This window comes from Ranitomeya imitator, chromosome 5 (assembly GCF_032444005.1).
Source record: "Ranitomeya imitator isolate aRanImi1 chromosome 5, aRanImi1.pri, whole genome shotgun sequence".
Classification (NCBI taxonomy): Eukaryota; Metazoa; Chordata; class Amphibia; order Anura; family Dendrobatidae; genus Ranitomeya; species Ranitomeya imitator.
In genome coordinates this window covers 226119214-226191302 of record NC_091286.1, presented here as the reverse complement: position 1 = coordinate 226191302, position 72089 = coordinate 226119214, and positions in this window count along the sequence as shown.

Below are 72089 nucleotides of genomic sequence, written 5' to 3'. Positions count from 1 at the left end.
CAGAGGAGCCCACCCCTGTACCTAAGTATGCCACCCTTTATTTTTTGTTTTGTTGTTTTGCGAGACATTAACATCTATTTTTTTTTTGGGAGTGCTAACTGTGTCAGACACTCCTTCCAATTGTCCCCTGCTGACCACACCAATGCTGCCTGTGTACCCCTGCAACATAATTCTAACTGCATTGAGCCAAATTTTCTTATTTTAGGCCTACTAAGTCTGTCTGCGGTCCATCCTACCAATTGTCCTCCGGTGACCACATCAATGCTGCCTGTGTACCCCTGCAACATAATTCTAACTGCATTGAGCCTAATTTTTTTATTTTAGGCCTACTAAGTCTGTCTGCGGTCCCTCCATCCAATTGTCCTCCGCTGACCACACCAATGCTGCCCGAGTACCCATGTAACCTTTTTTAAACCTGCAGCAAGCCAACCTTGTGGTGTAAGGCCTACTAGCAGTGTCTGTCTGCACCACTCAATGCAGCTGTTCTCCTCTTTAAAAAAATGAGCTGCAATTGTCAGGTTTTCAGCCTGTCAGAATTTTAAAACTGCATTGGGGCCACAAGTTTCGTTGGGGTCTACAAACTGTGTTCTCCAGGTTGCCTCTCCCTAGCTTCTATCTTCAAGCTCTCGTTAAGTAGCTGTTAATATAACACTGCATTAGGCCTACAAGTTGGGTCTGGGTTCTAGAGACGGTGTCTGCCGCTCCAAGGTGTTCTCCAGGTTGCCTTTCCCTAGCTTCTATCTTCAGGCTCTCATTAAGTAGTTGTTAAATGGAACAACTGCAGTGGGGCTACTAGTTTGGTTGGAGCCTACTAACAGTGTCTACCGCTCCAAGGTGTTCTCTAGGTTGCCTTTCCTGAACTTCGATCTTCAGGCTCTCGTTAAATAGTTGTTAAATGGAACAAATGCATTGCTGCTACTAGTTTGGTTGGGGCCTACTAACAGTGTCTGCCGCTCCAAGGTGTTCTCCAGGTTGCCTTTCCTGAGCTTTGATCTTCAGGCTCTCGTTAAATAGTTGTTAAATGGAAAAACTGCAGTGGGGCTACTAGTTTGGTTGGGGCCTACTAACAGTGTCTGCAGCTCCAAGGTGTTCTCCAGGTTGCCTTTCCTGAGCTACGATCTTCAGGCTCTCGTTAAATAGTTTTTAAATGGAACAACTGCAGTGGTGCGACTAGTTTGGTTGGGGCCTACTAACAGTGTCTGCCGCTCCAAGGTGTTCTCCAGGTTTCCTGTCCTGAAATTCCATTTTCAGGCTCTCGTTAAGTAGTTGTTGAAACAACACTGCACTAGGCCTAAAAGTTGGGTCTGGGTTGTAGAGACGGTGTCTGCCACTCCAAGGTGTTCTCCTGGTTGCCTTTCCTGAGATTCTATCTTCAGGCTCTCGTTAAATGGAACAACTGCAGTGGGGCTTCAAGTTTGGTTGGGGCCTACTAACATTGTCTGCCGCATCAAGGTGTTCTCCACGTTGCCTTTCCTGAGCTTCGATCTTCAGGCTCTCGTTAAATAGTTGTTAAATGGACCAAATGCATTGCTGCTACTAGTTTGGTTGGGGCCTACTAACAGTGTCTGCCGCTCCAAGTGTTCTCCTGGTTGCCTTTCCTGAGCTTCTATCTTCAGGCTCTCGTTAAATTGTTTTTACTATAACACTGCATTTGGCCTACTAGTTTTGTTGGCCCTACTAACGGTGTCTGCCGCTCCTTGCTGTTCTCCACTGAACAAAGCAGTGCCGCTTGTTTACTTCTGTTGCCAATTTTGAACTGCATTTAGCCTACTTACTGATTTGGGCCTACTCATTGTGTCAGCCTGTCTTTACAGTTGTCCTCCACTGCACAAAGCAATGCCGCCTGGTTAGTCCTGTTACCAATTTTGAACTGCATTTAGCCCACTTTATTATTTGGGCCTATATCTGTGTTTCCTCCTCATCCTGCCCATTGCCCAGCCAGTGGTAGATGAGTCTGCTGGTACACTGAACCAGACTGCTACATTCCCCTTGCACGCTACACAGCCAGAATCTGACCCTGCTGAAAGTCAGGTTCCCCTTCCCGCATACTATAACACCTTACACGGGGACAAAGAGTAAGGTGCAGATGAAAGTGCAGGTTCCTTCATCAAGTGTGGGGGGGTGGAATACTCGTTGGCAACGTCACTGGCACAGGGCCCATCATAGTACGCAAAAGTGTCGCTGCCGGTGGGAGGCGTCCCCGCCGTGCAAACACACCGCCGTACTTTGAGGGGCCCTATGCCAGTGCCAATGCGAACGAGTGGGCCCCCGCTGCTTGCTCAGGATCACAGCACTTGCAAAGTTGAAATACTTACCTCTCCCTGCTCCACTGCCGTGACGTGGTCCACGTTTCCTGGGCCCACTAAATACTTGAACCAGCCCTACCCCCCACAACTTTAGCCAAATGACCCCCAATTTCCAATGCCTAACTATTATTATAAGGTAAATTCAGATTGACAAGCTTCAGTAACAAGAATGGATGTTTTTGCCATTAAAATGGGCACTGTAGGTGTTTTCCTGGCCTCCACTCACTGCCGACTATGCTTCCCCATTGATTTGCATTGGGTTTCGTGTTTCGGTCGATCCCCGACTTTTCGTCATAATCGGCCGATTTCACTCGACTTGACTTTTGAGATAGTCGGCTTTCGCGAAACCCGACTCGATCCTAAAAAAGTAAAAGTCGCTCAACCCTAGCTTTAACCCTTCAGGAATTCAGATAGTGTTAATTACATTTTACATTCATTAGTACTGTTGTTTTATTCTTAGGATAGTTGTAAATTGGTTTTATTTTGTAAGTTAAAGGCTGCATTTTCAAGAAGACCCCTCCTGAGCGATGAAAGAATATTGTGAGTTCAAAGAAGTCCAAAATAATCTCATGACTTGAATCTGGTGAAAAATTAAGTCTGGCAGGATGGATTAGCAACTGAAGTACGGGCACTGGAACATTCCCAGCCTTCTAGAATCATAAAAGGGGGGGAATTGCGGGAAATCAGGATCCATTTTATCTTCTCAGTCCCCATTTTATGCTCTAAATATCACGTAGCACCTTTGCACAGAAACCCTCCCCTACCCATTCCAGCAGCCTGAGAAACTGCATAAAATTAGACATCTAGACACATCTATCTATAAATCCCACAAGATAGTTTGTTGCTTCTTGGCATAAAGGCTTTTTGTCAAGGGTATAGATAAACCCGCCCACAATTCATTAAACATAATTTCTTGCTAGGCACTATCTGTATCTGAGGTCTATAGATTCTCTGAGCTCGTTCCTATCATCTGGCCTTGTACATCAACTCTGGTGGACAAGTTGCGCCCACACAAACATCACTGCTTTATTGCTGCCATTTGTGTGCCATTAGGGTCATGATAAGTTCGATTAAAAGAAGAAGCCTTACCAACTTGTTTTATATAATCCCTTCTAACTATTTACATAGTTGTAATTATATTACTTACCCATTGCCATCTTATCCGGTTTGCAGTGCTGCTCTGGTTCCATATGATCACTTTACAACTGTAAGACAGGGATGCCATAAAGGTACATTGATAAATCGACTTCCGGTCCATACAAAACAAAAAGTGTAAACCAGCTAGTTTGTTTTCAAATCATTTAGGGCAAGATGGGATGGGAGTGGTGCCAGTGACAGCCATAGATAAGTTTTTTACCTTTACACACCATTACATGGATAATTATGACAGAATATTTAATATATATTGTTTCATAATAAAAAAACAAAACAGGCGTATTCAATGTGCATATAAAATTGCAGCATGCTGTGATTGTACATGTATATCGTCTGAGACTTGCCAATGCAAGCCTATGGGTGCCCTGAAAAAAATATGAAAGATTAGTACACATAGAATACATACAGGGTGGGCCATTGATATGGATATACCTAAATAAAATGGGAATGCTTAGTGATATCAACTTCCTGTTTGGGGCACATTAGTATATGGGAGGGGGAAAACTTTTCAAAATGGGTGGTGACCATGGTGACCATTTTGAAGTCGGTCATTTTAAATCTAACTTTATTTTTTCCAATGGGAAGAGGGTCATGTGACACATCAAACATTTTGAGAATTTCACGAGAGAAACAATGATTTGCTTGTTTTTAACGTAACTTTATTCTTTCATGAGTTATTTACAAATTTATGGCCACTTATAAAATGTGTTCAAAGTGCTGCCCATTGTGTTGGATTATCAAATCCACTTTCCATGAAACTGTTTATGTAGGAATGCTTGAAACTGACACCCATAAAGTTGTGGTGCACCATCTTGGGTGACAGGTCTGAGCACTCCTACATGAACAGTTTCCTGGAAAGTGGATTGGTCATTGTGGGCCAGTTGAATGGCCACCAGTGTCTCCCCATCTGACCCCCTTAGACTTTCATATTTGGGGTCATCTGAAGGCAATTGTCTATGCTGTGAAGATAGGAGATGTGCAGCATCTGAAACAATGGATACTGGAAGCCTGTGCTAGCATTTTTTCTGTGGTGTTGCTATCAGTGTGTCAAGAGTGAGAGAAGAGGGTTGCATTGACAATCCAAAACAATGGGCAGCACTTTGACCACATTTTATAAGTGATAATAAACTTGTAAATAACTCATGAAAGAAAAAAAGTTATGTTAAAACCAAGCACATCATTGTTTTTCTTGTGAAATTCTCAATAGGACCCTCTTCCCATTGAAAAAAATAAAATTGGATCCAAAATGGCCAACTTCAAAATGGCCACCATGGTCACCACCCATCTTGAAAAGTTTTCCCCCTCCCATATACTAATGGGCCACAAACAGGAAGTTATATATATGTATATTTACATGGATAGCTAGAAAAAAGCTGACAATTAATCTGCTATGTACTGTAAAATCACTGCAGGAGCCAACAGGATAAAATAAATGGATTACATACAGTGTATACACATAGAATGGGTAGATATACAGATGTCTGTGACAAATACAATTAGTACAGTGTGCAGCTTACTGTGCATGTCTTTAATAAATAAAAGAATATTTTTCTGAAAAAAAATGGCGTAGGCTCTCGTGCAATTTTCATTACCAGCAAAGGGAAAGCCGACTGCAGGAGGTCGATGTTTATAGCCTAGGAAGGGGGTAATACCCATGGAGCTTCCCAGACTATTAATATCAGCTCAGAACTATATACTTAGCCTTTACTGGCTATTAAAATGGGGGACCTTAAAAAAATGACGTAGGGTCCCCCTATAATTAATAACCAGCAAAGGCTATGCAGACAGCTGTGGGGTGATATTAATAGCCTAAGAAAGGGCCATGGATACTGACCCCAGGCTAAAACCTTCAGCTCTGAGCCACCGCAGAAAAGGTGCATCTCTAAGATGCGCCAATTCTGTCAGCCTCGCTCCTCCCACTTGCCCTGTATAAAGACAAAAGAAAATGATGCCGAACACACTATACTGGATAAGTAATATACAATGTCTACTTTTAATTTTCCAAATTATATCACAAAACCCACAGTACATATGGACACAGTCTGAACCAACTGCACAGCTAAAGCAAAGAATCAAAGAAAGAGCAGTCAAACAGTTCAAAAGATATATCAAATAACCAAATCTTTTTTTAACAACATGATCAGAAATAAGGCAAAAGGGGGATAAATGTGCCAACAAAACCAGCATCCATTCAAAGGGCTGGTAAGATCACATATATAGATAAAAACATAGAAGTCGTGCACATAGGCATCGTAGTGTTTATGCTCTACCCAATATTAAAGTCAAGGAAAATTCATATGTGTCACTGAAGACACACTAATTGTGCAAATACACATATATGGAGGCATATAAATTACCTTGCAGAGTGTAACAGCGGGATAGCAGATTTCCAGCCCACCCTGACGCGCATTTTGGAGTTGACTCCTTCCTTACTGTAGCGGTGGCAAGTGGGGTGATAGTTATTGGGGATTGTTGTCACCTTTGTATTGTCAGGTGACATCAAGCCCTGAGGGTAGTAATGGAGAGGCGTCAATAAGACCTCAAGGCGTCAATTACTAACCTCATAGTCACATTGTAAGAAAACACAGACACCCAGAATAAAGTCCTTTAATTGAAAGAATGACACAGACTCCTCTTAATTAAACCATACTTATGACCTTGCCCATTCCCATGATGCCTTTGTCATCTGCAAAAGAGTTAAAAAAAAACAAACAACAATATTCCTCACCTTTCTGCACAGAGGCTGGTAATCCATTTGTCCCACAATGGGTCTAGCTCTGCTACATCTAGATTGCAGGCTGCAAAAAATTCCCCACTATGCTCGTGCTGACGTCAGAAAGGTGAAGTGAGTTCATTGGCTGTGAACTAGCAGGACCTGTCTGACGGCACCGTGAGCAGGCAAACCTTCTCATCTGAAGGCACTGCTGGCAGGAGAACTTACTCATCTGATGGTACCGCTAGCAGGAGAACTTACTTATCTGACAACACCGCTAGCAGGAGAGCTAACTCATCTGACGGTACCACAAGCAGGAGAACTTTCTCATCTGACGGCACTGTGAGCAGGAGAACTTTCTCATCTGCCGGTACCATGAGCAGGAGAACTTTCTCATCTGATGACACCATGAGCAGGAGAACTTTCTCATCTGATGACACCATGAGCAGGAGAACTTTTTATCTGACGGCACCGTGAGCAGGAGAACTTTCTCACGCTTGCGATGCTGTCAGATAGGAAATTGGAGTTCACATGGAGACACTGATCACACGGTGTTCAGTGTCTGCTGGATGACAGACTGTATGGTCGCATCATGCAACCATGCAAACTGCATCTAGGTTTATCAGAGCTGGACCCATCGTGGGGCAAATGGATTAGCATTTTCTTCTACCTATCTCTGTATGTAATATAAATATATACAGCTCTGGCAAAAAATACGAGATTACCACATCAAAACCCTGTCATGGGCAGCTCAATCTCCAGACCTGAACCCCATTGAAAACCTCTGGAATGTAATCAAGAGGATGATGGATAGTCACAAGCCATCAAACAAAGAAGAACGGCTTACATTTTTGTGCCAGAAGCAGTGTGAAAGACTGGTGGCAAGCATGCCAAGACACATGAAAGCTGGGATTAACAATCATGGTTATTCCACAAAATATTGATTTCTGAACTCTTCCTGAGTGAAAACATTAGTATTGTTGTTTCTAAATGATTATGAACTTGTTTTCTTTGCATTATTTGAGGTCTGAAAGCACTGGGTTCTTTTTGTAATTTTGACCATTTCTCCTTTTCGGAAATTTGGAGACCTCTTGTCAGAAGTTTATAGAAAAAAAGAACAATTTACATTTTACTCAAATATATACCTACTGTATAAAGAGAAAAATCGGTCAAACTGAACATTTTGACATTTTGCAGTGGTCTCCTAATTTTTGCCAGAGCTGTAAATATATATATATATATATATATATATATATATATATATATATATATATATATATATATATATATATATATATGTGTGTGTGTCACAATTGTCTGTCACATGTGTAAATAACAGACAATTGCTCTATGTAAAAGCTCATGTTAAAATTGCGCTGCATTTGGATGCTAGGTGTGAAAAATCGGATTGTACTCATGTGACACTCGCATTACACTCGGGCGAGTCTCAGCAGGGAGACAAGGAGCGATTTTTCATACGTTTAGTGTGACTCTGGCCTAATAAAGAGAGTTACATATTTAGAGCCAGATTCAGTTTTGGATTTCCACTTTTTTTGTCTAGTCTTTCGTGTTTTTCATTTGTGACTATTTTTTTTTACTTTGCTAATGTTTCTGGCTGATTCATCAACTGCTAATTAAAAAAAATCTCAATTTTTGCGCAAATGTATTATACTTGTAGTTTACCTGGAATATATTTTGTGCACGTCTTCATTTTTGGGCATTTTTTTCAACATTTTAGTTGAACATAGAAGAATTGTGCAAAAAACCTTCAACAAATATCACTAGACAAAAAAGAAAAGCAATAGTGATGGGCGAGCACTAAAATGCTCGGGTGCTCGTTGCTCGGGTTGAGCCAATTGGAATACTCGGGTACTCGACCAGAACATCGAGCCCAATGTAAGTCTATGGGGGACCCGAGTATTTTAACCACGATCCCCCCGTGGGTCTTTTAAGGTCTAAAAACGTCTGAAAATGATAGAAACACTGCTCAAATGACACAGGGACCTTATGGGGATCGCCCCTGGAAGCATTTCTGACTCCTAGTTCACAGCTTTAATCATTTTTTTCCAAGATTCATGCCATTTTTCCCGGTGCCACAAAAAACACATGAAAAAGAAACCAAAATGGGTTTGCTTGGAAATATGTCAAGGTACATCCTTTGCAGGTTAATGACTTGCCTGTAAGGCCAAATATTTAACCCCAGACCGAAAATTTCCTCCCCCACTTAGGCTTAGTTCAGACGCAGCATTTTTGAAGCGTTTTTCAACTTTAACATTGCTTTCACCACTACAAATGCATTCACTGGGAAATGTCATTGTACCATTTAACACCCCTAGCTGGCCATGTGGTGGGTGACACATAAGCAGACCCATCTTGTTTCATTTACGAAGGAGGGACTCTTAAAGTCACAGAGCCTATTTTTACTGGTGCATGAGGCGATATTAATCTTCTTTAAGTGCCATTATGAAACGGTGGTTCTCCTAACCTGTTGTAGCCTATGCTGTGAGTGGATAGGCTGCCAAGAATTACAACGTACCACAATACCCCTGTCATAAGATGTCCAAGGGGGACTCCTGAAAAAGTGTTTCATTGAATTCATGGCCTGCCCTGCCACCCATTCATATGGACCCCAATAAGCCTTTGAACCCACATAGTGGATGGGCCCATGTAAATCCACTTCACAATATGCATTTTATACTCCGTACTCCTTTGTTTTACACATTGGTGGCAAGGCGAGCCCTGCTGCATAATCACATGCAAGCCATTAGGCCTTGGAACCCACATAGTGGATGGGTCCATGAAAATCCACTTCACAATATGCACTTTGTGCTTCATACTCCTTTGTTTTACACATTGGCAGGAAAGTGAGCCCTGCTGCATAATCAGTCATATGCACCCTATTAGGCCTTGGAAACCACATAGTCAATGTGCCCATGAAAATCCACTTCACAATATGCATTTTGTACTCCCGTACTCCTTTGTTTTGCCCATTGGCAGGAAGGCGTGCCCTGCTGCATAGTCAGTCATATGCACCCCATTAGGCCTTGGAACCCACATACTGGATGGGCCCAGGAAAATCCACTTCATAATATGCATTTTATGCTCCATTCACCTTTGTTTTATACATTGCAGGAAGGTGAGCCCTGCTGCATAGTCAGGCATATGCACCCCATTAGGCCTTGGAACCCACATACTGGATGGGACCAGGAAAATCCACTTCACAATATGCATTTTGTGTTCCATAGTCCTTTGTTTTATACATTGGCAGGAAAGCGAGCCCTGCTGCATAGTCATATGCACCCCATTAGGTCTTGGAACCCACATATTGGATGGGCCCAGGAAAATCCACTTCACAATATGCATTTTGTACTCCCGTACTCCTTGGTTTTACACATTGGCGGCAAGGCCAGCCCTGCTGCATAGTCATATGCACCCCATTAGGCCTTGGAGCCCACATAGTGGATGTGCCTATGAAAATCCACTTCATGCATTGTGTACTCCCGTACTCCTTTGTTTTACACATTGGCAGGAAGATTAAGTATGTATGAAGATTAACTTCATAGAGTCTACTTAGATCATCACCAAGAGGCTTTTAACCCCTTAAGCCCCAAGGATGGTTTGCACGTTAATGGCCGGGCAAATTTTTACAATTCTGACCACTGTCCCTTTATGAGGTTATAACTCTGGAATGCTTCAACGGATCTTGGTGATTCTGACATTGTTTTCTCGTGACATATTGTACTTCATGATAGTGGTAAAATTTCTTCGATATGTGAAAAGAAAAGGAAATATGGCGAAAATTTTTAAAATTTAGCAATTTTCTAAATTTCAATTTTTATGCCCTTAAATCACAGAGATATGTCACACAAAATAATTAATAAGTAACATTTCCCACATATCTACTTTACATCAGCACAATTTTGGAACCAAATTTTTTTTGTTAGGGAGTTATAAGGGTTAAAAGTTGACCAGCAATTTCTCATTTTTACAACACCAATATTTTTTAGGGACCACATCACATTTGAAGTCATTTTGAGGGGTCTATATGATAGAAAATAACCAAGTGTGACACCATTCTAAAAACTGCACCCTTCAAGGTGCTGAAAACCACATTCAAAAAGTTTATTAACCCTTCAGGTGTTTTACAGGAATTTTTGTAATGTTTAAAAAAAATTAACATATAACTTTTTTTCACAAAAAATTTCTTTCAGCTCAAATTTGTTTTATTTTCCCAAGGGTAACAGGAGAAAATGGACCCCAAATATTGTTGTACAATTTGTTCTGAGTACGCTGATTCCGCACATGTGGGGGTAAACCACTGTTTTGGCGCATGGCAGAGCACGTTAGGCAAGGAGCGCCGTTTGACTTTTCATTGCAAAATTGACTGGAATTGAGATGGGACACCATGTCACGTTTGGAGAGCCCCTGATGGGCCTAAACATTGAAACCCTCCACAAATCACACGATTTTTGAAAGTAAACCCCCTAAGGAACTTAATTAGATGTTTTTTGACAGCTTTGAACCCCCAAGTTTTTTACTACAGTTTATAATACAGAGCCGTGAAAATAAAAATTCTTTTTTTTTCACAAAAATTATTTTTAGCCCCCAGTTTTGTATTTTTCCAAGGATAACAGGAGAAATTTGACCGCAAAAGTTGTTATCCAATTTTTCCTGAGTACGCTGATACCCCATATGTAGGGGGGAACTACCGTTTGGGTGCAAGGCAGCGCTCGGAAGGGAAGGAGCGCCATTTGGAATGCAGACTTAGATGGATTGGACTGCAGGTGTCACGTTGCATTTGCAGAGCCCCTTATGCACCTAAACAGTAGAAACCCCCACAAGTGACACCATTTTGGAAACTAGACCCCCCAAGGAACTTATCTAGATGTGTTTTGACAGCTTTGAACCCCCAAGTGTTTCACTACAGTTTATAACGCAGAGTCGTGAAAATAAAAATAATTTTTTTTCGCACAAAAATGTTTTTTAGCCCACCAAATTTTTATTTTCCCAAGGGTAACAAGAGAAATTGGACCACAATAGTTGTTGTCCAATTTGTCCTAAGTATGCTGATACCCCATATGTTGGGGTAAACCCCTGTTTGGGCGCACGGGAGAGATCGGAAGGGAAGCAGCACTGTTTTACTTTTTCAACCCAGAATTGGCTGGAATTGAGATCAGACGCCATGTTGCATTTGGAGGACCCTGATGTTCCTAAACAGTGGAAACCCCCAATTCTAACTGAAACCCTATCCCAAACACACCCCTAACCCTAATCCCAACCATAACCCTAACCACACCCCTAACCCTAACACACCCCTAACCCTAACCCCAACTGTAAATGTAATCCAAACTCTAACCCTAACTTTAGCCCCAACCCTAACTTTAGCCCAAACCCTAACCCTAACTTTAGCCCCAACCCTAACTCTAACTTTAGCCGCAACCCTAACTCTAACTTTAGCCCCAACTCTAACCCTAACTTTAGCCCCAACCCTAACTGTAGCCCTAACCTTAACTTTAGCCCCAACCCTAACCCTTACTTCAGCCTCAGCCCTAACCCTAACTTTAGCCCCAGCCCTAACCCTAACTTTAGCCCCAACCCTAACTTTAGCCCTAACCCTAGCCCCAACCCTAACCCTAACCCTAGCCCCAACCCTAACCCTAATGTTGTGAATTCCGCTCTTGGGCTCCCTCCGGTGGTTGTAAGTGGCACTTTTGTGAGTTCTGCTCTTGGGCTCCCTCTTGTGGTTTCAAGTAGTATGGCTGCTCCTTGGTGTTAGCTGTCATCAGCTGCCTCCACTTATCGTCTCTTCTGCTCGGCTATTTAGGCCTGGCTCTTTCCTTCAGCCAGTGCCACTTGTAAATGGTTCCTGGTTGGATTCACATCTCTGGGTTGTTTGTGACCGGTTCTCTAAAATGGTCCATCTGGTACCTTTGCCTAAGTTGCCTTCCTCCTCAGATCTGGTTCCATTGTTTTTTCGGCATGTGGTTCGTTTGCATGGCATTCCGGAGAATATTGTGTCTGACAGAGGTTCTCAGTTTGTCTCTAGATTTTGGCGGGCCTTTTGTGCTAGGATGGGCATTGATTTGTCTTTTTCTTCGGCGTTTCATCCAAAGACTAATGGCCAAACTGAGCGAACTAATCAGACCTTGGAGACCTATTTGAGATGCTTTGTGTCTGCTGATCAGGATGATTGGGTGTCTTTCTTGCCGTTGGCCGAGTTTGCCCTTAATAATCGGGCTAGTTCGGCTACTTTGGTTTCACCTTTCTTTTGTAATTTTGGTTTTCATCCTCGTTTTTCTTCTGGGCAGGTTGAGCCTTCTGATTGTCCTGGTGTTGATTCTGTGGTGGACAGGCTGCAGCAGATTTGGACTCATGTGGTGGACAATTTGACGTTGTCTCAGGAAAGAGCTCAACGTTTTACTAACCGCCGTCGGTGTGTTGGTCCCTGGCTTCGTGTGGGGGATTTGGTTTGGTTGTCTTCTTGTCATGTTCCTATGAAGGTTTTTCCCCTAAGTTTAAGCCTCGGTTTATTGGTCCTTATAAAATTTCTGAAATTATTAATCCGGTATCTTTTCGTTTGGCTCTTCCAGCCTCTTTTGCCATTCATAATGTTTTCCATAGATCTTTGTTGCGGAGATATGTGGTGCCCGTTGTTCCCTCGGTTGACCCTCCTGCCCCGGTGTTGGTTGAGGGAGAGTTGGAATATGAGGTTGAGAAGATTTTGGATTCTCGTTTTTCGAGGCGGAGGCTTCAGTATCTTGTCAAGTGGAAGGGTTATGGCCAGGAGGATAATTCTTGGGTTGTTGCCTCCGATGTCCATGCCACCGATTTGGTTCGTGCTTTTCATTTGGCTCGTCCTGATCGGCCTGGGGGCTCTGGTGAGGGTTAGGTGACCCCTCCTCAAGGGGGGGTACTGTTGTGAATTCCGCTCTTGGGCTCCCTCCGGTGGTTGTAAGTGGCACTTTTGTGCGTTCTGCTCTTGGGCTCCCTCTTGTGGTTTCAAGTGGTATGGCTGCTCCTTGGAGTTAGCTGTCATCAGCTGCCTCCACTTATCGTCTCTTCTGCTCGGCTATTTAGGCCTGGCTCTTTCCTTCAGCCAGTGCCACTTGTAAATGGTTCCTGGTTGGATTCACATCTCTTTGGATTTCCCTGTTATCCTGACCAGTTCAGCAAAGCTAAGTTTTTGCTTGCTCTTTTCTGTCCATAGATTGTGGACTTATCCGTTCTGTGCTTTCTATGTTTGTCCAGCTTATCAGTATGAATTAATTCTGTCTTGCTGGAAGCTCTGGGAAGCAGATTTACCCTCCGCACCTTTAGTCAGGTGTGGAGATTTTTTATAAACTCTGCGTGGATTTTTTGTAGTGTTTTATACTGACCGCACAGTATTCCATCCTGTCCTATCTATTTAGCTAGACTGGCCTCCTGTGCTCATCCTGGTTTCATTCTGTGTATGTCTTTTCCCTCTCCACTCACAGTCATTATTTGTGGGGGGCTAATCTATCCTTTGGGGATTTTCTCTGAGGCAAGATAGCTTTCCTGCTTCTATCTTTAGGGGTAGTTAGCTCTTAGGCTGAGACGAGGGGCATAGGGAGAGTTAGGACTGCGGTCAGTACAGTTACCACTTCCTTCAGAGCTCGTTCCATGTTGCTCCTAGACCACCGTATCATAACACCCTAACCCTAGCCCCAAACCTAACCCTAACCCTAGCTCCAAACCTGACGCTAACCATAGCCCCAACCCTAACCCCAACCCTTGCCCCAACCCTAGCCCTAACCCTAACCCTAGCATAACCCTAGCACCAACCCTAACCCTAACCCTAACCCTAGCCCTAACCCTAACCCTAGCCCTAATCCTAACCCTAGCCCTAGCCCTAACCCTAGCATAACCTAGCCCCAACCCTAACCCTAAGCCCAGCCCTAACCCTAACCCTAGCCCTAACCCTATCCCTAGCCCTCACCCTAGCCCTACCCTCAGCCTTAACACTAACCCTAGCCCTAACCCTAATGGGAAAATGGAAATAAATACATTTTTTTTAATTTTTTTATGTTTCCCTAACTAAAGGGGTGAGGAAGGGTGGTTTGATTTACTTTTATAGCGGGTTTTTTAGCGGATTTTTATGATTGGCAGCTGTCACATACTAAAATATGCTTTTTATTGCAAAAAATATTTTTTGCGTTACCACATTTTGAGACCTAGAATTTTTCAATATTTTGGTCCACAGAGTCATGTGAGGTCTTGTTGATGTTTTTATTGATAACATTTTCGTTAACGTGACATTTTTTTTTTATTGCTTTTTATTCCGATTTTTGTGAGGCAGAATGACCAAAAACCAACTATTCATGAATTTCTTTTGGGGGAGGCGTTTATACCGTTCCACGTTTGGTAGCATGGATAAAGCAGTTTTATTCTTCGGGTCAGTACGATTACAGCTGTACCTCATTTACATGATTTTTTATGTTTTGGCGCTTTTATACGATGAAAACTATTTTATAGAAAAAATAATTATTTTTGCATCGCTTTATTCTGAGGACTGTAACTTTTTAATTTTTTTGCTGATGATGCTGTATGGTGGCTCTTTTTTGCGGGACAAGATGAAGTTTTCAGCGGTACCATGTTTATTTACATCTGTCTTTTTGATTGCGTGTTATTCCACTTTTTGTTCGGCGGTTTGATAATAAAGCGTTGTTTTTTGCCTCGTTTTTTTTTTACGGTGTTCACTGAAGGGGTTAAATAGTAGAACAGTTTTATAGGTCGGGTTGTTACGGACACGGCGATACTAAATATGTGTACTTTTATTTTTTTTTATTTAGATGAAGAAATGTATTTATGGGAACAATATATTTTTTTCTTTATTTAGGAATTATTATTTTTTTTTTTACATTTCAAAAAATGTCTCCCAGGGGAGACATCACTGTATAGTGACAGATCGCTGAGCTGACACTTTGCAGAGCACTGTGTCAGATCCGCGATCTGGCGTGCCCTGCTCCTGGCTTACCAGCGCCTGCTCTGAGCAGGCGCTTCGTAAGCCACCTCACTGCAGGACCCGGAAGTAGCCCTGTGGCCATTTTGGATCCGGGGCCTGCAGGGAGGAGACGCTCGGTACAAGGTGAGCACATTGCCTTGTACCGATCATCTCAGGGAAGCCCGCAGAGAGCCCCCTCCCTGTGCGATGCTTCCCTATGCCCCCGGAACACTGCAATCATGTTTGATCGCAGTGTGCCGGGGGTTAATGTGTTGGGAGCGGTCCATGACCGCTCCTGGCACATAGTGCTGGATATCAGCTGCGATAGTCAGTTGACACCTGGCCGCGATCGGCCGTGCCTCCCATTGAGCGCGGCCGATCACATTTGAGGTACCTTTCCATCCCTGGGAATTAAGTCCCAGGTCACCTCGACGGGATAGTATGTCATATAGGATTAAGGGGTTAAATATCATCCGTCTGGAATATCCGAAAAGCAACACCAAGACAGAGAACCCCTAGGAGATTACCTACACTGCTTGAGCGTTCCCAATTATGCAGGTATCAGCACACTGTACATGTACAGGTACCCCAGCTTTGGCATCTGTCTTAGTCATGTTTCTCTGGTCTTATATAGTGATTTACACTATGTAGTAACTCTAGTTTTACCCAGACCTTCAAGTGGCCACTTTTCAAGGTTGGAAGAAACTGAGATATTATGGACTCATCAGACGAGGGCCCATAAACCCCTAGAAATAAAAGTCACAAGGATTTAGATCAAACCACTACAGGCAGAGGTTCAGTAAACCATAACGTTTTACAATGACAAACAGCAAACATATAGAGGCTTTGAACTGTTTGTGAAGTGAGTAAACAAACATTTATCAAGATTGTGTCACTACGAGCATTGTCTGTCACATCTGTAAATGTTTTACAAGACATGCAGCTATGTGATTGTCTGAATGCATTCGGTGTACAGTATTTCAATCTTGTTTACAAATCAACATTTGTATATTTGCCATTTGTACATTTCAGGCAGCCAAAGTTATGGCTCTCAAGGAGAGAAACTAATATAGTGGACAAGGCTATAATTTGAATGAACTACGGAGCCAATCTAACAGCATTGCTTTATCAAATTTGTATGAAGTGTATTGTGTCCAATTTGAGCAACCAGGCAACACAAAAAGCAGCTTTTTAAGTGAGCTCTTTAAGGTACACAGATGTGAAGTGTTTGCCATCAAGGATGTGGTTTCACCAATGGGGGGTACCTTTTTTAAAAATATACTATTGCCATCACAGCCCCCCTTGCCCAAACTTCACGGGCCTATAACAGTTACAAAGCATGTTCACCCAGGTCATGTCGTCGGAGATAAGGAAGAGACATTGCAGGAGACAGAGTTCAGAATTAAGGCCAATGTAGTGGTGTGGGTCTCTGAGACTTGTAATGCAGTGCATGATCTGCCAAACAATTCCCTAATGGGGGTACATCTTTTAAAAATACACTTGTGCCATCGCATGCCCCTAGCCCAAACTTCAACGGCCTATAACAGTACTGAGCACGTTCACCCTGGTGATCTATTGGCAGGTACATTTTAGATTTTAGAGACCGAGTTAAGAAGTTGGCCCAATGGAATGTCATGCCCAATTCCCCAATGTAAAATCCTTTTTTTTAAAATAAAAGAGTGCCATCACAGCCCCCTTGGCCAAACTGCACCGTACAGAGCACGTTCACCCTGGTGATCTACTGGCAGGTACAGGACAGATTGCAGGTGACCGAGTTAAGAAGTAGGCCCAATGTAATATCATGCTCAATTCCCCAATGTGGGATCCATTTTTAAAAAAAATAAAAGAGTGCCATCACAGCACCCATGGCCAAAATGCACCGTACAGACCACGTTCACCCTGGTGATATAGTGGGTCTGGATTAGGAGGATGAGGATAAGGAGGAGAATTAGAACAAACAGACCAAATCTGGAAGTGTATACCCATGTGTGGTTGAGAAGAGGTGCATGAGAGTACACCTCCCAAAAAGAGAGAATGTATTTGAGGTTATGTTTCGCTGTTTTCACTTGGTGGTGTACAGAAGTCTTTCCCAATCCAGGCCTTGTTAATTTTTATAAGAATCAACCTGTCAGCATTTTCAGTTGACAGGCGGATGCGCTTATCTGTTATAATTCCACCAGTGGCACTAAAAACACTCTCTGACAGAATGCTTGCAGCAGGGCAGGCCAGGACCTCCAAGGTGTAGAGAGCCAGTTCATGCCACGTGTCCAGCTTGGATACTCAATAATTCAAAGGCACAGAGGAATCACGAAGGACGTTTGTACGATCTGCAAGGTACTCCCTCACCATCTTCCCAAACATTGCACTTCTTGTGACAGCACCCCTTGCCTTTGTGCCGCCACGATGGGAGGGTCTGAGAAAACTGTCCCAAAACTTGGCCATTGTTCCCCTCCCTGAGCTGGATTGTACTTCTATCTCTCTCGCTTGGAGTCCTTGGTTGCACAACAAACTCTGACATTTGCTGCCAGCCATCTCACATGGGAATTTTCTAAGTAATTCTGCTGCTACAAGGGCCCTTTGGTACTGCAACATTTTAGTACACCTCTCTGCCTCAGGCAGACGAGACTGAAAGTTATCCTTGTAGCGTGGGTCTAGAAGTGTCACCAACCAGTAATGAGTGTTACCCAAAATTTTGATAATACGAGCGTCATGTGAAATGCAGCCCAACAAAGTAAGCCATGCATGCCAGACTGCTAACAGGCAAGACTTCCGTGTCCTCATCAACAGGACGACTGACTATGCTGTCCTCCTCCTCCTCATTCTCATCCTCCTCGTCCCTGACCTCAGGCCATCCCCGCTGAACAGAAGCTAATACAGATGTGTTTGTAGTACCGTCTTCAGCTCTACATGCGATCTGATCTTTCCCCACTTCAAGTTGACCGACAGAGATTTCTGAATCTTGAAATGGAAAACTGAACAGCTCTTCAGAGTGTCCAAGTGTGGGATCAGTGGTCTCAGGGCACTCAGCATGGTGGTATTACACCTTATACTTGGTGCGTTCCGCCAGTCCTAACATAATACTAGTGCCAAGGTCTGGCTAGTAATGACGGACGATCAGCGTTTACAGTGGTACATCCAGCAGTTGGAGGGAAGGTTGGCGGCTCTTGAGCGTTCAACCTCAGCTGTGGATGTTACTGCTGTCGCTGTTCAGGCTGCAAGTGTGGCTGCAGCTACCTTGTCCACTGCCGCCCCTGTACCGACGCTATCTCGCCTCCCGCTACCAGAGAAATTTTCTGGTGACAGTAAGTCCTGTAGGGGTTTCGTGAGTCAGTGCTCAATACATCTCGAGCTTCTGGCCTCTTGTTTCCCTACAGAGCGAGCTAAGGTGGGCTTTATCGTATCTTTATTGTCGGACAGGGCGTTGCAGTGGGCTACGCCGCTGTGGGAGCGTGGCGATCATGTGGTGCAGAGTGCTCCGTTATTCCTGAGCACTCTGAAACAGGTCTTTTTAGGACCTCGTGTCACCCATGATACGGCGCTCCAACTGTTAGCATTGACTCAGGGCTCGTCCTTGGTCAGCCAGTTTGCCGTCCACTTCCGCACGCTAGCATCTGAGCTGGAGTGGTCGGATAAGGCCCTTATTCCTATATTTTGGAGGGGGCTGGCTGACCACGTTAAGGACGCCCTGGCCACTAGGGAGATTCCCGCCACACTGGAGGAATTAATAACCGTATCCACTCGTATTGACCTCCGTTTTCACGAGTGGAGGTTAGAGCGAGCCCAGTGTAGGCAGAGGTTTCGGCTGGCTCCCACCTTCGCCAAACCTTTGGAATCTCCAGTCCAGGCTCCTGAGTCCCATGAGCCTATGGTAGTGTCACGAGCGGGATCTAAGTCCCGGACCGCTCGTGCACTCCAGGTTTGTCATGTTTGCCAACAGTCAGGACATCTTGCCACCAGATGTCTCCAGCGGTCGAGGAAACGTCAGCGTCTAGTGGTAGTAGGTGGAGGTGCACTAGACACGGCGACATTTGCCTCCAAATTATCCTTTAAGGGGACAATAACATTAGGCTCATCCTCCCACTCGGTAGACCTCTGCGTGGATTCTGGGGCGGAGGGCAATTTTATGTCTTCTGCCTTCGCCCAACGTCACGCAATACCCCTGGTTATGCTACCTCAACCAGTAACGGTACGAGTGGTGAATGGGTCGACACTGCCCGCACAGATAACACATCAGACCATCCCTTTTACTCTGTCCATGTCACCATCCCATCAGGAGATTATATCTCTGCTCATCATTCCTGAGGGGATTGATGAGGTCCTGTTGGGGATACCTTGGTTACGGTACCACTCTCCTCACATCGAGTGGTCCTCAGGCAGAATTCTGGGATGGGGTGAATCATGTGGGGGTAGGTGTCACCGAGAGTGCATTCAGGTTGCTACTACAGAGGTACCCGCAGATCTATCCTCTCTCCCCAAGCAATATTGGTCGTATGCAGACGTGTTCTCCAAAAAGGCGGCGGAGACCCTTCCGCCCCATCGCCCCTATGACTGTCCTATTGATCTCTTGCCTGGTGCTGAGCCTCCCCGGGGTCGAGTCTATCCATTATCTCTCCCGGAGACGGAGGCAATGTCTCAGTACATTCAAGAGAATCTGGCAAGAGGGTTCATCAGGAAGTCAGTGTCACCTGCTGGGGCAGGGTTCTTTTTCGTGCAGAAGAAGAATGGGGAACTACGTCCATGCATAGACTACAGGGGTCTTAACGCTATCACCGTTAAGAACAAGTATCCTTTGCCCTTGATATCTGAGCTTTTCGATAGGCTTTGGGGAGCAAGGGTGTTTACCAAACTAGATCTGCGAGGTGCTTACAACCTGATTCGCATCCGTGAGGGGGACGAATGGAAAACGGCGTTTAACACCAGAGATGGGCACTATGAGTATCTGGTGATGCCCTTCGGGCTCTGTAATGCCCCAGCCGTTTTCCAAGACTTTGTCAACGACATCTTCCGGGATATGCTTTCCACCTCGGTTGTAGTCTATCTAGATGATATTCTCATCTTTTCTCCAGATATTGACTCCCACTTGAGAGATGTTGGCAGAGTCTTCGACCTCCTACGGGCAAACTCTCTTTATGCAAAGTTGGAGAAGTGTATGTTTGAGCAGGAGTCTTTACCGTTCCTGGGCTATATCATCTCCGCCCAGGGATTGGCTATGGATCCTGCCAAACTACAGGCTGTGATGGACTGGCAAGAGCCCCATTCTCTTAAGGCGGTGCAGCGCTTTATGGGGTTCATTCATTATTACCGCCAGTTCATTCCCCACTTCTCAACTCTGGTAGCTCCCTTGGTAGCCCTCACCAAGAAGGGAGCAAATCCCAAAGTGTGGTCTGAAGAGGTCTCCAGGGCCTTTTCTTCTACTAAGTCTCATTTTGCTATCACTCCCATCCTACATCGTCCCGATGTCGATAAGCCGTTTATAATGGAGGTGGATGCCTCTTCCGTTGGTGCTGGACCAGTCCTCTTCCAAAAGGATGCTCAAGGTCGGAAGCATCCTAGCTTCTTCTTCTCCAAGACCTTCACACCAGCGGAGAGGAATTATTCCATCGGGGACAGGGAGTTGCTAGCGATGAAATTGGCTTTCTCAGAGTGTAGACATCTCTTGGAGGGGGCTCGTTTTCCCTTTCAAGTTTTCACAGACCACAAAAATTTGCCATATTTGCAAACAGCCCAGCGGCTAAAATCTCGCCAGGCCAGATGGTCCTTATTCTTCTCCCGATTCCACTTCACCCTCCATTATCTCGCTGGTGAGAAGAACATTCGAGCTGATGCCCTTTCTCGCTCTGTTGTGTCATCTGAGGAGGAGGAAGGAGAGCCTCGTCTTATTGTTCCTTCTGAGAGCTTGAGAACCATGGCTCCGGTGTCGCTTGAGTCTGTGCCTCCGGGCAAGACTTTTGTGCCCATAAATTTGCGACCGGAGGTTCTCACTTGGGCTCATTCCTCCAGGGTGGGTGGACACTTTGGGGCAAAAAGGACATCTGAGCTGCTGGCGAGGACGTACTGGTGGCCGCATATGCTCCGAGATGTCAGAGATTACATTCTGGCGTGTGTCTCATGCGCCAAAAATAAGTCTCCTCGACAACGGCCGTCTGGGTTACTCTATCCCTTGCCGGTGGCAGACAGGCCCTGGGAGATGGTCGGGATAGACTTTGTAGTGGGTTTGCCCAAGTCTCGCGGTTGTACCGTCATTTGGGTTATTACCGATCATTTCTCGAAAATGGTGCATTTGGTGCCGCTCCCACGGATACCTTCTGCACGGGCCTTGGCAGCGTTGTTCATAAGACACATCTTCCGCATACACGGCATGCCAGACAAAATTGTCAGTGACCGGGGTCCCCAGTTTGCGTCTCGGTTCTGGAGAGAGCTTTGTCGTCTTCTCAGCATTGAGTTAAATCTCTCTTCCGCATATCATCCCGAGACGAATGGGTTGGTAGAGAGGGCCAATCAGACTCTGTTCACATATCTACGACATTTTGTTTCTGCCAGGCAGGATGACTGGGCATCTTTATTACCATGGGCAGAGTTCGCCCTTAATAACGCTGTAGCCGACTCCACTGGTCAGACACCTTTCCTCCTTAATTACGGCCAGCATCCGCGGGTTCCTGTGCCTATGCCCATGTCCTCTGCTGACTCCAGGGTGGCAGACTGGGCAGTGGAGGCACGGGACATTTGGGACTGCACTCAGGATGCCATTCGGGCCTCAAAGGAGAGAATGAGGTCCTCCGCCGATGCACATCGGCACCCTGCCCCGACCTTTGCTCCTGGCGATTTAGTGTGGCTCTCCGCCCGTAACATCAGGCTGCATGTAGAGTCCACTACGTTTGCACCTCGCTACTTGGGTCCCTTCAAGGTCCTCGAACAGGTTAATCCTGTGGTCTACCGTCTGGCCCTTCCTCCACGCCTTGGTATCACCGACACCTTTCATGTGTCCCTCCTTAAGCCCGTATACATGTCCCGGTTTTCTGAGTCATCTGCCGGGACATCGGGTTCGTCTACGGATGATTACGAGGTGAACGCTATTTTGGGGGACAAGGTGGTATGTGGTAAAAAATTCTATTTGGTGGATTGGAAGGGTTATGGCCCTGAGGATAAGTCCTGGGAGCCTGCTGAGCACATTCGGGCTCCGCAGCTCATTGCTGCCTTTGAACGTAGCGAGGCCCAAGGAGGGGGGGTAATGTTAGGGGTCGAGTTCCTGCCTCTGCACAGGGGGAATCTCGGGCCATCTCCGCTGCGGTCTCCCATTCTTCTCCTGCCGCAGTGGAGCTTGCTCAGCAGAGACGTCGATCCCAGCGTCTCGCTCAGTCTGACTCTGTGCTTAGAGTTACTGCTGCATTTCCTGCTTCTCCCATTGAAGTCAGTGCTGGGCAGCGGCGAGCAGACGTTTCTGGGGCTAAGTCCTGCTTTTTACATTCTGAGCATGCCCAGAGTAAGATCTCTCAGTGGAGATCGAGGTTCACATGATCAGATACTGCAGCTAAGGTCCTTGTAGCTGCTAGGACTAAATCCTGCTTTGCACTCTGAGCATGCCCAGGGCGAGATCTCTCAGTGGAGATCCAGGGTCACATGCTCAGATGCTGCAGCACTCCATTGGTCCTTCTTTGGATGCTGCAGCTATTTAAGCCTCGCATGGCCGCACGGCCATGCGCTAGTATTGTCTTGTAAATAGGTGTGTGTGTTGTGAGTGAAAGTCGCTCTTTAAATAACCCTCCCTATTGAATGTCTGTTCGCGGAAGGTGTATGTTTGCTATCTAGCGCCCGACTTATCCAACAGCACGAAACACACATTACAGCTACCAGTTGCTGTGTCCGCCAGTACGGCGCCGTGCGCTTGCTCTGCGCTTTCCTGACCCAAGCCTGGGTGGTTAGTGGTGTCCGTCAGTGCGGCACCGCACGCACTCTTGTGCCTTTATATTACTATTTATGTTCCTCTGACACACCCAGTTGCGGTGTTGTGCCAGCAAGTGTCTAATCGGACTTCAATCCTGTGTAGGGGTTGAGTCCGCTGACTTCTTGCTCGCGCTTTATGTGCGGTACTGCGGTCCTGTGATGCAACAGGATCGCTTCCTTCACGCAGGGTGAAGTTAACCCATGTGTGTATACTTAGTACCGCCATATAGTCCGTCTTACTAGCAGCAGGGTCTTTTACCTGCACGGTGGACCTCGGACGGCGAACGCACCTAATACCATTACACCTTATACTTGGTGCGTTCCGCCAGTCCTAACACCATCAGCATCACGTCCACTTCCCCATCCCTTGCCCCTTCACTTATCCATTTTAAATGGACTACTGCACAATTTCAAATTTTTTTTTTAATTAATTAATGCGAAATACTGCTGTAGAGAATTTGAGTATCACACTGCCAAAAAATAAGTACACCGGCCTACAATGTCCAAACTTGGAGCAGAGATATATGAGGGCTCTCACAGAAATACCACACTGGCAAATCTGTGGCCTGTCAATTTTTTTTATGCGAAATAGCGCTGTATAGAATTTGAGTATCACACAGCCAAAAAATAAGTACACCGGCCTCCAATGCCTAAACTTGGAGCACAGAGATATATGACGGCTGTAATGGAAATATCACACTGGCAAATCTGTGGCCTTTCAATTTTTTTATGTGAAATAGCGCTGTATAGAATTTGAGTATCACACAGCCAAAAAATAAGTTCACCGGCCTCCAATGCCCAAACATGGAGCACAGAGATATATGACGGCTGTAACGGAAATACCACACTGGCAAATCTGTGGCCTTTCAATTTTTTTTATGCGAACTAGCGCTGTATAGAATTTGAGTATCATACAGCCAAAAAATAAGTACACTGGCCTCCAATGACCAAACATGGAGCACGCAGATATATGAGGCCTTTTACGGTTAATTTAAAACACCAAAAAAAAATAAAAGGGGCACAAGGGTAGCACACACAACTATGCTACGTATGCCTGACAAACTATCACTTTTCAACAGGCCTCAGTCTGACAGAACAGACTGTATATTTTTGGGGGTGGGGGAATTTTTGGAAAAAAAAATAGGTATAGAGACAGTAAATAAACTGCAGCAGCAGGCAGTTATGGAGCTTTGGGAAGGATGCAGTGGGAGCAATGGACGAACATACAGTGCCTGCAGGCCTTGGCACTGATGTGGATATGCTGTGCCCTGCCTACCTAGCGCTGCAATATCGGGATCCACGAATTAGCCCGAAAAAGGACTGTTGGTTTCTGAGGAGTTGTGGATGTAAGAGTTGCAGACCTACACTAACTCTAAAGCCACAATTCTGACCCTATCTCGGCACCAGCTCTCCCTATTCTCGCTGAAACAGGAACAGAATGCGGCGAGCAGGGTGGCACTAGGTCTCTTATACGCGGGCTGTACAGCCCCACCAATCACTGCACGACCACAACAAAGATGGCTGCGGCGTTTCATGGTGTGGCAGACAATCCCTGCACCGTGATTGGGTCTCTAAAGTCCGCTAAAACTGCTGGGTGGAGATTGCAGTTACCGTCGAATATTACCGGAAATGCTCGCTGCTCGCCGAGTACGCCGAGCATAGCGATACTCAAGCGAGTAATGAGTAGTGGCAAGCACATTCGCTCATCACTAAAAAGCAACTAAAAAACAATGAAAATGACAAATTCAGTCTGCAAGGATTTTAACATGTACTCTGCTGCAAGAGTGTGCAATTACTGGGAGAAATAAAGATGCCTTTTGGGAAATGCTGTGTAAAATCAGCAGCAATTCTTTAGCAAAAATTTAAAAGTTGCTATGCATAAACATGCTTTTTTTTGCAATCATGTCCTAAGATGTGCACCAAGAATTATTGCCAACGCTTTGCCAAATTGATACTTTTTCCATTATTAACACTGAAATGTAAAAACACTAACTAAATCTCATGAAATAAACAGAACAAGCAGTACTTCTCGGAAACCACTCCAGATATTAATAGAAGTTAGCAAAACGCAGAAACACAGAAAAATACATCCCTTCCCTCAGGAAATATGAGTATAAATAGTTATATTCACTAAGAAAATGAAAGACTTGCTCAATAGTTGTATAGCTGTCAGTTTAGAAAATGCAAATAGCAATGTTTATTAGTTTTTTTAATGCAACATTATGCAAAGATCTCTAAATCTTATATGTTGATAGGTGAAGACAGTTTTGAAAATGAAAAATGTCAAAAGAAAGCAATGAAATAAGACAATAGTTTAATTAGTTGATAATCAAGATTATCAAGCGACTTCCACTAACTCCACTATAACTTCCAAGGAAATAAACATGCAAGTCTTCACCATGCTGAGACACTTGAAGTGTGTAAGGAGAGGTGCCCACAATCCGGAACTAGCAGCGCTTTGGATACAGCGCATATTCACTGCGTCCAAAGCGCTGCCTTCTATTGAACTCATGTAAATCTACATGTTACATAGTTATTAAGGTTGAAGGAAGACTTTAAGTCCATCTAGTTCAACCCATAGCCTAACCTAACATGCCCTAACATGTTGATCCAGAGGAAGGAACACAAAACCCCATGTGGCAAAGAGTAAGGTCCACATTGGGGAAAATAATTCCTTCCCGACTCCACATACGGCAATCAGACTAGTTCCCTGCATCAACGCCCTATCAAGGAATCTAGTATATATACCCTGTAACATTATACTTTTCCAGAAAGGCATCCAGTCCCCTCTTAAATTTAAGTAATGAATCACTCATTACAACATCATACGGCAGAAAGTTCCATAGTCTCACTGCTCTTACATGTCCTGCGCATCCAATATACTCTATTGATGTAATTTCTCTTGCGGAGACTAGAGTCTCCACAAGAGAAATTTACATGCTGCAGTCTGGAAAGATGTGCTGCATGTCAGTCTCACTGGTGATCTGCAGGTGTTTGTGGATTCATAGTGGACATGGGATTTCTTGAAATCTCATCCACTATGCTGTCACAGCTGGTCCATGCAGGTTTGATGCTGCATAAATAAGCAATGTCAAACCCCGCAGTAATTACTGATTGTGGTCACGTACTCGAGTCTGCACGCCTTTTATAAGGGAGGTTCCTCCTTTCTTAAGAATGTACAGAAAGTCTTGTGTAATGATTAAATAGCTGTCACATCTTGAGACCAAATCACCTGACACATGTCTTCGCCATCTGAAGTATCTTGGGGAAAAGAGCAAGCTATGGCGCCACCTAGTGTTAGGGCCAGGAAAGGAGCCCTTGGTCCAAGGTCACTCGACAGCTGTGTCGTGACACTGAATATATGAACAACAATTTAATTTACCATAGACATAAATTGGAAGATCTTTCTTAACATTTTGTGATTATTTTTTCTGGCAGTTTTAGAAGCAAACCAGCTCCTAACACACCGGTGGAAGTGTAGGATGACCATACCCTTTGACACTGCTTCCTTGCCAACTTGATTTTATATTTACCGGTTCCATCTTTTGACTGGTGGCTACCATGATACTGCTTTTACACTTTATCACATATTGCTGCTGTCATACATTTATCACAAATTGCATACTCTGTAGCTGAGAACTCAATGAGGCTTGGAATTTCACACATTTCTTTTTCAGTTTTACACTGATGTAATAAAGAAATATGTGAGCGAATAATAATATACTGCTGTTAATGCACTGTGGGTCTTACTGGCTTATTGACACTAAGTACTTAATGTAAGATTTCAGCTTTCATTTATTCATTTATTTACAACTGATTCAATGTTTATTTGTCTGAGCTGTGAAAAACAGAAAAGTCATAATTATACTAAACATAAAAACAGTGAACAGTAGTGTTGAGCATTCCGATACCGCAAGTATCGGGTATCGGCCGATACTTGCGGTATCGGAATTCCGATACCGAGATCCGATACTTTTGTGGTATCGGGTATCGGTATCGGATACATAGAGATGTGTAAAATAAATTAAAATAAAAAATATTGATATATTTACCTCTCCGGCGGCCCCTGGTGAGTCCGCGGGTAACCGGCAGGCTTCGTTGTTCAAAATCAGCGCTTTTAGGACCTGAGAAACACGTCCCGGCTTCTGATTGGTCGCGGGCCGCCCATGTGACCGCCACGCGACCAATCACAAGCCGCGACGTCACCGCAAGCTATTAGCGCGCTCATTTTTGAAAAATGAGCGCGTTAATGACTTTCAAAGACGTTGCGGCTTGTGATTGGTCGCGGCCACGCGACCAATCACAAGCCGCGACGTCACCGCAAGCTATTAACGCGCTCATTTTTAAAAATGAGCGCGTTAATGGCTTTCAAAGACGTAGCGGGTTGTGATTGGTCGCGGCCGCGACCAATCACAAGCCGCGACGTCACCGCAAGCTATTAACGCGCTCATTTTTAAAAATGAGCGCGTTAATGGCTTTCAAAGACGTAGCGGGTTGTGATTGGTCGCGGCCGCGACCAATCACAAGCCGCGATGTCACCGCAAGCTATTGACGCGCTCATTTTTAAAAATGAGCGCGTTAATGGCTTTGAAAGACATAGCGGCTTGTGATTGGTCGCGTGGCCGCGACCAATCACAAGCCGCTACGTCTTTGAAAGTCATTAACGCGCTCATTTTTCAAAAATGAGCGCGCTAATAGCTTGCGGTGACGTCGCGGCTTGTGATTGGTCGCGGCCACGTGACCAATCACAAGCCGCTATGTCTTTCAAAGCCATTAACGCGCTCATTTTTAAAAATGAGCGCGCTAATAGCTTGCGGTGATGTCGCGGCTTGTGATTGGTCGCATGGCGGTCACATGGGCGGCCCGCGACCAATCAGAAGCCGGGACGTGTTTCTCAGGTCCTAAAAGCGCTGATTTTGAACAAAGAAGCCTGCCGGTTACCCGCGCTGAGTTCAGGGGCCGCCGGAGAGGTAAATATATCAATATTTTTTATTTTTATTCTTTATTTTACACCTCCCTATGGATCCCAGGGCCTGAAGGAGAGTTTCCTCTCCTTCAGACCCTGGGAACCATGAGAATACCTTCCGATACTTGATGTCCCATTGACTTGTATTGGTATCGGATATCGGTATCGGCGATATCCGATATTTTTCGGGTATCGGCCGATACTATCCGATACCGATACTTTCAAGTATCGGACGGTATCGCTCAACACTAGTGAACAGCGCAACACAGATAAGTCAAGTTACACAATTCTCCCATGTCGAGATCTCAGGTTACAGACTGTAGTGGACACTCTTTCCACTGTGTGTAATAGGGCATTTGCACTGCAAGACAGTACAGTCATGAATGAGCAAATGATCAAGAGAAATTATCTTTTATGCAGCATAAAAGATCATCGTTCTTGGTGGTGCATCTTACTGTGTAAAAAGAACTTGCACTGCTGAAAACAATGGCAGCCTATGCGCCCTGAAGGATCTGGTATTGATTGCTAAGTTCACATATTTTACTTTACTCTGTTTATACAAATAGGCATTCAAATGACTGTCCATAAATGGAGGGAACCCACGTCATTTTTTTACAATTAATTATTCAGAGTGCAGGCAACGACTGATGACTACACCCATCAGCCGCCACCTGCTCTAGCTGTTATTAGCGGCAGCAGGCATAGGCTGATGGGAGCAGGATATGCATCCCATGTGGACAGACACCCCAGCTTTCAATGCCAAAAGTGCTGGGCTTAGCCGCACCCTGAAAACTAAAGTGGGTGTCCACATGGGATGCATTTATATGGGCAGTCCGCCTGGTTGAATAGTATAGGTGTGACTAATAGGCTGTAAACCAGACACTGTGCACTACCTGCATGTGAACAGCGCCCTATACAAGACTCTTTTGTGCAATCCTATACTGAGCAATCACCCCCTCAATGAATTGGTAGGCTGTGAGTGGCTGTCTTTTTATTATTTTGCACCTGTGTTGCCACCATCATTAATACATGGGTTTGATGCATCCTGATAGTTCATTTGTTTGGAGACCTGGGCAGGTAAGCACCGCTGCCCGTTTTTCTGCTGTATACTTACATTTTTGGAGGATGAATTTTAGTCCTCTTTTTGTGACTTTGCTATAAAGTTTACTTTTAATATTACGCTTAAATAGCACTCTCGTTTTTCCTTTCTCTCTTCCTAGGACTTATTGTTATTTGACAAATGGTTAGGTTTTAATACTAGAGGACAGAACCATCCCGAATAGGGTCACCTTGACGTGTTGGGATGGCTGTCACGTTGTTTTTATCAAAATTATGTTAACTAAGTGCCCTATGTTGTTTTTTAATGCACTATTGCTATATTTTATTTACTGTAGGGTATTTGCTCATTTTGTTTTTATCTTAGGTTACATGTGAGACCAGTATAATGTGAGCTAAGAGACCCTGATTCCAATGATGTATCACTTAGTTTACTGGGTGCAGCAGTTGTGACTATCTCCTGATCATTTTCTGGTGATAAAAACTTCATTGTAAGTAAACAAGAGCACACACCCTAAGAAGTGATAAGTGACTCATTGCTGAAATCTGGATCTCAGATGCTACAACGAGCTGTCCTTAGATTACATAGCATTGTATGTAGTTTCATAGTTTTTAGGTTGACAAGACTCAAGTTCCTCAAGTTTATCCTAAAACCTAACATGTTGATCCAGTGGAAGGTAAAAACCCATTAGGCAGACGCAATTGCTTTTTAGCCAAAAAGACTTACATTTATGAAACACAATACACCCAAACATGTTGCATAATCTTTACTTCTAGATTTAAATCATGCATATTTATTTTTCCTAAGTCAGTGATAGGAAGATAAAGTGGAAAATGCAATTTCCAGTCTTTTATGGCTTAAAATATGTCTATATTAAAAGCTGTCATGGCACACCAAAATTTCATTGATGCAAGGAGGGGAATAGTTGTTAATGCCATTTAAGAAAACAATATACATGATATAAGACTTTATGATGATAGGAAGTGAATTATTGCTCTCTGAGGTTTCTTAAAAGATCTGAAACCCAAATTGATAGCATGTACTGAAAGAGTCATGGACCCAAAACTTTAAAATTTGGATAATTCCTGTTGTGGTTTTTAAGTAAATATCTATTCTCACAATTCATGCATCCTAGTGTACTTCAAGTCAGTAGGCTAAACAGGAAGTTTTACTATGGTCATATGGCACAAAAACTAAGGATCTGTTTACATGGATGAACGCCTTATTTAATAATTTTTTTAGAGCGCAGGCGTCGGCTGATGAATACTCCCATGAGCTGCTCCTGCTCTCGCTGTTATTAGCGGCAGCTGGTGTAGGCTGATGGGAGCAGCAGATCCATTAGCTCACGCCAGATACCGGAGGTAACCTTCATACCTCCGATCACAGCTGCCGACTCACGCTGTCATTTGGCAGCTTGGGAATCACGGGTCTCTGACCGTCATTAATGATTTTACCACCGATCAGGAGCAACTTGCCGCGCTCAACATGACAGTGCAACAAATATCCACTGTTCGGAAGGACAAACCCGAACAGTTATACCGACTTCCTGGTGAAGTCCATGTTCGGTGTCTGTGCCTGAATAGTAGATGTTCGGTATGGACACAGAATCTTACTGTTTGGGTTTGCCCATCTCTAGTAATGTTGGAAGTGCAATCTGCTATTAGGCACATCCCTCCTCCCCCTTCCTGCATCTAACCAATAGTAATTAAATGGTATAAATAGACTGTATGGATCACAACAGATATACACCTGATCAAGGCTAGACAGTAGAAATGAAAGTGCTTATGTTTTATCAAGTTTTTTAAATTTGTCATATGTTATCTAGCAATCTTTTGCTAGATTTTTTTAAATAAAAATTTCAATCCATCATTACCTCTGGATCCTCGATGCATCTAAGTGAAAGTGCCTTACAGCCTGGTCTTAAGTTTCTCTGCTCTATTTGTCAAATGGCGTAAATGTGAATAAGTGTCAAGCAAAACCAAGACCCCAATTAATGGACACCTAGCCATGGATCGCTTTATAAATGCAATCTCCAGCTCATATTTTTTATCAAAATTATGTTAACCTAGTACACTATATTGTTTTTAAAATTTTCCAATTCTCACCAGTGTCACTTTATTAAATATTAATAATTCAGGAACATTTCAATTTATCTCAGTCATTCTGCGTTTTTTCAAGACACATCGTACTTCATGTTAGTGCTAAACTTAGGCTGATAGGTTTTGCACTTATTTCTAACAATATCAGAATTTTGGCCAAAAAAAATTAAATTTTATATTTTTCAAACTTTTTATTATTATACCCTTAAACCAGATAGTTATATCACACAACATAGTTGATAAATAACATTTACCAAATGTCTACTTTACATCAGCATCATTTTTGAGACATAATCTTTTTGTTAGGAAGTTAGAAGTGTTAAATATTAGGGATGATCGAATAGCTTCGATAAGAGCTTATCCGAATAGCTATATAGACTGCACCCCTCAAGGTGCTCAAAACCACATGCATTACGTTTACTAAATCCTTTAGATCAAAACAGTATATGTTAGAGCGGGCACCATCAATATAGAGGTATGGGATCACCTATTGCATACTCACATGAAATACACCAAACTACGAAAAGGTATGCAAAAAAATAGTGTCACCAACACAAAGATATACTAAATAACAATCCATTTATTGAGAACACACAAAGCACATTTAAAAACATTTAAAAGGCCTCCACCACATAAGTAGAGGTGGCGGGTCCACACTACAATAAAGCAAAAACAGTATGTTGCACAGAAAGTACACTGATGGGTCTTATACACTTATCCGTAGTCCTTGACCACAGTTACAACATATATTAGGTCAAATATAGTAATACAAATGGATACAAATGCGCCACACGATATCTCAGTATACACAATAGGAACACATTAAACAGTCAAAATAGGCCTATCATGCTATGGTACACAAAAATTGTCTAGAAAAGGTGCTAGACAATATACAAAAATATTATAATAACTACTAACTGCTGTACCATATAGTCCTTTTACCTATAGTCGGATAAAAGCCACTGATAATATACACAAAGCACTGCTATAACAGCCTAGGGCCACATGCATCAGCTTGACTCAAAGTTTATAAAGTAAGCTCCCTCCGGCTATAAGCCACGCTAGGTATCTCACCAAAATAGAAGACCTCTTAGCTCTCTATTGTGCTGGGCATAATATGTCCCTATGACCCCATCAGTGTCCTGGACCAACGCGTGTCGACGCACTAAGCGTCTTCCTCAGGGTCAGAGCATACCCCCTTCATGTGTCCCCCATATTTTATACAGAGGGGGCCCACCCGGAGCTACGCTACTGTAACTGCATCGGCGCGCGCAGTGCGCCGATGAAGTTACATTCTGCGACAGGGCAGGGAGGATCGATCTCCCTGCTCTGCCGCTATAGGGCCCCGGAGCAGGCGGGGGGGGGGCCCGGTGCCAGCAGTGGGCCCCCCGCCCACTATCGCAATGTGAGCTGTATCAGCATCTAGCCAATACAGCTCACCACAGTGATGAGAGAAGGAGTGCTGCGCTGCGCTCCTTCTCCCATCATCCCCCACACTGACAGCGGGCGCGATGACGTCACTGTCCGGCGCCCGCAGTCAGTGTAGATGAGCGGGAACAGGGAGCGCCGCTGGAAGAACAAGGAGGAAGAGAGGTGAGTATTTGTTTATTTATAGGATCTGTCTATTGGGGGGGTGTTGTGAATTCTGTGGCTGAGTTCACTTCTGTGGTCACAAGTGGTATTGCAGTCTCTGGGCTTCCTCCCTCAGGTGTTTTGGTGAGCTCGTTGGCTGCCTTGCTATTTAGCTCCACCTGAGTCTGTCTTCCTTGCTCCTTGTCAATGTTCCAGTGTTGGATCTGAGCTACTGCATCTTTCCTTGGGCCTGCTGCTCTGCTAGATAAGTGCTTCTAGTTTGTTTTCTGTTTTTTCTGTCCAGCTTGCTATTAACTTTTGCTGGAAGCTCTGAGAAGCAAAGGGGTGCACCGCCGTGCTGTTAGTTCGGCACGGTGGGTCTTTTTGCCCCTTTGCGTGGTTTTCGTTTTAGGGTTTTTTGTAGACTGCATAGTTCTCTTGCTATCCTCGCTCTGTCTAGTATATCGGGCCTCACTTTGCTGAATCTATTTCATTCCTACGTTTGTCTTTTCATCTTGCTAACAGTCATTATATGTGGGGGCTGCCTATTCCTTTGGGGTATTTCTCTGAGGTAAGTCAGGCTTGTATTTCTATCTTCAGGCTAGTCAGCTCCTCAGGCAGTGCCGAGTTGCATAGGTAGTGATAGGCGCAATCCACTGCTGCTTATAGTTGTGTGAGGATAGATCAGGTACTGCAGTCTACAGAGATTCCACGTCTCAGAGCTTGTTCTATTGTTTTTGGTTATTGCCAGATCTCTGTATGTGCGCTGATTACTGCACGCTGTGTTGCCTGATTGCCAGCCATAACAGTACAAGGAGCCAACCCAATGATTCCCAATAGAGGGAAAAAAGAAATCCTGACATCATTTTTTTTTCTTAGCTCTGTCTTCAGTCTTTTTTTTCCCCTAGACATTAGAGTGCTTCAGGACACAGCTGTGGACATGGATATTCAGGCTCTGTGCTCCTCAATGGATAATCTCGTTGTAAATGTACAAAAGATTCAAGATACTATTGATCAGAAATCGATGCTAGAACCAAGAATTCCGATTCCTGATTTGTTTTTTGGTGACAGAACTAAGTTCCTGAGCTTCAGAAATAATTGTAAGCTATTTTTGGCCTTGAAACCTCATTCTTCTGGTAATCCTATTCAACAGGTTTTGATTATTATTTCTTTTTTGCGCGGCGACCCACAGGACTGGGCGTTTTCTCTTGCACCAGGAGATTCTGCATTGAGTAATGTTGATGCATTTTTCCAGGCGCTGGGATTGCTTTACGATGAGCCTAATTCAGTGGATCAGGCTGAGAAAAATCTGCTGGCTTTATGCCAGGGTCAGGATGATGTAGAAGTATGTTGTCAGAAATTTAGGAAGTGGTCAGTACTCACTCTGTGGAATGAATCTGCACTAGCGGCTTTGTTCAGAAAGGGTCTCTCTGAAGCTCTTAAGGATGTAATGGTGGGATTTCCTATGCCTGCTGGTTTGAATGAGTCTATGTCCTTGGCCATTCAGATCGGTCGTCGCTTGCGCGAGCGTAAATCTGTGCACCATCTGGCGGTATTGTCTGAGAGTAAACCTGAGCCTATGCAGTGCGACAGGACTATGACTAAAGTAGAACGGCAAGAACACAGACGTCTGAACAGACTGTGTTTCTATTGTGGTGATTCTACTCATGCTATTTCTAATTGTCCTAAACGCACTAGGCGGTTCGATAGCTCTGCCGTTATTGGTACTGTACAGTCCAAATTCCTTTTGTCCATTACCTTAATGTGCTATTTGTCATCGTATTCTGTCATGGCGTTTGTGGATTCAGGCGCTGCCCTGAATCTGATGGATTTGGATTATGCTAAACGTTGTGGATTTTTCTTGGAGCCTTTGCGGTGTCCTATTCCGTTGAGAGGAATTGATGCTACACCTTTGGCCAAGAATAAGCCTCAGTACTGGGCCCAGCTGACCATGTGCATGGCTCCTGCACATCAGGAAGTTATTCGCTTTCTGGTACTGCATAATTTGCATGATGTGGTCGTGTTGGGGTTGCCATGGCTACAAACCCATAATCCAGTATTGGATTGGAACTCTATGTCGGTAACCAGCTGGGGTTGTCAGGGAGTACATGGTGATGTTCCATTTTTGTCTATTTCGTCATCCATTCCTTCTGACATCCCAGAGTTCTTGTCGGACTTTCAGGATGTATTTGAAGAGTCCAAGTCTGATGCCCTACCTCCACATAGGAATTGTGATTGTGCTATCGATTTGATTCCTGGTAGTAAATTCCCTAAGGGTCGTTTATTTAATTTGTCCGTACCTGAACACACAGCTATGCGCAGTTATGTGAAGGAGTACCTGGAGAAGGGACATATTCGCCCATCGTCGTCACCATTGGGAGCAGGGTTCTTTTTTGTAGCCAAGAAGGATGGTTCGCTAAGACCGTGTATTGATTACCGCCTTCTTAATAAGATCACTGTTAAGTTTCAGTATCCCTTGCCATTGATTTCTGACTTGTTTGCTCGGATTAAGGGGGCTAGTTGGTTTACTAAGATTGATCTTCGTGGTGCGTGTAATCTGGTGAGAATCAGGCAGGGAGATGAATGGAAAACGGCATTTAATACGCCCGAGGGTCATTTTGAGTATCTGGTGATGCCGTTCGGACTTGCCAATGCTCCATCTGTTTTTCAGTCTTTTATGCATGACATTTTCCGTGAGTATCTGGATAAATTCTTGATTGTTTACTTGGATGACATTTTGATCTTCTCAGATGATTGGGAGTCTCATGTGAAGCAAGTCAGAATGGTTTTCCAGGTACTGCGTGCTAATTCCTTGTTCGTGAAGGGATCAAAGTGTCTCTTCGGTGTGCAGAAAGTTTCATTTTTGGGGTTCATCTTTTCCCCTTCTACTATCGAGATGGATCCGGTTAAGGTTCAGGCCATCCAGGATTGGACTCAGCCGACATCTCTAAAAAGTCTGCAGAAATTCCTGGGCTTTGCTAATTTTTATCGTCGCTTCATCTGTAATTTTTCTAGCATTGCCAGACCATTGACCGATTTGACCAAGAAGGGTGCTGATTTGGTTAATTGGTCTTCTGCTGCCGTGGAAGCTTTTCAGGAGTTGAAGCGTCGTTTTTGCTGTGCCCCTGTGTTGTGTCAACCTGATGTTTCTCTTCCGTTCCAGGTCGAGGTTGATGCTTCTGAGATTGGTGCAGGGGCGGTTTTGTCACAGAGAGGTTCTGGTTGCTCAGTGTTCAAACCATGTGCTTTCTTTTCCAGGAAATTTTCTGCTGCTGAGCGTAATTATGATGTGGGCAACCGAGAGTTGCTGGCCATGAAGTGGGCATTCGAGGAGTGGCGTCATTGGCTTGAGGGTGCTAAGCATCGCGTGGTGGTTTTGACTGATCATAAGAACCTTACTTATCTTGAGTCTGCCAAGCGCTTGAATCCTAGACAGGCCCGTTGGTCGTTGTTTTTTGCTCGTTTTGATTTTGTGATTTCATACCTTCCGGGCTCTAAAAATGTGAAGGCGGATGCTCTGTCTAGGAGTTTTGTGCCCGACTCTCCGGGGTTATCTGAGCCGGCGAGTATCCTCAAGGAAGGAGTCATTGTGTCTGCCATCTCCCCTGATTTGCGGAGAGTGTTGCAGAAATTTCAGGCTAATAAACCTGATCGTTGTCCGGCCGAGAAACTGTTCGTCCCTGATAGGTGGACTAGTAAAGTTATCTCTGAACTTCATTGTTCGGTGCTGGCCGGTCATCCAGGAATCTTTGGTACCAGGGAGTTGGTTGCTAGATCCTTCTGGTGGCCATCTCTGTCACGGGATGTGCGTGCTTTTGTGCAGTCCTGTGGAATTTGTGCTAGGGCTAAGCCCTGCTGTTCACGTGCCAGTGGGTTGCTTTTGCCCTTGCCGGTCCCGAAGAGGCCTTGGACACATATTTCGATGGATTTCATTTCTGACCTTCCCGTTTCTCAAAAAATGTCGGTCATTTGGGTGGTCTGTGATCGCTTTTCTAAAATGGTCCATCTGGTGCCCTTGGTTAAATTGCCTTCCTCCTCTGATTTGGTGTCTTTGTTCTTCCAGCATGTGGTTCGTTTACATGGCATTCCTGAGAATATTGTTTCTGACAGAGGTTCCCAGTTTGTGTCGAGGTTCTGGCGAGCCTTTTGTGGTAGGATGGGCATTGACCTATCTTTCTCCTCGGCCTTCCATCCTCAGACTAATGGCCAGACCGAACTAACCAATCAGACCTTGGAAACATATCTGAGATGTTTTGTTTCCGCTGACCAGGATGATTGGGTGTCATTTTTGCCGTTGGCTGAGTTCGCCCTTAATAATCGGGCCAGCTCGGCTACCTTGGTCTCTCCATTTTTCTGCAATTCTGGGTTCCATCCTCGTTTCTCTTCAGGACAGGTTGAGTCTTCGGACTGTCCTGGTGTGGATTCTGTGGTGGACAGGTTGCAGCAGATCTGGACTCAGGTAGTGGACAATTTGACCTTGTCCCAGGAGAAGGCTCAGCTTTTCGCTAATCGCAGACGCCGTGTGGGACCCCGACTTCGTGTTGGGGATCTGGTTTGGTTATCTTCTCGTCATATTTCTATGAAGGTTTCCTCTCCTAAATTTAAACCTCGTTTTATTGGTCCGTATAGGATTTCTGAGATTCTCAATCCGGTGTCTTTTCGTCTGACCCTCCCAGACTCCTTTTCCATACATAATGTATTCCATAGGTCGTTGTTGAGGAGATACGTGGCACCTATGGTTCCATCTGTGGAGCCTCCTGCCCCTGTTTTGGTTGAGGGGGAATTGGAGTATATTGTGGAGAAGATTTTGGATTCTCGTGTCTCTAGACGGAAACTCCAGTATCTGGTCAAATGGAAGGGTTATGTTCAGGAAGATAATTCCTGGGTTTTTGCCTCTGATGTCCATGCCCCAGATCTTGTTCGTGCCTTTCATGTGGCTCATCCTGGTCGGCCTGGGGGTTCTGGTGAGGGTTCGGTGACCCCTCCTCAAGGGGGGGGTACTGTTGTGAATTCTGTGGCTGAGTTCACTTCTGTGGTCACAAGTGGTATTGCAGTCTCTGGGCTTCCTCCCTCAGGTGTTTTGGTGAGCTCGTTGGCTGCCTTGCTATTTAGCTCCACCTGAGTCTGTCTTCCTTGCTCCTTGTCAATGTTCCAGTGTTGGATCTGAGCTACTGCATCTTTCCTTGGGCCTGCTGCTCTGCTAGATAAGTGCTTCTAGTTTGTTTTCTGTTTTTTCTGTCCAGCTTGCTATTAACTTTTGCTGGAAGCTCTGAGAAGCAAAGGGGTGCACCGCCGTGCTGTTAGTTCGGCACGGTGGGTCTTTTTGCCCCTTTGCGTGGTTTTCGTTTTAGGGTTTTTTGTAGACTGCATAGTTCTCTTGCTATCCTCGCTCTGTCTAGTATATCGGGCCTCACTTTGCTGAATCTATTTCATTCCTACGTTTGTCTTTTCATCTTGCTAACAGTCATTATATGTGGGGGCTGCCTATTCCTTTGGGGTATTTCTCTGAGGTAAGTCAGGCTTGTATTTCTATCTTCAGGCTAGTCAGCTCCTCAGGCAGTGCCGAGTTGCATAGGTAGTGATAGGCGCAATCCACTGCTGCTTATAGTTGTGTGAGGATAGATCAGGTACTGCAGTCTACAGAGATTCCACGTCTCAGAGCTCGTCCTATTGTTTTTGGTTATTGCCAGATCTCTGTATGTGCGCTGATTACTGCACGCTGTGTTGCCTGATTGCCAGCCATAACAGGGGGGTGTGCTGCCTTATTTATAGGATCTGTCTATTGGGGGGGTGCTGCCTTATTTACAGGATCTGTCTATTGGGGGGGGGTGCTGCCTTATTTATAGGATCTGTCTATTGGGGGGGTGCTGCCTTATTTACAGGATCTGTCTATTGGGGGGGTGTGCTGCCTTATTTATAGGATCTGTCTATTGGGGGGGTGTTGCCTTATTTACAGGATCTGTCTATTGGGGGGTGCTGCCTTATTTACAGGATCTGTCTATTGGGGGGGTGCTGCCTTATTTACAGGATCTGTCTATTGGGGGGTGTGCTGCCTTATTTATAGGATCTGTCTATTGGGGGGGTGCTGCCTTATTTATAGGATCTGTCTATTGGGGGGGAGTGCTGCCTTATTTATAGGATCTGTCTATTGGGGGGGTGCTGCCTTATTTATAGGATCTGTCTATTGGGGGGTGCTGCCTTATTTATAGGATCTGTCTATTGGGGGGTGTGCTGCCTTATTTATAGGATCTGTCTATTGGGGGGTGTGCTGCCTTATTTATAGGATCTGTCTATTGGGGGGGTGCTGCCTTATTTATAGGATCTGTCTATTGGGGGGGTGTGCTGCCTTATTTATAGGATCTGTCTATTGGGGGGGTGCTGCCTTATTTATAGGATCTGTCTATTGGGGGGTAACATAGTAACATAGTTAGTAAGGCCGAAAAAAGACATTTGTCCATCCAGTTCAGCCTATATTCCATCATAATAAATCCCCAGATCTACGTCCTTCTACAGAACCTAATTGTATGATACAATATTGTTCTGCTCCAGGAAGACATCCAGGCCTCTCTTGAATCCCTCGACTGAGTTCGCCATCACCACCTCCTCAGGCAAGCAATTCCAGATTCTCACTGCCCTAACAGTAAAGAATCATCTTCTATGTTGGTGGAAAAACCTTCTCTCCTCCAGACGCAAAGAATGCCCCCTTGTACCCGTCACCTTCCTTGGTATAAACAGATCCTCAGCGAGATATTTGTATTGTCCCCTTATATACTTATACATGGTTATTAGATCGCCCCTCAGTCGTCTTTTTTCTAGACTAAATAATCCTAATTTCGCTAATCTATCTGGGTATTGTAGTTCTCCCATCCCCTTTATTAATTTTGTTGCCCTCCTTTGTACTCTCTCTAGTTCCATTATATCCCTCCTGAGCACCGGTGCCCAAAACTGGACACAGTACTCCATGTGCGGTCTAACTAGGGATTTGTACAGAGGCAGTATAATGCTCTCATCATGTGTATCCAGACCTCTTTTAATGCACCCCATGATCCTGTTTGCCTTGGCAGCTGCTGCCTGGCACTGGCTGCTCCAGGTAAGTTTATCATTAACTAGGATCCCCAAGTCCTTCTCCCTGTCAGATTTACCCAGTGGTTTCCCGTTCAGTGTGTAATGGTGATATTGATTCCTTCTTCCCATGTGTATAACCTTACATTTATCATTGTTAAACCTCATCTGCCACCTTTCAGCCCAAGTTTCCAACTTATCCAGATCCATCTGTAGCAGAATACTATCTTCTCTTGTATTAACTGCTTTACATAGTTTTGTATCATCTGCAAATATCGATATTTTACTGTGTAAACCTTCTACTAGATCATTAATGAATATGTTGAAGAGAACAGGTCCCAATACTGACCCCTGCGGTACCCCACTGGTCACAGCGACCCAGTTAGAGACTATACCATTTATAACCACCCTCTGCTTTCTATCACTAAGCCAGTTACTAACCCATTTACACACAATTTCCCCCAGACCAAGCATTCTCATTTTGTGTACCAACCTCTTGTGCGGCACGGTATCAAACGCTTTGGAAAAATCGAGATATACCACGTCCAATGACTCACCGTGGTCCAGCCTATAGCTTACCTCTTCATAAAAACTGATTAGATTGGTTTGACAGGAGCGATTTCTCATAAACCCATGCTGATATGGAGTTAAACAATTATTCTCATTGAGATAATCCAGAATAACATCCCTCAGAAACCCTTCAAATATTTTACCAACATTAGAGGTTAGACTTACTGGCCTATAATTTCCAGGTTCACTTTTAGAGCCCTTTTTGAATATTGGCACCACATTTGCTATGCGCCAATCCTGCGGAACAGACCCTGTCGCTATAGAGTCCCTAAAAATAAGAAATAATGGTTTATCTATTACATTACTTAGTTCTCTTAGTACTCGTGGGTGTATGCCATCCGGACCCGGAGATTTATCTATTTTAATCTTATTTAGCCGGTTTCGCACCTCTTCTTGGGTTAGATTGGTGACCCTTAATATAGGGTTTTCATTGTTTCTTGGGATTTCACCTAGCATTTCATTTTCCACCGTGAATACCGTGGAGAAGAAGGTGTTTAATATGTTAGCTTTTTCCTCGTCATCTACAACCATTCTTTCCTCACTATTTTTTAAGGGGCCTACATTTTCAGTTTTTATTCTTTTACTATTGATATAGTTGAAGAACAGTTTGGGATTAGTTTTACTCTCCTTAGCAATGTGCTTCTCTGTTTCCTTTTTGGCAGCTTTAATTAGTTTTTTAGATAAAGTATTTTTCTCCCTATAGTTTTTTAGAGCTTCAATGGTGCCATCCTGCTTTAGTAGTGCAAATGCTTTCTTTTTACTGTTAATTGCCTGTCTTACTTCTTTGTTTAGCCACATTGGGTTTTCCTATTTCTAGTCCTTTTATTCCCACAAGGTATAAACCGCTTACACTGCCTATTTAGGATGTTCTTAAACATTTCCCATTTATTATCTGTATTCTTATTTCTGAGGATATTGTCCCAGTCTACCAGATTAACCCCTTCCCGACCTTTGACGCATACGCTGCGTCATGAAAGTCGGTGCCATTCCGACCCATGACGCAGCATATGCGTCATGGAAAGATCGCGTCCCTGCAGGCCGGGTGAAAGGGTTAACTCCCATTTCACCCGATCTGCAGGGACAGGGGGAGTGGTAGTTTAGCCCAGGGGGGGTGGCTTCACCCCCTCGTGGCTACGATCGCTCTGATTGGCTGTTGAAAGTGAAACTGCCAATCAGAGCGATTTGTAATATTTCACCTAAAAAACTGGTGAAATATTACAATCCAGCCATGGCCGATGCTGCAATATCATCGGCCATGGCTGGAAACACTTATGTGCACCCACCCCACCCCTCCGATCGCCCCCCCAGCCCCCCGATCTGTGGTCCGCTCCCCTCCGTCCTGTGCTCCGCTCCCCCGTCCTCCTGTCCGCTTCCCCGTGCACCAATCACACCCCCTGTGCTGCAATCAAACCCCCCCGCACTCCGATCCCCCCCCGCACACAGCGACCCCCCCCCCGTGCTCCGATCCACCCCCCCCGCACAGCGATCCCTCACCCCGTGCTCCAATCCTTCCCCGTGCTCCAATCCTCCCTCCCGTGTTCCGATCCACCCCCCCCCATGATCCGATCCACCCCCCCGTGCTCCGACGCCCCCCCCGTGCCCTGATCTCCCCCCCCTTATACTTACCTGGCCGCCCGAGGTCCGTCCGTCTTCTTTCCTGGGCGCCGCCATCTTCCAAAATGGCGGGCGCATGTGCAGTGCGCCCGCCGAATCTGCCGGCCGGCAGATTCGTTCCAGAGTGAATTTTGATCACTGAGATATATCCTATCTCAGTGATCAAAATAAAAAAAATAGTAAATGACCCCCCCCTTTGTCACCCCCATAGATAGGGACAATAAAAAAAATAAAGAATTTTTTTTTTTTTCACTAAGGTTGGGGTAAGAACTAGGGTTAGGGTTAGGGGTAGGGTTAGGGGTAGGGTTAGGGTTAGGGGTAGGGTTAGGGTTAGGGGTAGGGTTAGGGGTAGGGTTAGGGCTAGGGTTAGGGGTAGGGGTAGGGTTAGGGCAAGGGTTAGGGGTAGGGTTAGGGCTAGGGTTAGGGTTTCGGTATGTGCACACGTATTCTGGTCCTATGCGGATTTTTCCGCAGCGGATTTGAAAAATCCACAGTGCTAAACCGCTGCCGATTTATCGTGGATTTACCGCGGTTTTTCTGCGCATTTCACTGCGGTTTTACAACTGCGATTTTCTATTGGAGCAGTTCTAAAACCGCTGCGGAATCCGCAGAAAGAAGTGACATGCTGCGGAATGTAAACCGCTGCGTTTCCGTGCAGTTTTTCCGCAGCATGTGTACAGCGATTTTTGGTTCCCATAGGTTCACATTGAACTGTACACTCATGGGAAACTGCTGCGGATCCGCAGCGTTTTCCGCAGCGTGTGCACATACCTTTAGAATTAGGCTATGTGCACACGGTGCGGATTGGCCGCTGCGGATTCGCAGCAGTGTTCCATCGGGTTTACAGTACCATGTAAACATATGGAAAACCAAATCCGCTGTGCCCATGGTGCAGAAAATACCGCGCGGGAACGCTGCGTTGTATTTTCCGCAGCATGCCAATTCTTTGTGCGGATTCCGCAGCGTTTTACACCTGTTCCTCAATAGGAATCCACAGGTGAAATCCGCACAAAAAACACTGGAAATCCACGGTAAATCCACAGGTAAAACGCAGTGCCTTTTACCCGCGGATTTTTCAAAAATGATGCTGAAAAATCTCATACGAATCCGCAACGTTGGCACATAGCCTTAGAGTTGGGTTGGAATTAGGGTTGTGGTTAGGGTTAGGGGTGTGTTGGGGTTAGGGTTGTGGTTAGGGGTGTGTTGGGGTTAGGGTTGTGATTAGGGTTACGGCTACAGTTGGGATAAGGGTTAGGGGTGTGTTGGAGGTAGAATTGAGGGGTTTCCACTGTTTAGGCACTTCAGGGGGTCTCCAAACGCAACATGGCGCCACCATTGATTCCAGCCAATCTTGTATTCAAAAATTCAAATGGTGCTCCCTCACTTCCGAACCCCGACGTGTGCCCAAACAGTGGTTTACCCCCACATATGGGGTACCAGCATACTCAGGACAAACTGCGCAACAATTACTGGGGTCCAATTTCTCCTGTTACCCTTGAGAAAATAAAAAATTGCTTGCTAAAACATCATTTTTGAGGAAAGAAAAATGATTTTTTATTTTCACGGCTCTGCGTTGTAAACGTCTGTGAAGCACTTGGGGGTTCAAAGTGCTCACCACATATCTAGATAAGTTCCTTGGGGGGTCTAGTTTCCAAAATGGGCTCACTTGTGGGGGGTTTCTACTGTTTAGGCACACCAGGGGCTCTGCAAACGCAACGTGACGCCCGCAGACCATTCCATCAAAGTCTGCATTTCAAAAGTCACTACTTCCCTTCTGAGCCCCCACGTGTGCCCAAACAGTGGTTTACCCCCACACATGGGGCATCAGCGTACTCAGGAGAAACTGGACAACAACTTTTGCGGTCCAATTTCTCCTGTAACCCTTAGGAAAATAAAAAATTCTGGGCTAAAAAATTATTTTTGAGGAAAGAAAACGTATTTATTATTTTCACGGCTCTGCGTTATAAACTTCTGTAAAGCACTTGGGGGTTGAAAGTGCTCACCACACATCTAGATAAGTTCCTTTGGGGGTCTAGTTTCCAAAATGGGGTCACTTGTGGGGGGTTTCTACTGTTTAGGCACACCAGGGGCTCTGCAAACGCAATGTGACGCCCGCAGACCATTCCATCAAAGTCTGCATTTCAAAAGTCACTACTTCCCTTCTGAGCCCCCACGTGTGCCCAAACAGTGGTTTACCCCCACACATGGGGTATCAGCGTACTCAGGAGAAACTGGACAACAACTTTTGTGGTCCAATTTCTCCTGTAACCCTTGGTAAAATAAAAAATTCTGGGCTAAAAAATTATTTTTGAGGAAAGAAAACGTATTTATTATTTTCACTGCTCTGTGTTATGAACTTCTGTGAAGCACTTGGGGGTTCAAAGTGCTCACCTCACATCTAGATAAGTTCCTTTCGGGGTCTAGTTTCCAAAATGGGGTCACTTGTGGGGGGTTTCTACTGTTTAGCCACATCAGGGGCTCTGCAAACGCAACGTGACGCCCGCAGAGCATTCCATCAAAGTCTGCATTTCAAAACGTCACTACTTCACTTCCGAGCCCCAGCATGTGCCTAAACAGTGGTTTACCCCCACATATGGGGTATCAGCGTACTCAGGAGAAACTGGACAACAACTTTTGGGGTCAAATTTCTCCTGTTACCCTTGGGAAAATAAAAAATTGCGGGCTAAAATTCATTTTTGAGAAAATAATTTTTTTTTTTTATTTTCATGGCTCTGCGTTATAAACTTCTGTGAAGCACTTGAGGGTTCAAAGTGCTCACCACACATCTAGATTAGTTCCTTTGGGGGTCTAGTTTCCAAAATGGGGTAATTTGTGGGGGATCTCCAATGTTTAGGCACACAGTGGCTCTCCAAACGCGACATGGTGTCCGCTAATGATTGGAGATAATTTTCCATTTAAAAAGCCAAATGGCGTGCCTTCCCTTCTGAGCCCTGCCGTGCGCCCAAACAGTGGTTTACCCCCACATATGGGGTATCTGCATACTCAGGACAAACTGGACAACAACATTTGTGGTCCAATTTCTCCTATTACCATTGGCAAAATAGGAAATTCCAGGCTAAAAAATCATTTTTGAGAAAAGAAAAATTATTTTTTATTTTCATGGCTCTGCATTATAAACTTCTGTGAAGCACCTGGGGGTTTAAAGTGCTCAGTATGCATCTAGATAAGTTCCTTGGGGGGTCTAGTTTCCAAAATGGGGTCACTTGTGGGGGAGCTCCATTGCATAGGCACACAGGGGCTCTCCAAATGCGACATGGTGTCCGCTAACAATTGGAGCTAATTTTCCATTCAAAAAGTTAAAAGGCGCGCCTTCCCTTCCGAGCCCTGCCGTGTGCCCAAACAGTGGTTTACCCCCACATATGAGGTATCGGCGTACTCGGGAGAAATTGCTCAACAAATTTTAGGATCCATTTTATCCTATTGCCCATGTGAAAATGAAAAAATTGAGGCGAAAATAAATTTTTTGTGAAAAAAAAGTACTTTTTCATTTTTACGGATCAATTTGTGAAGCACCTGAGGGTTTAAAGTGCTCACTAGGCATCTAGATAAGTTCCTTGGGGGGTCCAGTTTCCAAAATGGGGTCACTTGTGGGGGAGCTCCAATGTTTAAGCACACAGGGTCTCTCCAAACGCGACATGGTGTCCGCTATCGATGGAGATAATTTTTCATTCAAAAAGTCAAATGGCGCTCCTTCCCTTCCGAGCCTTACCATGTGCCCAAACAGTGGTTTACCCCCACATGTGAAGTATCGGTGTACTCAGGATAAATTGCCAAACAAATTTTAGGATCCATTTTATCCTGTTGTCCATGTGAAAATGAAAAAATTGAGGCTAAAAGAATTTTTTTGTGAAAAAAAAGTACTTTTTCATTTTTACGGATCAATTTGTGAAGCACCTGGGGGTTTAAAGGGCTCACTATGCATCTAGATAAGTTCCTTGGGGCGTCTAGTTTCCAAAATGGGGTCACTTGTGGGGGAGCTCCAATTTTTAGGCACACGGGGGCTCTCCAAATGTGACATGGTGTCCGCTAAAGAGTGCAGCCAATTTTTCATTCAAAAAGTCAAATGGCGCTCCTTCCCTTCCAAGCCCTGCCGTGCGCCCAAACAGTGGTTTACCCCCACATATGAGGTATCAGCGTACTCAGGACAAATTGGACAACAACGTACGTGGTTCAGTTTCTCCTTTTACCATTGGGAAAATAAAAAAATTGTTGCTGAAAAATCATTTTTGTGACTAAAAAGTTAAATGTTCATTTTTTCCTTCCATGTTGCTTCTGCTGCTGTGAAGCACCTGAAGGGTTAATAAACTTCTTGAATGTGGTTTTGTGCACCTTGAGGGGTGCAGTTTTTAGAATGGTGTCACTTTTGGGTATTTTCAGCCATATAGACCCCTCAAACTGACTTCAAATGTGAGGTGGTCCCTAAAAAAAATGGTTTTGTAAATTTCGTTGTAAAAATGAGAAATCGCTGGTCAAATTTTAACCCTTATAACTTCCTAGCAAAAAAAAATTTTGTTTCCAAAATTGTGCTGATGTAAAGTAGACGTGTGGGAAATGTTATTTATTAACTATTTTGTGTCACATAACTCTCTGGTTTAACAGAATAAAAATTCAAAATGTGAAAATTGCGAAATTTTCAAAATTTTCGCCAAATTTCCGTTTTTATCACAAATAAACACAGAATTTATTGACCTAAATTTACCACTAACATGAAGCCCAATATGTCACGAAAAAACAATCTCAGAACCGCTAGGATCCATTGAAGCGTTCCTGAGTTATTACCTCATGAAGGGACACTGGTCAGAATTGCAAAAAACGGCAAGGTCTTTAAGGTCAAAATAGGCTGGGTCATGAAGGGGTTAAGGGCATCTCTAAGCTGGTCAAACTTTGCCTTCCTAAAGTTCAGTCTTTTTGTGATTCCCTGACAAGTCCCCCTAGTGAAAGACAGGTGAAACTGTACTGTACACCTGCAGATTTGTTATTCTGTCAGGTCTATTAGATAGTATTAGGTCTAAAAGTGCTGCTCCTCTGGTTGGATTCTGCACCAATTGTGAAAGATAATTTTTCTTGGTTATTAGCAGAAACCTGTTGCCTTTATGGGTTTCACAGGTTTCTGTTTCCCAGTTAATATCTGGTAGTTAAAGTCCCCCATAACCAGGACCTCATTATGGGTTGCAGCTTCATCTATCTGCTTTAGAAGTAGACTTTCCATGGTTTCTGTTATATTTGGGGGTTTGTAACAGACCCCAATGAGAATTTTGTTACCATTTTTCCCTCCATGAATTTCAACCCATATGGACTCGACATCCTCATTTCCTTCGCTAATTTCCTCCCTTAAAGTGGACTTTAGACAAGACTTTACATAGAGACAAACCCCTCCTCCTCTCCGATTTTTACGATCCTTTCTAAACAGACTGTAATCCTGTAAGTTAACTGACCAGTCATAGCTTTCATCTAACCATGTCTCGGTTATTCCCACTATGTCAAAGTTACCTGTAGATATTTCTGCTTCTAGTTCTTCCATCTTGTTTGTCAGGCTTCTGGCGTTTGCGAGCATGCAGTTTAGAGGATTTTGTTTTGTTCCAATCTCCTCGCTGTGGATTGTTTTAGAAATGTTCTTACCTCCCTTCTGAGTATGTTTTCCTGGATCTTCTTTGTTCAAGTCTAATGTTTTTCTTCCCGTCCCCTCTTCTTCTAGTTTAACGCCCTCCTGATGAGTGTAGCGAGTCTTCTGGCGAATGTGTGTTTCCCAGGTTTGTTGAGGTGTAGTCCGTCTCTGGCGAGGAGTCCATCGTACAAGTAATTCACACCGTGGTCCAGGAATCCGAATCCTTGTTGTCTGCACCATCGTCTTAGCCAGTTGTTTGCATCAAGGATCCTGTTCCATCTCCTGGTGCCATGCCCGTCTACTAGAAGGATAGAAGAAAAAACTACCTGTGCATCCAGTTCCTTTACTTTCTTCCCCAACTCTTCAAAGTCTTTGCAGATTGTCGGTAGGTCCTTCCTTGCCGTGTCATTGGTGCCAACATGTATCAGAAGAAATGGGTGGACGTCCTTGGAGTTGAAGAGCTTTGGTATCCTATCGGTCACATCCTTGATCATCGCACCTGGAAGGCAGCATACTTCTCTTGCAGTTATGTCCGGTCTGCAGATGGCTGCTTCTGTGCCTCTCAGTAGTGAGTCTCCCACCACCACCACTCTTCGTTGCTTCTTGGCTGTACTTTTTGCTGTCACTTGTTGCTGTGTGCCCTTTTCTTTTTTGCTTGCTGGTATTGCTTCATCCTTAGGTGTGCCATCTTCATCCTCTACAAAGATTTGATATCGGTTCTTCAGTTGTGTGGTTGGTGATTTCTCCATGGTCTTCTTGCTTCTTTTGGTCACATGCTTCCACTCATCTGCTTTTGGAGGTTCTCTGACACTTTTTTCACCTTCTGTGACCAGTAGAGATGCTTCTGTTCTGTCTAGAAAGTCTTCATTCTCTTTGATGAGTTTCAAAGTTGCTATTCTTTCTTCCAGACCCCGCACCTTTTCTTCTAAAAGGGCCACTAGTCTACACTTCTGACAGGTGAAATTTGATTCTTCTTCTGGTCGATCTGTGAACATGTAGCACATGCTGCAGCTCACCATGTAGGTTGTCACATCTGCCATGTTGCTCCTAGATCCTGCTGACTTGCTGTGTGTTTTCCTTCTTGTGTAATCTACTCAGCCAAGCTCTCTTGCATTAATGTCCTTACGGCGCGCGATTTGGTGATTCTTTCCAAGCAGCTGGTCCCGGCTGTACCCAACGATCTTCTAGCTTAGGGAGACTCTTCGCTTTTCCCAGAAGGCACCTGGAATATGCAAATTAGCCTCCTCAAGCTTGAATCCCTGCTTAGGGTTAGGGTTAGGGGTGCTGCCTTATTTATAGGATCTGTCTATTGGGGGGTGTGCTGCCTTATTTACAGGATCTGTCTATTGGGGGGGTGCTGCCTTATTTACAGGATCTGTCTATTGGGGGGGTGCTGCCTTATTTATAGGATCTGTCTATTAGGGAGTGTGCTGCCTTATTTACAGGATCTGTCTATTGGGGGGGTGTGCTGCCTTATTTACAGGATCTGCCTATTGGGGGGGTGCTGCCTTATTTACAGGATCTGTCTATTGGGGGGTGCTGCCTTATTTATAGGATCTGCCTATTGGGGGGGTGCTGCCTTATTTATAGGATCTGTCTATTGGGGGGTGTGCTGCCTTATTTATAGGATCTGTCTATTGGGGGGGTGTGCTGCCTTATTTATAGGATCTGCCTATTGGGGGGTGCTGCCTTATTTATAGGATCTGCCTATTGGGGGGGTGCTGCCTTATTTATAGGATCTGCCTATTGGGGGGGTGCTGCCTTATTTATAGGATCTGTCTATTGGGGGGTGTGCTGCCTTATTTATAGGATCTGTCTATTGGGGGGGGGTGCTGCCTTATTTATAGGATCTGCCTATTGGGGGGGTGCTGCCTTATTTATAGGATCTGTCTATTGGAGGGGTGTGCTGCCTTATTTACAGGATCTGTCTATTGGGGGGGGGGGGGTGCTGCCTTATTTACAGGATCTGCCTATTATGGGTTGCTGCCTTATTTACAGGATCTGTCTATTGGGGGGGTGTGCTGCCTTATTTACATGGTCTGTCTATTGGGGGGGGTGCTGCCTTATATACAGGATCTGCCTATTGGGGGGGCGCTGCCTCATATACATGATCTGCCTATTGGGGGGTGCTGCCTTTTATACAGGATCGGCCTATTCGGGGGGTGCTGCCTTATATACAGGATTTGCCTATTGGGGGGTGCTGCTTTATATACAGGATCTGCCTATTGGGGGGTACTGCCTTATATACAGGATCGGCCTATTGGGGGGGTGCTGCCTTATATACAGGATTTGCCTATTGGGGGGTGCTTCCTTATATACAGGATCTGCCTATTGGGGGGGTTCTGCCTTATATACGGGATCTGCCTATGGGGATGCTGCCTTATATACGGGATCTGCCTATGGGGGTGCTGCCTTATATACAGTATCTGCCTATGGGGGATTCTGCCTTATATACAGGATCTGCCTATAGCGGGGGGTGCTGCCTTATTCTACAGGATCTGCTTATGGGGGGAGTGCTGCCTTATACACAGGATCTGCCTAGAGGGGGGAGTGCTGCCTTATTCTACAGGATCTGCCTATAGGGGGGAGTACTGCCTTATTCTACAGGATCTGCCTATGGGGGGAGTGCTGCCTTATATACAGGATCTGCCTATAGGGGGAGTGCTGCCTTATTATACAGGATCTGCCTATGGGGGAGTGCTGCCTTATATACAGGATCTGCCTAGAGGGGGGAGTGCTGCCTTTTTCTACAGGATCTGCCTATAGGGGGGAGTACTGCCTTATTCTACAGGATCTGCCTATGGGGGAGTGCTGCCTTATATACAGGATCTGCCAATAGGGGGAGTGCTGCCTTATTATACAGGATCTGCCTATGGGGGAGTGCTGCCTTATTCTGCAGGATCTGCCTATGGGGGGAGTGCTGCCTTATTCTAAAGGATCTGCTTATGGGGGAGGTGCTGCCTTATACTACAGGGTCTGCCTATGGGGAGTGCTTTAAACTACAGGGTCTGCCTATAGGGGTGCTGCCTTGTGCTATATTGAGGACTATCTGGCATATTATACTATATGGCGTTTATCTATGGGGCCATCATACAGTATGGGGATTACAGTGTTGGAGCCATCAAACAGTTTGAAGGCTACTAAGGCGTCAGTATACTGTGTGGGTGGTACTATACAGTTAGGGGGCATTATACTGTGTATGGGGGAGCTGTACGGGGGGGAGACTCGGGACATTATTAAATGTAAAGTGGGCACTTATTGAAATAGGGGAACTCAGGTTACTGTGACTATCAAAGGGGCACACAGAGGGCATTATTACTTTCTAGGGGGCAAAATGTGGGCTCTGTTTTCTAGGGCACTTGCACCCGGCATTACTATATTATAGAGGGGTGCTTTAGAATTTAGAAGGTACAGAGAACCACAGAGTAGGTGCAGTAATAGGGTTACATACGGCAGCAGCGGCTCAGTATTGGGGTATCAGGTGCAGTAATAGGGACACATACGGCAGCAGTGGCTCAGTATTGGGGTATCAGGTGCAGTAATAGGGACACATACAGCAGCAGCAGCTCAGTATTGGGGTATCAGGTGCAGTAATAGGGACACATATGGCAGCAGCGGCTCAGTATTGGGGTATCAGGTGCAGTAATAGGGACACATACGGCAGCAGAGGTTCAGTATTGGGGTATCAGGAGCAGTAATAGGGACACATACGGCAGCAGCGGCTCAGTATTGGGGTATCAGGTGCAGTAATATGGACACATACGGCAGCAGCGGCTCAGTATTGGGGTATCAGGTGCAGTAATATGGACACATACGGCAGCAGCGGCTCAGTATTGGGGTATCAGGTGCAGTAATAGGGACAAATACGGCAGCAGCGGCTCAGTATTGGGGTATCAGGTGCAGTAATAGGGACACATACGGCAGCAGCGGCTCAGTATTGGGGTATCGGGCAGTAATAGGGACAAATAGGGCAGCAGCGGCTCTGTTTTGGGGTATCAGGTGTAGTAATAGGGACACATACGGCAGCAGGGGCTCAGTATTGGGGTATCAGGTGTAGTAATAGGGACACATACGGCAGCAGCGGCTCAGTATTGGGGTATCAGGTGCAGTAATAGGGACACATACGGCAGCAGCGGCTCAGTATTGGGGTATCGGGCAGTAATAGGGACACATAGGGCAGCAGCGGCTCAGTATTGGGGTATCAGGTGTAGTAATAGGGAAATATATGGCAGCAGGGGCTCAGTATTGGGGTATCAGCAAGATTAGGGGTCTGTGCAGGTTGAGAATAGATGGTGATGGCTGGAATGTGAGAAGTGAAACGTGTCTTTGTTGTTTTCTCTGCAGACAAGTTGTAGCTGGAAGAAGTTGTCATGTCGGTCTGGGCTAGATGGAAAAGACGGGAAAAGTGACGATTCCATCATAAAGAACGTCAATGGTAAGTCCTTATCTGTAACTGTGCTGTGATCTCTTATATGCTCTGTAGGGCTGGTATTTACCACTGACCATATGGCGGTAATATCCATGTTGGTCGTTATATAGAGATTATCTTCAGTAACAGCGCGGTCATCTGCTGAGGTTCTCCACTATTAGGGGGCATCATCGAGTTGTAATCAAGGTTACCTGGTTAGGGGCACACTCAGAAGCTTCGCCCCCCCTGGACCAAAACCCTAGCTACGCCTCTGGGTGCACCCTTATTTTACATGGCAGTTTTGTCACAGATGAGCGCGGTCACCGAACCAAGACTCTTATGCGCATGCGCAGTCAGGCCAGAAGTAAAGTATATACGAGCGGCGCCTACCTATTACTCCTATTACCATAGCAGCTTGGAGGCTCCTTTAGGACAGCTGCGAGAGGGAAAGTGCCCCTCTTCACACATGAGAATATCAACAGCGCGGTCAAAGAAAGAGTGATGGTTAGATGTCACATAGAGTGTCATTGTCAATGAGCAATGCTTCTCCCCCATATAAATAGACCTGCACGCCCAAGTATGACAATGCGTGTGCTGTTATAGCAGTGCTTTGTGTATATTATCACTGGCTTTTATCCGACTATAGGTAAAAGGATTATATGGTACAGCAGTTAGTAGTTATTATAATATTTTTGTATATTGTCTAGCACCTTTTCTAGACAATTTTTGTGTACCATAGCATGATAGGCCTATTTTGACTGTTTAATGTGTTCCTATTGTGTATACTGAGATATCGTGTGGCATTTGTATCCATTTGTATTACTTATATTTGACCTAATATATGTTGTAACTGTGGTCAAGGACTACGGATAAGTGTATAAGACCCATCAGTGTACTTTCTGTGCAACATACTGTTTTTGCTTTATTGTAGTGTGGACCCGCCACCAGTGTTGAGCATTCCGATACCGCAAGTAACGGGTATCGGCCGATACTTGCGGTATCGGAATTCCGATACCGAGATCTGATATTTTTGTGATATCGGGTATCGGTATCGAATCAATAGGGATGTGTAAAATAAAGAATTAAAATAAAAAATATTGATATGCTCACCTCTCCGGCGGCCCCTGGACTTCACACTGCTAACCGGGAGGCTTCTTTGTTTAAAAAGCGCGCCTTTCGGACCTGTGAATGACGTCCCGGCTTCTGATTGGTCGCGTGCCGCCCATGTGACCGGCACGCGACCAATCAGAGGCCGCGACGTCATTCGCAGGTCCTCAATTCCTAGAATTAGCAGTTTTGTGAATGAGAATGACGTCGCGGCTTCTGATTGGCCGCGTGCCGGTCACATGGGCGGCACGCGGCCAATCAGAAGCCGCGACGTCATTCTCATTCACAAAACTGCTAATTCTAGGAATTGAGGACCTGCGAATGACGTCACGGCCTCTGATTGGTCGCGTGCCGGTCACATGGGCGGCACGCGGCCAATCAGAAGCCGCGACGTCATTCTCATTCACAAAACTGCTAATTCTAGGAATTGAGGACCTGCGAATGACGTCGCGGCCTCTGATTGGTCGCGTGCCAGTCACATGGGCGGCACGCGACCAATCAGAAGCCGGGACGTCATTCACAGGTCCGAAAGGCGCGCTTTTTAAACAAAGAAGCCTCCCGGTTAGCAGCGTGAAGTCCAGGGGCCGCCGGAGAGGTGAGCATATCAATATTTTTTATTTTAATTCTTTATTTTACACATCCCTATGGATCCCAGGGCCTGAAGGAGAGTTTCCTCTCCTTCAGACCCTGGGAACCATGAGAATACCTTCCGATACTTGATGTCCCATTGACTTGTATTGGTATCGGATATCGGTATCGGCGATATCCGATATTTTTCGGGTATCGGCCGATACTATCCGATACCGATACTTTCAAGTATCGGACGGTATCGCTCAACACTACCCGCCACCTCTACTTATGTGGTGGAGGCCTTTTAAATGTTTTTAAATGTGCTTTGTGTGTTCTCAATAAATTGATTGTTATTTAGTATATCTTTGTGTTGGTGATCCCATTTTTTTGCATACCTTTTCGTAGTTTGGTGTATTTCATGTGAGTATGCAATAGGTGATCCCATACCTCTATGTTGATGGTGCCCCCTCTAACATATACTGTTTTGCTCTGGTTTGTGTGACCAATTTCTTTCGTTGGTTTTCTTGAGTGGTGGCACATCAGGAAGGATTATATAATATGGATTTGAATGCCAGGGAGGCCTTTTGGCGTAGTCAGGAGGGGGATATTTTTGGCCCTACTGAGGTGGTGTCGGGGGCTGGTACCCCGAATGTTGATGGTTTTGAATCACTGTCTTCTGAGATCATTAATTTGCATAAGAACCTCACCAAGACTTGGTGGAATACCAAAACATTAGAAGAATGTAAGAAACAGAATTTAACCCCGAGAGGGTTGAGGGCTCAGATTTTTCCCGCATGGGAGGTTGATAGCGGTTTTAAAGAGGCGTGGGAAAAAGGTCTGCATAAGTGTTGCTATATACTGATTGATCTACTTATAGAACATGATCAGAAGGTTTTGGCTAGTTTAAAGGAGGAGATCAGGATTAAAGAGTCAAAATTGGACTCATATGATAAAAAGGAGAAGGTTGTGCCCTTTAAAGAACATCTCAAAACAATTATCGAGCGTTTTGAGAAAGACATAATTAAGAGAAAGAAAGACAAGTTCCAAAGGGACAAGCTAGATTATGCTGAGGGCAGGGCCTTCAGATGGTCACATTACGGTAATAGGAGGCCGGGCTTTGGCAGGCCACAGTCTTCGAACATTGGTACCAGTAACGGAGATCGTGAGATGGTATCTAGCGATTTTTTATCTACGGACACCAGCGACCGAGAAAGCGGCATAAACGGGGGAGAAGGAACCGCAATAGCCCGCAAGAAGAGAACAGGGCGTCACAGGGAGTGGTCACCAAGCTTCAAGCGAGTGACACGCTTCAACAACCGCAGACGATAGAGCCGGACCCAATGTCGAGGACAGGTGGGGGTGAGTTGAATATTATTAACCTATCCTCATATAGGCTATCTGGTGCTGAAATCAAACTTCTATCTAGGGGCCTGTCCTTCTCCCCGATGAATACACTGGACAAATTCGAATTGACGAAGGATTTGTACTTATTCTGTAGGCAATTAACATTCAAATTGTTATACCAGAACCCTTCAATGATGGATGATATGACAGAGACCGATAGACTCCTGTTGAGAGATTTGACGGACCTGTTGGAGGAAAATGAAAACTACCAAGGTAGGCGGAAATTTATTGATAGAATACCCTCACAGGCCACTCCATCACTCGCCTTATTCCCGGCGGTTCAAATTTTCTTTGAAAAAACCAGTAAGGAGATCCAAAAATTGAAGGTGGATAAATTTGGACAGAATAATCTCTCTAAAGAGGAAAAACAAGCTTTGTCTAGTCTTAAATCGAATGATCTTTTTGAGATCGGTTAGGCAGACAAGGGGGGTAACATAGTGCTGTGGCCGAAAGACCTGTATTGCAAGGAGGCAAGGAAGCAATTGGGGAATACACAACACTATGTTATCCTACCATCGGATCCAACAAACGTTTTTAAGGCAGGTCTGGATAGACTCTTGGGTAATGCTTATATGCAAAACATCATTGACAGAAAAGAGCTGGATTTTATTACGGTTAAGCACCCGGTCGTTCCGACCTTCTATATGTTACCCAAGGTGCATAAGTCTGTGACGGAACCCCCGGGGAGGCCCATCGTTTCGGGCATCGGAGGTTTGTACGAAAAATCTTGTATTTACCTGGACTTTTTCTTGCAGCCCTTGGTCCTCAGACTGAAGTCCTACATACGTGACTCCTCGTTTCTGATACAGCAACTGGACCCCTTGGTACTACCTGATGACATCATTTTGGCAACTTTGGACGTACCAACATCAACCACGACCTAGGTATAGCAGCTGTGACCTATTTCCTGGATAAATATTCTACAGGGAATAGGGGCCATGATTCGTTTATTATAGATCTTTTAAGAACCATCCTTGAGAAAAGTTATTTCACTTTCTATAGGGTTTTCTATAAACAGGTATCAGGTACAGCCATGGGGGCTAGATGCGCACCCCCCTATGCGAACCTCTTTATGGGGTGGTAGGAGGAAACGCAAGTGATCAAGAATCGGTACTTTGGAAAAAATGATTTGAAATGGTACCGGTTCATTGATGATATTATTGTTTTGTGGACAGGTACAGCTGAGTCTCTGGAAAATTTTGTGGAAGAATTAAATACGAACCAGTACAATATTCGTCTGACATCGCATTATTCCACTGCAACAGTTGACTTCCTTGATTTGAGGATTATGGTCCAGAACAACAGGATCAACACTACCCTATTTCGTAAAAGCACAGCCACGAACAATGTACTACACTACTCAAGCTTTCATCCAAGCCACCTACGGAACAGCATCCCCAAGGGACAATTCCTGCGTCTTCGTAGGAATTGCAGCACTATGTCGGACTTTCAAGTAGAAGCAAGGTCACTCACCAATCGGTTCCAGGAACGCGGGTACCCCCGTAAAATTATTGCTGGGGCATTTCAACATGCCCGTCAGAGATCAAGGGACGAGGTCTTGGAAACGCGGCAGAGAGTCACTCACAACCAACTAAGTTTGATAACAAAATTTCATAACCAGTGGGGTGACGTTCATCATATCCTGGATGAGAACTGGGGCATTCTGTTAAGTGACTCGAGGCTGAAATCTATCATCCCGGAGAGACCGAGGGTGGTAGCTAGGAGGGCCAGGAATTTGAAAGATTCCTTGTCCAGGAGTTATTTCAGGCGTGCCACGGTTAAAACGGGCGCAGGGAACAAAATCATCGGTTCTTTTCCTTGTGGGTGTTGCTCCATATGCCCTATGATGCTGGGGGAGGTGGGTACGAGGATACCTTCATTACCATTTCAGATAAGGTCGAGGTCATTTTTCAACTGTCGAACACGTAATTTGGTATATGCCCTTATTTGTGGGTGCAGGAAAATATACGTGGGCCAAACAACCCAAGAGTTGCGCCGTCGTGTTCAACAACATGTTTCTAATATAACCATGGCCAGAGTTGATAGGGAGAGGGGCAAACAACTGACCTCTGTAGCAACTCATTTTTTGGAACAGCACAACGGTAATCCTAGAACACTCCAGGTTAAGGGTTTAGAAGGTGTTACCCCCAGTATCAGAGGGGGGAGAGTATCGGTTGAATTGTTAAGGAAAGAGTCTCGCTGGATTTTTTATCTCAAATGTCTAACACCAGTTGGACTAAACGAAGAATTACTATATACTGGGTTCTATAAAAGACTATAAGAATGTTGTCCTTTCCAGAATTGGTTAGCGGCATGTATATGGTCATTTATGGACACTAGTGGGGAATGGTGATACTTGGGCACATGAGGAAGTGTGTGTTTTTTTTTTTTTGTTTTTTTGTGTGTTTTATTACATATCCGAGTTCATGGATAGGTTATCCTTCTACAGCTGTGGTTCTTGGACGATCTGGGGACTGAGAACCTAAATGAACACACAAGATTATGGATGTTCTGTTGCTTACATCTTATCAGACCTGTACCGAATACATATTCAACTGTTATATTTTAATTATATACATTTTTTTTTTCTTGTGCCCATAGTATTAAAGGGACACTGTCACCTGAATTTGGAGGGAACAATCTTCAGCCATGGAGGCGGGGTTTTTGGGTGTTTGATTCACCCTTTCCTTACCGCTGGCTGCATGCTGGCTGCAATATTGGATTGAAGTTCATTCTCTGTCCTCCATAGTACACGCCTGCACAAGGCAAGATTGCTTTGCGCAGGCGTGTACTATGGAGGACAGAGAATGAACTTCAATCAAATATTGCAGCCAGCATGCAGCCAGCGGGTAAGGAAAGGGTGAATCAAACACCCAAAAACCCCGCCTCCATGGCTGAAGATTGTTCCCTCCAAATTCAGGTGACAGTGTCCCTTTAAGGGGCTCACACAATGTAGTGAACTTGGCTTTATTCTAAGCACTGGGAATAAATTCTGTAAACTAGGAATATGCGGTCATTGACTATCTTTTATTTAGAACTATTGTCAAGCTATCTGTCTGAGGGCATTTTTTTACATGACTGTGTAGATAATTCCGCTACCTGTGTTGGGCTGATTGAATTATATATATCATATTCACCTAATGGAAAGCCCCTCTGTGAGCTTTGAGGGAGCACACCCACTCTTATAGTTTTTGATCTGGTTAATTCAAATATGCCAACTGACATATACAGGCTGAGGGGCTATCCCGCTCACTGATTTCTCTAGGGCCAGACTGCTTTCATTCTGTGTATGTGCGCAAATATGACTAGGTGGGTCTCAGTGAAATATATGGGGTCTGCCTGGGAGTTATAGGAACATCATTTTGCCCAGTAGGTCTGGTGTGATTAGATATGGGCAGACAAATATAGGTGTATTTATTACATTGTTTAGTATATGAGGAGGATTGCTTTGACCGGATGGGCATTGGAAACACTGTGTATGATTTCCGGCTATCAGTCATTTTTTAATGACTGTTTAGGGCAGTTTTTTACTGTGAATGGGGACTTGCTTCCTCAGACGGGACATATATTGATTACTGTGCAGCAGGCAATCCTAAGTATGCATAGGGGCGCTTCCAATATTGCAGTTTGTACAACCAGGGTTGGTATTGCAATGCTGGCAATAGGTAGACACTGTCTTATGATCTAGTCTTTAGCGTTGTCCACGTATGCGCACAAGGTTCTTGGGCTAGCATTTGTGTTTGCCGTTAGCCTACTGTTATATTAAACAATGTTGCAGTCTTACGTATAGCTCATAGAAGATAATAGCAACCCGCACCACCGACCACACACTGTGGTCACTCCTGGTGAGAACACCTTCACTGAACCGCAGACCTCGGGTGCTAATAGCCTGAAAACATACCATGTGGAATATAGGCGGAAAGAAAGCAGCAGCACTCACCAATCTTCACGGCACGGGGGGGTGTGGATACAAGGACACATACGGGAACCCGTTGAAGCACCTGGGAGGTGCGAAACGGCTGTCGTTCAGCCCCCACATGTCCTTGAATCCACACACCCCCGTGCCGTAAAGATACTTTTCATTAATAAATAGCCTGCAAGAAGACTGGTGAGTGCTGCCGTAGTCTTATGTATAGCATTGTCATACTTGGGTGTGCAGGTCTATTTATATGGGGGAGAAGCATTGCTCATTGACAATGACACTCTATGTGACATCTAACCATCACTCTTTCTTTGACCGCGCTGTTGATATTCTCATGTGTGAAGAGGGGCACTTTCCCTCTCGCAGCTGTACTAAAGGAGCCTCCAAGCTGCTATGATAATAGGAGTAATAGGTAGGCGCCGCTCATATATACTTTACTTAGGGCCTGACTGCGCATGCACATAAGAGTCTTGGTTCGGTGACTGCGCTCATCTGTGACAAAACCGCCATGTAAAATAAGGGTGCACCACTACTCCCTGTGCGGGCGGAATGGGACACTAATGTCTGTGTAGTGGTAAAAACTATTGCGTAATAGTCGAGTTGCTTGTATCTGCGCGTGTGCAGAGCAAGCAGGGGGCCTGTTACTGGGGCAACAAGACCTAGAGGCAGGCGCCGGTATGATACCTTACTTCCGGTCTATGACTTCCGGTTACGGCGACGGTAACCGCTATGAACGCTGACATGCGGCCTGATGATCGCCACCTGTGCCTACACCTGGTATGAGTTTACTATCAAGGTTTAATGTATAAAATATGGGGGACACATGAAGGGGGTATGCTCTGACCTTGAGGAAGACGCTTAGTGCGTCGACACACGTTGGTCCAGGACACTGATGGGGTCATAGGGACATATTATGCCCAGCACAATAGAGGGCTAACAGGTCTTTTATTTTGGTGAGATACCTAGCGTGGCTTATAGCCGGAGCTTACTTTATAAACTTTGAGTCAAGCTGATGCATGTGGCCCTAGGCTGTTATAGCAGTGCTTTGTGTATATTATCAGTGGCTTTTATCCGACTATAGGTAAAAGGACTATATGGTACAGCAGTTAGTAGTTATTATAATATTTTTGTAAATTGTCTAGCACCTTTTCTAGAGAATTTTTGTGTACCATAGCATGATAGGCCTATTTTGACTGTTTAATGTGTTCCTATTGTGTATACTGAGATATCGTGTGGCGCATTTGTATCCATTTGTATTACTATATTTGACCTAATATATGTTGTAACTGTGGTCAAGGACTACGGATAAGTGTATAAGACCCATCAGTGTACTTTCTGTGCAACATACTGTTTTTGCTTTATTGTAGTGTGGACCCGCCACCTCTACTTATGTGGTGGAGGCCTTTTAAATGTTTTTAAATGTGCTTTGTGTGTTCTCAATAAATGGATTGTTATTTAGTATATCTTTGTGTTGGTGATACTATTTTTTTGCATACCTTTTCGTAGTTTGGTCTAAATCCTTTAGATGCTTCAAAAGGATTAAAGGAATGTGGTAGGAAAAATTAAAATTTAACTTTTTCCCTCAATAATGTTGTTTTTAGCCCCACATGTTGCATCTTCACAAGGGTAACAGGAAAAAATGGATTTTGCTATTTCTCCTGAGTATGCTGATACCTCATATGTAGGGTTGAGCGAAACGGGTCGTTCATTTTCAAAAGTCGCCGACTTTTGGCAAAGTCGGGTTTCATGAAACCCGATCCGACCCCTGTGCGGGGTCGGCCATGCGGTACGCGACTTTCGCGCCAAAGTCACGTTTCAATGACGCGAAAAGCGCCATTTCTCAGCCAATGAAGGTAAACGCAGAGTGTGGGCAGCGTGATGACATAGGTCCTGGTCCCCACCATCTTAGAGAAGGGCATTGCAGTGATTGGCTTGCTGTCCGCGGCGTCACAGGGGCTATAAAGGGGCGTTCCCGCCGACCGCCATGTTACTGCTGCTGATCTGAGCTTAGGGAGAGGTTGCTGCCGCTTCGTCAGAAGCAGGGATAGCGTTAGGCAGGGTCCATTAACCACCAAACCGCTTGTGCTGTAGCGATTTCCACTGCCCAACACCACCTTCGGTGTGCAGGGACAGTGGAAGCTACATTTTTTTTTTCCCCTCAGCGCTGTAGCTCATTGGGCTGCCCTAGAAGGCTCCCTGATAGCTGCATTGCTGTGTGTACGCCGCTGTGCAAACCAACTGCTTTTTTCAAAGCACAAATCCTCTTGTTCCTTCCTTTCTGCACAGCTATCTTTTTGGTTTGTACACACTTTTTATTTAATTTGTGCATCAGTCCACTCCTTATTGCTGCCTGCCATACCTGGCTGAGATTACTGCAGGGAGATAGTAATTGAAGGACAGTTCCTTTTTTTTTGTGGGAGATTAAGATTGGCATTTCTGCTAGAGTGCCATCCCTGTCTGTGTCATCTCTCACTCAGTGGGCCATAGAAAGCCTATTTATTTTTTTGCTTGATTTGGGTTCTAAAATCTACCTGAAAAAATCACTACATCAATCAGTGGGAGAAAAATATTGGCCTCAGGGCTTGTGTGCCACTCCTTACTCCTGTGTGTGCCATCTCTCACTCAGTGGGCCATAGAAAGCCTATTTATTTTTTTGCTTGATTTGGGTTCCAAAATCTACCTGAAAAAATCACAACATCAATCAGTGGGAGAAAAATATTGGCCTCAGGGCTTGTGTGCCACTCCTGACTCCTGTGTGTGCCATCTCTCACTCAGTGGGCCATAGAAAGCCTATTAATTTTTTTGCTTGATTTGGGTTCTAAATTCTACCTGAAAAAATCAATAAATCAATCAGTGGGAGATTAATATTGGCCTTTGGGCTTGTGTGCCAGTCCTAAGCGTGCCATCTCTCTCTCTCAGATAGTGGGCCATAGAAAGCCTATTTATTATTTTTTTATTGGGTTTATAAATTTTCCCTGGAAAAAAAAAAAAAAAGTGGGAGATTAATATTGGCCTCTGGGCTTGTGTGCCAGTCCTGAGCGTGCCATCTCTCTCACAAATAGTGGGCCATAGAAAGCCTATTTATTTTTTTGGTTGATTTGGGTTCTAAATTCTACCTGAAAAAATCAATAAATCAATCAGTGGGAGATTAATATTGGCCTTTGGGCTTGTGTGCCAGTCCTAAGCGTGCCATCTCTCTCTCTCAGATAGTGGGCCATAGAAAGCCTATTTATTATTTTTTTTATTGGGTTTATAAATTTTCCCTGGAAAAAAAAAAAAAAGTGGGAGATTAATATTGGCCTCTGGGCTTGTGTGCCAGTCCTGAGCGTGCCATCTCTCTCACAAATAGTGGGCCATAGAAAGCCTATTTATTTTTTGGGTTGATTTGGGTTCTAAATTCTACCTGAAAAAATAAATAAATCAATCAGTGGGAGATAAATATTGGCCTCTGGGCTTGTGTGCCACTCCTGACTCCTGTGTGCGTCATCTCTCAGTCAGTGGGCCCTAGAAAGCCTATTTTTTGTTTTATTTGTTTTCTAAATTCTCCCTGAAAAAATCATTTTATTTTATTTGGTTTCTAAATTATTCCTGAAAAAATCATTTTTTTTGTATTTTTTTTTTTCTAAAGTCTCCCTGAAAAAAAAAAAAAAATCAAATCAGTGGGAGATTAACCCCTTACCGGCATCGGACGTACTATACCGTCCGATGCCGGCTCCCCTGCTTTAATGCAGGGCTCCGCGGTGAGCCCGCACCAAAGCCGGGACATGTCAGCTGTTTTGAACAGCTGACATGTGCCCGTAATAGGCGCGGGCAGAATCGCGATCTGCCCGCACCTATTAACTAGTTAAATGCCGCTGTCAAACGCAGACAGCGGCATTTAACTACCGCTTCCGGCCGGGCGGCCGGAAATGACGTCATCGCCGACCCCCGTCACATGTCCGGGGGTCGGCGATGCGTCTCCATTGTAGCCATAGAGGTCCTTGAGACCTCTATGGTTACTGATTGCCCGTCGCTGTGAGCGCCACCCTGTGGTCGGCGCTCACAGCACACGTGCAATTCTGCTACATTGCAGCGATCAGCAGATCGCTGCTATGTAGCAGAGCCGATCGTGCTGTCCCTGCTTCTAGCCTCCCATGGAGGCTATTGAAGCATGGCAAAAGTAAAAAAAAAAAGTTTAAAAAAATGTGAAAAAAATAAAAAAAACATAAAAGTTTAAATCACCCCCCTTTCGCCCCAATCAAAATAAATCAATAAAAAAAATATCAAATCTACGCATATTTGGTATCGCCGCGCTCAGAATTGCCCGATCTATCACATAAAAAAAAGTATTAACCTGATCGCTAAACAGCGTAGCGGGAAAAAAACTCGAAACACCAGAATTACGTTTTTTTGGTCGCCGCGACATTGCATTAAAATGCAATAACGGGCGATCAAAAGAACGTATCTGCACCGAAATGCTATCAATTAAAAACGTCATCTCGGCACGCAAAAAATAAGCCCTCAACCGACCCCAGATCACGAAAAATGGAGACGCTACGAGTATCGGAAAATGGCGCAATTTTTTTTTTTTTTTTTTTTAGCAAAGTTTGGAATTTTTTTTCACCACTTAGATAAAAAATAACCTAGTCATGTTTGGTGTCTATGAACTCGTAATGACCTGGAGAATCATAATGGCAGGTCATTTTTAGCATTTAGTGAACCTAGCAAAAAAGCCAAACAAAAAACCAATGTGGGATTGCACTTTTTTTGCAATTTCACCGCACTTGGAATTTTTTTCCCGTTTTCTAGTACACGACATGCTAAAACCAATGATGTCGTTCAAAAGTACAACTCGTCCCGCAAAAAATAAGCCCTCACATGGCCAAATTGACGGAAAAATAAAAAAGTTATGGCTCTGGGAAGGAGGGGAGCGAAAAACGAACACGGAAAAACGAAAAATCCCCTGGTCATGAAGGGGTTAATATTGCCCTTTCTGCTTGTGTGCCAGTCTTGACTCCTGGGTGTGCCATCTCTCTCTCTCCAATTGTGGGCCATAGAAAGCCTATTAATTTTTTTGCTTGATTTGGGTTCCAAAATCTACCTGAAAAAATCACTAAATCAATCAGTGGGAGATAAATATTGGCCTCTGGGCTTGTGTGCCACTCCTGACTCCTGTGTGCGTCCTCTCTCACTCAGTGGGCCCTACAAAGCCTATTTTTTTTATTTGTTTTCTAAATTCTCCCTGAAACAATCATTTTATTTTATTTTGTTTCTAAATTCTTCCTGAAAAATTCATTTTTTTGTATTTTTTTTTTCTAAAGTCTCCCTGAAAAAAAAAAAAAATCAAATCAGTGGGAGATTAATATTGCCCTTTCTGCTTGTGTGCCAGTCTTGACTCCTGGGTGTGCCATCTCTCTCTCTCCAATTGTGGGCCATAGAAAGCTTATTAATTTTTTGCTTGATTTGGGTTCCAAAATCTACCTGAAAAAATCACTAAATCAATCAGTGGGAGATAAATATTGGCCTCTGGGCTTGTGTGCCACTCCTGACTCCTGTGTGCGTCCTCTCTCACTCAGTGGGCCCTACAAAGCCTATTTTTTTTTTTATTTGTTTTCTAAATTCTCCCTGAAACAATCATTTTATTTTATTTTGTTTCTAAATTCTTCCTGAAAAATTCATTTTTTTGTATTTTTTTTTCTAAAGTCTCCCTGAAAAAAACAAAAAAAACAAATCAGTGGGAGATTAATATTGCCCTTTCTGCTTGTGTCCCAGTCTTGACTCCTGGGTGTGCCATCTCTCTCTCTCTCTCCAATTGTGGGCCATAGAAAGCCTATTTATTTTTTGGGTTGATTTGGGTTCCAAAATCTACCTGAAAAAATCACTAAATCAATCAGTGGGAGATAAATATTGGCCTCTGGGCTTGTGTGCCACTCCTGACTCCTGTGTGCGTCATCTCTCACTCAGTGGGCCCTAGAAAGCCTATTTTTTGTTTTATTTGTTTTCTAAATTCTCCCTGAAACAATCATTTTATTTTATTTGGTTTCTAAATTATTCCTGAAAAAATCATTTTTTTTGTATTTTTTTTTCTAAAGTCTCCCTGAAAAAAAAAAAAAAATCAAATCAGTGGGAGATTAATATTGCCCTTTCTGCTTGTGTGCCAGTCTTGACTCCTGGGTGTGCCATCTCTCTCTCCAATTGTGGGCCATAGAAAGCCTATTAATTTTTTTGCTTGATTTGGGTTCCAAAATCTACCTGAAAAAATCACTAAATCAATCAGTGGGAGATAAATATTGGCCTCTGGGCTTGTGTGCCACTCCTGACTCCTGTGTGCGTCCTCTCTCACTCAGTGGGCCATAGAAAGCCTATTTTTTTTTAATTTGTTTTCTAAATTCTCCCTGAAACAATCATTTCATTTTATTTGGTTTATAAATTCTTCCTTAAAAAATCTTTTTTTTTTATTATTTTTTTTTTCTAAAGTCTCCCTTTTAAAAAAAAAAAAACAAATCAGTGGGAGATTAATATTTACATTTGCGCTTCAGTGACAGTCCTGCGTGTGTGGCATCTCTCTCATTTGTTGCCACCAACAACAGAGTGTGTAACATTGTGCCTGATTTTCGTTGTGGTCTCACCCACCTGTAAAGGGGTAGCTAAATCATACTGAAGTTATAGCTCACCGTGTAAGTTGTGTGACAGCAACAAATACCGCTAGTTTGGTAACGTTTTTAAAACAATGAGGAAGTCTGGTGGAAGAGGTCGTGGCCGGGGGCGTTCATTGTCAGATGGTAATGAGGGTAGTGGTAGTGGTGGAGCATCAGGTGGTCGTGGGAAAAAAAATATTGCACCTAAGTCTGGAGCTGTGGAGCCAGGTTCGTCGTCTGGCTACACAAGGCCTCGAACGCTCCCTTTTCTGGGAGTAGGAAAACCGCTTTTAAAGCCGGAGCAGCAAGAGCAAGTTTTGGCTTATCTTGCTGACTCAGCCTCTAGCTCTTTTGCCTCCTCTCGTGAAACTGGTAAAAGTAAAAGCAGCGCGTCGTTAGTGGATGTTCACGGTCAGGGACAAGTCGCTTCCTTGTCCTCTTCAGCAAAAACAACAACAGAGAAGAATGCAGCAGGCGACACAACGGGTTACTCCATGGAGCTCTTTACACATACCGTCCCTGGCTTAGAAAGTGAAGCAGTTAACAGTCCATGCCCATTACAAGTTGAATCTGACATGGAGTGCACTGATGCACAGCCACAGCCAGACTACTATGCTGGTCCTTTGACTCAGACCACAACATTGCCCTCGCAGGGTGCTGATCAAGAATCAGACCCTGATGAGACTATTTTGCCCCATCACGAACGCTATACCACCGACCGACACGGTGACACAGACGAAGTTGCACACGAGCTACAAGAAGAGGTAATAGATGACCCAGTTCTTGACCCCGATTGGCAGCCATTGGGGGAACAGGGTGCAGGCGGCAGCAGTTCTGAAGCGGAGGAGGAGGGGCCGCAGCAGGCATCAACATCGCAACAGGTTCCATCTGCCGGGCCCGTATCTTGCCCAAAACGCGTGGCAAAGTCAAAACCTGTTGGAGGACAGCGTGGCCATCCGGTTAAAGCTCAGTCTGCAATGCCTGAAAAGGTATCCGATGCTAGAAAGAGTGCAGTCTGGCATTTTTTTAAACAACATCCAATTGATCAGCGCAAAGTCATCTGTCAAAAATGTTCAACTACCTTAAGCAGAGGGCAGAATCTGAAAAGTCTCAATACAAGTTGCATGCATAGACATTTAACCACCATGCATTTGCAAGCTTGGACTAACTACCAAACGTCCCTTAAGGTTGTAGCACCCTCGGCCAATGAAGCTAGTCATCAACGCAACATCCCTTCCGGCAGTGTAGGGCCACCATTTTCTGCACCACCTGCAGTATCTGTGCAGGTTTCTTTGCCAGGCCAAAGCAGTCAGGGTCAGGGAATCACCAGTTTCGTTGTAGGAAACACTGCATCTAGGGCACCGGCGGCAACAATACCATCTCCCACCGTCTCTCAGTCTGCCATGTCCACCGGCACCCCCGCTAGTTCCACGATCTCCAGCTCTCCAGTCCAGCTCACCCTACATGAGACTATGGTTAGAAAAGGGAAGTACTTAGCCTCGCATCCGCGTACACAGGGTTTGAACGCCCACATAGCTAGACTAATCTCGTTAGAGATGATGCCCTACCGGTTAGTTGAAAGCAAAGCTTTCAAAGCCCTGATGGACTACGCTGTACCACGCTACGAGCTACCCAGTCGACACTTTTTTTCCAGAAAAGCCATCCCAGCCCTCCACCAGCATGTTAAAGAGCGCATCGTCCATGCACTCAGGCAATCTGTGAGCACAAAGGTGCACCTGACAACAGATGCATGGACCAGTAGGCATGGCCAGAGACGTTACGTGTCCATCACGGCACACTGGGTAAATGTGGTGGATGCAGGGTCCACAGGGGACAGCAAGTTTGGGACAGTTCTGCCTAGCCCACGGTCTAGGAAACAGTTGGCTGTAGCCGTTCGCACCCCCTCCTCCTCCTCCTCGTCCTCCTGCAGAAGCGAGACCTCGTCCACAGACCGCAGTCGCACAACCACTCCATCCACAGCTGCCACTGTTGCACACCAGGTCTCCCATTATGGGGCAGCTACTGGCAAACGTCAGCAGGCTGTATTGGCTATGAAGTGTTTGGGCGACAACAGACACACCGCTGAAGTTCTGTCCGAGTTCTTGCAGAAAGAAACGCAGTCGTGGCTGGGCACTGTAGATCTTGAGGCAGGCAAGGTAGTGAGTGATAACGGAAGGAATTTCATGGCTGCCATCTCCCTTTCCCAACTGAAACACATTCCTTGCCTGGCTCACACCTTAAACCTGGTGGTGCAGTGCTTCCTGAAAAGTTATCCGGGGTTATCCGACCTGCTCCTCAAAGTGCGTGGACTTTGCTCACATATCCGCCGTTCGCCCGTACACTCCAGCCGTATGCAGACCTATCAGCGTTCTTTGAACCTTCCCCAGCATCGCCTAATCATAGACGTTGCAACAAGGTGGAACTCAACACTGCACATGCTTCAGAGACTGTGTGAACAGAGGCGGGCTGTTATGTTTTTGTGGGAGGATACACATACACGGGCAGGCAGTAGGATGGCAGACATGGAGTTGTCAGGTGTGCAGTGGTCGAAGATTCAAGACATGTGTCAAGTCCTTCAGTGTTTTGAGGAATGCACACGGCTGGTTAGTGCAGACAACGCCATAATAAGCATGAGCATCCCCCTAATGCGTCTGCTGATGCAAAGTTTGACGCACATAAAGGATGAGGCGTCTGCAGCTGAGGAAGAGGAAAGCCTTGATGACAGTCAGCCATTGTCTGGCCAGGGCAGTGTACAGGACGAGGTAGCGGGCGAACAGGAGGAGGAGGACGAGGAGGATGATGGGGATGATTATATTTTTAATGAGGAAGCTTTTCCGGGGCCAGTGGAAGTTGTTGGCGCGGCAAGGCCGGGTTCTGGTTTTTGGAGGGACACAAGTGACGTGGATTTGCCTGAAACTGCCCCTCAACCAAGCACAACCACAGATTTGAGAGCTGGAACTTTGGGCCACATGGCGGATTATGCCTTACGTATCCTCAAAAGGGACACACGCATAACAAAAATGATGAACGATGACGATTACTGGTTGGCCTGCCTCCTTGATCCTCGCTATAAAGGCAAATTGCAAAATATAATGCCACATGAGAACTTGGAACTAATCAACTCTTATTGACCGTTTGCTTCTGGCATTCCCTGCACACAGCGCCCGTGATCGTTCTAACACGAGCTGCAGGGGCCAGCAGACCAGAGGTGTTAGAGGGGCAGAAATCAGAAGTGGCGTTGGCCAGAGGGGTTTTCTGACCAGGTTGTGGAGTGATTTTGCTATGACCGCAGACAGGACAGGCACTGCAGCATCAATTCAAAGTGACAGGAGACAACATTTGTCCAGTATGGTTACTAACTGTTTTTCATCCCTTATCGACGTTCTCCCTCAACCGTCATTCCCATTTGATTACTGGGCATCAAAATTAGACACCTGGCCAGAATTGGCAGAATATGCATTGCAGGAGCTTGCTTGCCCGGCAGCTAGTGTCCTATCAGAAAGAGTATTCAGTGCTGCAGGTTCAATACTAACAGAAAAAAGGACTCGTCTGGCTACCCAAAATGTAGATGATCTAACCTTCATTAAAATGAACCACAACTGGATTTCGAAATCTTTTGCCCCACCTTGCCCGGCTGACACCTAGCTTTCCTATGTAAAGGTCTTGCCTGTGGATTATTCTGAACGACTTTTCCAATCTCGTAATTTGCAGCACCTGATTGTCCAGCATCCGACATGTTAACACCTCCCTAAATGGCCAAAGTCCCCACACGGGGCCGTGGTACTTGGCGCCAGCACCCGTGAGAGTACTGTTTGTCTGAAGAGGTGGGTGTGCCCGCTTTTGGTCGACGGCACTGCCACTAGGTCCCTCATAGTACAATAAAGTGTCTGGCGGTGGTGGTGCGCACCCAACGTCAGACACACCGTTGTAATATGAGGGGCCCTGGGCCTGTACCGCCGGCCACAAGACAGTCCCCCCCCCCAGGTCAAACAGTGCTCTACGACTTGCAAAATTTTCTCTCACAGCTCCACCAATGTTTAGTCTATGCGCTGACATCCTTCAATGCCTGGCACTGTCAATACCATTGTATTGACATTTTTCTTATGTTAGGCCTTCGAAGCCTGTCTGCGGTCACTCCTTCCACTAGGCCTCCACTGACCTGTCTACTGCTGCCCGTGTTCCCCTGGAACCAATTTTAAATTGCCTACAGCCAGCCCAATTTATTATGTTAGTGCTTCGAAGCCTGTCTGCGGTCCCTCCTTCCACTAGGCCTCCACTGACCTGTCTACTGCTGCCCGTGTTCCCCTGGAACCAATTTTAAATTGCCTACAGCCAGCCCAATTTATTATGTTAGGGCTTCGAAGCCTGTCTGCGGTCCCTCCTTCCACTAGGCCTCCACTGACCTGTCTACTGCCGCCCGTGTTCCCCTGGAACCAATTTTAAATTGCCTACAGCCAGCCCAATTTATTATGTTAGGGCTTCGAAGCCTGTCTGCGGTCCCTCCTTCCACTAGGCCTCCACTGACCTGTCTACTGCTGTCCGTGTTCCCCTGGAACCAATTGTAAATTGCCTACATCCCAATTTTTGTTATGTTAGGCCTTTGAAGCCTGTCTGCGGCCCGTTCTTTCCACTACTACTACACTGACCAGGCCACTGCTGCCCGTGTTCCCCTGGAACCAATTTTAAATTGCCTACAGCCAGCCCAATTTATTATGTTAGGCCTTCAAAGCCTGTCTGCGGTCCCTCCTTCCACTAGGCCTCCACTGACCTGTCTACTGCTGCCCGTGTACCCCTTGAACCAACATCAGAAAATATAAAAATAAGTATTTTGCTTATAAAAAAGAAAATACTGGAGAGATATCAAATGCAGACATTTTAACATTAAAAACAAACACATACAACAAAAATCTGGTACAGTACTAAAAATGGCCACCAGCTACAATAACTTTCTCCTGCAAGTAGTTAACTGAAAGTTTTTTTCAATTTAAAACACAGATATGTCATCCACCGAGTGTTGTCCTGTCGCGTCTTCTTTATATTATTGCCAAGAAGATGCAAAACAATGAAAATAATAAAATCATTATTTACCAAAAAAATAGAGTAAGTCAAAACCACATTGCAAATAAACATTCATTACAAATAAAGAAGCAGGGCGCGTCCGAGGGTGAGTATATACCTAATAAGAATATAATCACCCTCGGACGCGCCCTGCTTCTTTCCGACAGCCTTCCTTCCTAAGAATCAGCCCTTCCGTGGTGTAGAGAGAGGGTGTGTTACACTCCAAGGTGTTCCCCAGGTTGCCTTTCCTGAGCTTCGATCTTCATGCTCTCGTTTAGTAGTTGTCGGAAAGTAGGCTGCATTAGGCCTACAAATTGGGTATGGGGTGGAGAGAGATGGTGTGTTACACTCCAAGGTGTTCCCCAGGTTTCCTTGCCATTGCTTCGGTCTTCCGACTCTCGTTTAGTAGTTGTAGAAAACTACACTGCATTAGGCCTACAAAATGGGTATCGAGTGGAGAGAGATGGTGTGTTACACTCCAAGGTGTTCCTCAGGTTTCCTTGCCATTGCTTCGGTCTTCCGACTCTCGTTTAGTAGTTGTAGAAAACTACACTGCATTAGGCCTACAAAATGGGTATCGGGTGGAGAGAGATGGTGTGTTACACTCCAAGGTGTTCCCCAGGTTTCCTTGCCATTGCTTCGGTCTTCAGACTCTCGTTTAGTAGTTGTAGAAAACTACACTGCATTAGGCCTACAAAATGGGTATCGGGTGGAGAGAGATGGTGTGTTACACTCCAAGGTGTTCCCCAGGTTTCCTTGCCATTGCTTCGGTCTTCCGACTCTCGTTTAGTAGTTGTAGAAAACTACACTGCATTAGGCCTACAAAATGGGTATCGGGTGGAGAGAGATGGTGTGTTACACTCCAAGGTGTTCCCCAGGTTTCCTTGCCATTGCTTCTGTCTTCCGACTCTCGTTTAGTAGTTGTAGAAAACTACACTGCATTAGGCCTACAAAATGGGTATGGGGTGGAGAGAGATGGTGTGTTCCACTCCAAGGTGTTCTCCAGGTTGCCTTTCCTGAGCTTCTATCTTCAGGCTCTCGTTAAATTGTGGTTAAATGGAACAACTGCATTTGGCGTACTAGTTGGTTTGGGGCCTACTAACAGTGTCTGCCGCTCCTTGCTGTTCTCCTGGTTTCCTGTCCTGAAATTCCGTTTTCAGGCGCTCGTTAAGTAGTTGTTAATGTTAGACTGCATTTGGCCTACTAGTTGGGTTGGGGCCTACTATCGGTGTCTGCCACTCCTTGCTGTTCTCCTCCACTGAACAAAGCTGTGCCGCCTGTTTACTACGGTTGCCAATTTTGAACTGCATTTCGACTACTTACTGATTTGGCCCTACTCTCTGTGTCAGCCTCTCATTCC